The sequence below is a fragment of the Choristoneura fumiferana genome, chromosome 25 (assembly GCF_025370935.1).
Source record: "Choristoneura fumiferana chromosome 25, NRCan_CFum_1, whole genome shotgun sequence".
Lineage (NCBI taxonomy): Eukaryota > Metazoa > Arthropoda > Insecta > Lepidoptera > Tortricidae > Choristoneura > Choristoneura fumiferana.
In genome coordinates, this window is record NC_133496.1 from 4,128,374 (window position 1) to 4,200,462 (window position 72,089).

General features: G+C 38.6%; 2 protein-coding genes across 2 annotated transcripts; both read left to right on the forward strand.

Moving 5' to 3' along the window:
- Positions 1–2,328: 2,328 nt before the first annotated feature.
- On the forward strand, positions 2,329–3,268 carry LOC141442371 (uncharacterized). The gene has a single exon (XM_074107335.1). It carries the CDS (start codon positions 2,402–2,404, stop codon positions 3,194–3,196), a length of 795 nt encoding a protein of 264 aa, XP_073963436.1. The 5' UTR covers positions 2,329–2,401; the 3' UTR covers positions 3,197–3,268.
- Positions 3,269–19,255: 15,987 nt separating this feature from the next.
- On the forward strand, positions 19,256–31,357 carry LOC141442370 (facilitated trehalose transporter Tret1-like). The gene is made up of 7 exons (XM_074107334.1): positions 19,256–19,416; positions 23,486–23,641; positions 26,779–26,981; positions 27,995–28,181; positions 28,529–28,911; positions 29,891–30,005; positions 30,786–31,357. The coding sequence occupies exons 1-7, from the start codon at positions 19,365–19,367 to the stop codon at positions 31,085–31,087; spliced, it is 1,398 nt and encodes a 465-aa protein (XP_073963435.1). The 5' UTR covers positions 19,256–19,364; the 3' UTR covers positions 31,088–31,357.
- Positions 31,358–72,089: the final 40,732 nt, after the last annotated feature.

The following is a 72,089-nucleotide window of genomic DNA, read 5'->3' on the forward strand; positions in this document are numbered from 1 at the left end:
AGTGACACAACCGTACACCATGCTACCAGTTGTTAGACCCCAACAACAGGGGTTCTGGGGGTCTGGTTGATATGGACCTCCGCAAAGTAACGCCTGATTCAATAAATTATTTGAATTGTTATTTTTTATTCGACTAGATGGCAAACGAGCAAGTGGGTCTCCTGATGGCAAGAGATCACCACCCACGCCCATGGGGGATTGCAGATGCGTTGCCAACCTAGAGGCCTAAGATGGGATACCTCAAGTGCCAGTAATTTCACCGGCTGTCTTACTCTCCACGCCGAAACACAACAGTGCAAGCTTCAGTTCGTTCAACCTGACTAGTTAGTTATGCTGTCTGATAATTAAAACGAATGATTATTTTATTAATCACCAGTTGGCGCCACTGTAGACAGAGGTTCTGCCTGAAGTTTACCTAGTGGTTAGTTTGTTATTACGAGCGTGAAAACAAAATTTACAATTAAATCATATTATTATTTAATACATTAAAACCGTACCAAAAAATATCGAGCATGCCACAGTGTTGTGTAGTTCCGTTTTGTTCGGAAAAGAGGGAGGACAAGTCTCCGAAACACAAAACTGTCTCAAAACAGACAATAATTTCCCCGTAACGCATATTTGCCATAATTAATCTTAGTTATTGCAAAATATTCACAAAATTATTCTAATTATAAATAAACCCGTGTAGCTCACCCAAAAACACGACATTTGACATTTCGGAGACCTCTCGCAACACTAGCGCCTCTAGCGGTTAATTCTTACGCGATAGTCTCATTATTTACCGAGCTGAATGCGTGCGATTACCTTTAGGTGCGCAGTAATTCCGTTTTTGCCACACAATTAGGGCTTCCAATACCCAATAGTATTAGCCAATACCGGGATCTCGGAAATTTTTCGCTTTTTTTCAATACCGGTATTGAAAAGTCTAATACCGGGATCCCGGTATTAGTGATTTATGATTTGTATGTTCATCATCATCATCATCGGCCTATCTTAGTCCACTGCTGGACATAGGCCTCTCCAGTTGCACGCCACTGAGCACAATCCTCGGCCAGTCTCATCCAGTTCTTACCAGCTAACCTGCGAAGATCATCGCTCCACCTAGTCTGAGTCTGTATTCGTATGTTATTTACTACAAATTTACTACAAATTGCAATATAATGTAATTATTCACATTTTAATGCACCTCATAAGTAATATTTTATAAGAAAAGTATTCTTTCAAATACGAATAGGTAAAAGGTACCTTACCTACCTCACTGCTCTAAATACCACAAGTACATAATGGAAGCTGACAAATTGTAACAAATAAAAAGGGTGTCTCGGAGGCGTATCGCATTCCAAGATATGTTCGGTATTTTCTGTAAAACTTTTTGAGTGATGCATAACAATAACGGATACTGATTGGCTGATATGCTTTTTAGACAACGATGCTGGGATAGATGTACATAAAAAAAGATATAAAGTTTTCATTCTTGCGGGCATAAAGAAATAGTCATCAAATTTATGTTTTCTTTGAAATATTTTACTGTATGGTTCGTCAATTTTAATTCTACGAGTATCCAGAATTCCAGAACCACGTGAAGTAGGTGCTCAGATTATAGGTACTATTATTATATGCCCTTAAAGTTGAGCAGTCTGGATCTGGACCGATTATTGAGAATTTTCGAGCTGGTCACGATTTTGAATGGGCCCCGATTGCTAAACTTTAGCTAATCAACAGAGTTCTAGACCACTAGACTTGTTTTCTTTATTTGGGTTTGTTTTACTTTTTTATTATTTAAAAGCAGTGCAAACAGTGAGATGAAATAAATAGGTATATTATCGTCTTATTTTATGCGTTACGTTTTAGTACTCTAGTAACGCACTCGGTAACAGCTTTTATTATCAGTGTTACTATAAATTTTCAGTTTACGATTTAAAGACGTCTCAGTTCTTGAGTAAAGTCTATCTATTTACCGTTACTTATCTCGGAGACGAGAATGACAGCAAGCTGTTACTATTCGTCATATATATATATATATATATATATAATATAAGAATTGTATATATACAAAACATAATCATAATAATTTGGTTATAAATTATCAAAGATATTGTAATTATTCTTCCTTCGTCTTGCTCAGTGTTCTCAATAAAGAACATTATAATGATAGCTGTCAAGGCAATACTGCTCAATTTTCATAAAAAATAATAACAGGGTGACTCGAAAACTATATAGCTCATTGGGTTAATCTTGTGTTGTTGATATGTACGTATAGTTATAAGGTACGCGCGCCGATGCAAAACCCAGTAATAAACTAGCTATTGAACTAGACGGTGGTTTAATTACAAAGAATACCTCAGTGTCGATCGAGGATAAAAGTACCCGCGCTTAAAATAAAAATAAAAAAAATTAAAAGATGTCGTTTCTCGGAAATTTATCGAATTTTGATCACAAAACCAGTGAGTGGCAAATATTCTACAGTAAATTGAACCAGTTTTTTGTGGTGAACAAGGTGACGGAGGTAAATTATAAACGCGCTCTTTTGTTCACGCATCTAACGGACGAAACCTACCGCCTTGTTCGGAATCTAGCACATCCAAAAGACGCGGAGACGCTTGGATTCGAGGAGCTGATCGCATTACTCAACGGCCATTTCAAGAAGAAGCAGTGCACATACGCGGACAAAGCCAGATTTTACGCGGCGACAAGGGGTCCAGGCGAGCCATTAGGAGACTGGGCGGCGCGATTGAGAGGTCTAGCAACTTTTTGCGACTTCGGCGCGGCTCTGGAAGCGAATTTAGCTGATCGTTTCGTCCTAGGTTTGGGCTCTGGTCCTGAACGGGATAAGTTATTCGAAAACAAGGCAAATTTGTCTTTGGCGGCGGCACTAGAGATCGCAGAGAAAGCGGCGGTCGCAAGAGAAGCCAAGACTGAGATGGCCAGCAGCATTAAGCAAGAACCAGTCTTCTACGTGGCAAAGGCGAGTGGATCAGGCCGGAGCGGCTGGGGCAAGGCGCGCCGTGGCGGTGGCCGCGGCGGCGGCGGCAACGACTTCGGCGGCGCGCCGCCCATTGCCCAAGACCAGCGCCAGCAAAATGATTTCCGGTGTAACATTTGCGGTATGAAAAACCATGGCGGAGACAGTTGTCGCTACAAGCGGTATCGATGCCAGAAGTGTGGTGTTATAGGGCACTTAAAAAAAAGTGTGTAAAAGCCAGTCATCGCGTGTGAACTGCATTGCAAGTGAACTTGAAGAGAACTTGACTGACGAAGGTGACCAGTGTTGTGAAGAATGCCAAAATTTTAATCTAAGGTACGTCTCAAATAAACCGATTGTCTTAGATGTAATTTTAGATGGTAGAAATATTTCTATGGAATTAGATTCTGGTTCAGGTGTGTGTGTCATTTCAGAAAAATTATATACACAGATGTTTGGAAAGTATAAATTGAATGCTTGTAAAGTAAAGATGTGTTTGTACGACGGACATAAAGTCTCACCACTTGGATTTTTTACCATTCAAGCTACTTATAATGGTTTAACGAAAAGCATAAATATTTTTGTTTTAAATAAGCTGGGCCGCCTTTGCTTGGTCGTGATTTTATGTCTGCTTTTAATCTGGTATTGACTACAAGCATCAATAAAATTAGCGGTGACAACGACGTGAACCAATTGTTAGAACGATACCCAAACCTTTGGCGCGACGAGCTTGGCTCGTTTAACAAGTTCAAGGTTAACTTACATCTAAAAGAAAATGCATTTCCGAAATTTTTTAAACCGCGCTCTGTACCCTTTGCCTTAAAAGACAAGGTCAATGACGAATTGGACAGGTTGGTAAAGTTAGGTATTTTACGCCCCGTAAATTACTCTAATTACGCTACGCCTATAGTGCCTGTTCTTAAAGACAATGGCACGGTCAGGATTGCTGGCGATTTTTCTGTAACCCTTAATAAAGACCTCATAGTGGACAAGTACCCGCTGCCTCGAATAGAGGAAGTTTTTGCTAAATTAGGTGGAGGCGAACATTATAGCAAAATAGATTTAAAAAATGCCTACAACCAGTTTATTTTAGATGACTCATCGCAGGAGCTCACAACCATCAATACATCGAGAGGTCTATTTAAATATACACGCTTAGTGTACGGTCTCGCTAACGCACCAGCGATTTTCCAAAAATCAATGGAAACCCTCCTCTCGGGCATTGAGGGCGTGAGCTGCTGGCTTGATGATATTTGTGTTACTGGCCCTAACAAAAGTTCACATTTAAAGAGGCTAAAAGAAGTCTTAAGCAGATTAAACGAAGCCGGACTTCGTTTACAAAAAGACAAATGTGAATTTTTCAAAACCAGTATTACTTATTTAGGTTACGTGATCAGTAAGGACGGCTTACAGACGTGCCCTAACAAGGTTCAGGCAATTTTAAATGCTCCCGAGCCCACTAATGTGACGGAAGTCAAACGGTTCCTAGGTGTAGTAAACTACTACAGAAACTTCATACCGAACGCGTCATCATTGTTGAGCCCACTACATGAGTTATTACGCGCAGGCGCTGAGTGGGAGTGGGGCGAGCGGCAGCGCCGCGCCGTGTGCGCCGTGCGCCGCGAGCTGGCCTCGGAGCGCGTGCTGGCGCACTTCGAGCCCAGCGCGCAACTCGTGCTGAGCGCGGACGCGGGCCGGAGGGCTGGGCGCCCTGCTGGCCAGCGCGCGCCCGACGGCAGCGAGCGGCCGCTGGCGTTCGCGTCCCGCTCCCTCACTTCGAGCGAGCGTAACTATAGTCAAATCCAAAAGGAGGCGACTGCTATTATATTCGCTGTGAAACGTTTTCACCAATACCTGTACGGTCGTAGTGATCCATTTATTCTTAAGACGGACCATCGTCCGTTAGTTTCAATTTTTAACACCCAAAATGGAATTTCGGCCACTACGGCCTTACGGTTACAGAGGTACGCCATTATACTGTCGGCATACAATTACTCTGTACAGTACACGTCGAGTGAAAACAATCTAGTGGCGGACTATTTCTCCCGCGCGCCTCTGCCTGTCACATCCAGTGATAGTGACATGGAATTCGATTCGTTGTGTGCACTAAATTTTTTAGATACGGTGTCAGCGGCGGTCACGTCACATGACATCAAGCAGGCCACTGAAAATGATAAAACTTTGCAAACGGTCATTAGATACATGAATCGAGGCTGGCCGCGGAAAATAAATTGTAAGGAGATCGCACCTTATTTTTATTGCAGAACCGACTTACAATTTGAAAATGGATCCCTATTGCGTGGGCACAAAGTCGTAATTCCAACGTCTCTCAGACAGCGAATGTTAGGCGAGCTCCATAGCACACACCTAGGCATAGTCAAAATGAAGTCCAACGCGCGTGGTAGGATGTGGTGGCCCGGCATTGACGGCGACATCGCGCGCTGCGCGGGCGCGTGCGGCGCGTGCGCGGCGCTGCGCCGGCGCCGCCGCGCGAGCCGCCCGCGCCCGCGCCCTGGCACCGCGTGCACATCGATTACATGTCGATAGGGCAAAGGGTATATCTGATTGTTGTGGACTCACATAGTAAATGGGTAGAATGCTTACACATGGAGCAGGGTACCCAAACTCGATATTTAATAACGAAATTAAAATATTTATTTTCAATATTCGGTATACCTAAGGTTTTGGTATCTGACAACGATGTTAAAATAAATTGTGCAGAGTTTAATTTATTTTGTGCTAACAATGGTATCAAATATATGAATTCTCCTGTATATCATGCCAACAGTAACGGGCAAGCAGAAAATTCAGTCCGTAATTGTAAACGAATGTTAAAACATATTTTAAAAGACAATTTATCTCCACAAGTAGTACATGAACAATTGTTAAGTTATTTGTTTGAATATAGAAATTCAATGCATTGTACAACCGGTGAATCACCAGCTAAACTCATGTTCGGAAGAGAGTTGAGAACCCGCCTAGATTTAATATTACCCTCAGACAGAAAAATTAACATTGACGCGGCAACCGACGCGTGTGTGAATCGCCGTTTATTTCAAGTTGGTGATGACGTGTGGGCCCGGTGGTACAGTGCAAGGAAGGAAAATTGGGAGTTAGGTAAAATCGTAGAAAAAATAGGCAACAAAATGTTTAAAATATTTGTAAACAAATATGAGACTCATTGTATTAGACATGTGGATCACCTATTGAAATACAAGGGTATTGCTTCTGTAGACACTCCCAAACAAAACAATGCCCCTTCCGATGATCGATTGCCCTCATTTCCTTCTCTGCCTGTTTCAAGTAGTATATCCAATATACCTAACGGAACTGTTGGTGAAAATGTGTCACCTACGGAAACAACCACGGAGGAAGCTTGCCCTGAAGAGGGATGCAGTGTTGCGGAGCAGGCTGGGGATGAAATTTGGATAGATTGTGAGGGGGAAGCGGGTGAGCGGGGGCCGTCTGCGCACGAGCCCGCCGCTGCGCCGGATGCGCCGGCGCTGCCGCCGAGCGCAGCCGCGCCGCCGGAACCGGCCACAGCTGCTGATCAGCTGACGATCACAGCTGATCAGCTGGTAGGGCGACATCAATTACGCCCCAGAAAGAAAGTTAGCTATAGGTATTAAATTATTTACGAAGAGATTGTTTTCAAATAGTGGTGAAGGAATGATATGTACGTATAGTTATAAGGTACGCGCGCCGATGCAAAACCCAGTAATAAACTAGCTATTGAACTAGACGGTGGTTTAATTACAAAGAATACCTCAGTTGTACCTACCGTAAATATTTACTTTTCTACCTCTATACGTTAACTTGTGGTATTAGGTACTGACTTGATATTCAATTAAGATTCTTTGTACTTATTGCAGTATTGTCATCCTATTATGTTAGTTTCTATATTCAAAACAATCTGAGCAATCTAACTTCATAATGCGTGGTTGCTCTTACACCAACTTTAGCAATGAGGGCTATCGTTTTTTGTCTTACTAGATGGCGCCACTGCTGCGTGAGGTTTTTAGGTGTGGCTTTCAAAGTCTGTTATTACGGGCGTGAAAACAAAGTTTAGATTAAAATAATATTTAATACATCTTAAAACCGTACCATAAAAATATCGAGCAACAACAGTCTTGCGTAGTCCCGTTTTGTTCGGAAAAAAGGGAGGACAAAGTTTTAGAATCTGTCTCAAAAAACAGACATTCATTATCCCTTATCGCCTAATTGCCATAAATAATAACAGGTAATGCAAAATGTTCGCAAAATTATTCTAATTTTAAATAAACCCGCGTAGCTCACCCAAAAACTAAGAGATTCGACATTTCTGAGACCCACGCTACACTAGCGCCTCTAGCGGCGTATTCATACGCGATAGCCCTCATTACGCAGGTATAACTTCGTTTTTTAGCATTAGAAATAAGTAAAACAATCTTGACGAGTCTTTTTGAAAAACGTTTTAAAAAAAACAGTATCTATTACTTACGATACCAAAATAATTGATCATTGCCCTTGCTAATTGTTACATATTTGTTAAGACTTATTTTTCAAATGTGTTTTCCCCCTATGGGCTAATGTGACAAATTTGTACGTAGCCCGTTTCAAATAAAAAAAAAAAAATGTGTTTTCCAATAAAAAGACACGTCAAGATCGCTTACCGTCTTTCTAATGCTAAAAAAATAGATAGCGAACGATTTGTACAAACCATTCTCTTACAATGCGTGTCTCGGAAGCAACATTTGAGATTTATCGCACTGTTTATAATACCCATCACCATATCTGCGGTCCACTGCTTGAAACATATCAGATGACGGGGTCTAGATCTGGAAATAAATAAAGAAAAGAAAGAAAGAAGGCATTTATTCACATTCACAGACACACAAAAAAAAAAGTATAAATAAGTTTGTTAAAATTGAATTTTTTAGTACAACCTTTTTTTAACCCCCGACGCAAAAAGAGGGGTGTTATTTATAAGTTTGGCCGCTATGTGTGTCTGTATGTCTGTGTGTGTGTCTATCTGTGGCACCATAGCTCTTAAACGGGTAGACCTATTTGAATGCGGTTTTTTTATTAACCTGCTTGGTTTTCTAGCGATGGTTCTTATATATGTTTCATCAAAATCGGTTCAGTGGTTTTGAGATATTAAACTTTGAAGTGACAAAGTCGGGGTTTTCCAACTTTTTGCTGGTTAGGTTTTTTATTATTATTCGACTGGATGGCAAACGAGCAAGTGGGTCTCCTGATGGTAACAGATTACCAGCGCCCATAGACACCTCCAACACCTGGGGGATTGCAGATGCGTTGGCAACCTAGAGGCCTAAGATGGTTGTCTTACTCTCCACGCCGAAATACAACAGTGCAAGCACTGCTAGGTAGGATTAGCGAGCAAGATGGTGTTAGCAATCCGGGCGGACCTTGCACACGGTCCTACCACCTGCAAAGCCACCTGCTAGGTTATTGCTTACAGTGCTTGTATTGCCATCTTAACTATTATAAATCGATGCCGTTAACCGTTGAAGAGTTCCGTCTTGTGGAACCGATCCTGGCCGGATTACCAGATTATTAGTATTGTCACCAGATTTACATAAGTACGCCAAATTTAAAGTCTCAGAATGATGAAACGTTAAGCCCGGACCCCATTTAATATTTTGTTTGTGCGAAATTACATTTGAATTTTAGGTACTTTTATTACCTAGCTTTTCAAAGAAGGAAAATATCAAGAGGAAGCGAAACGAGAGACGAAGCAGTTCTATGGTGTATTTAATGTTCATAAGCTGCACTAGTCCCGCGTGGCATAGCCTAATCAGTCTTATTCTGTGAGGAGGCCTGTGCTCAGGGACGGAGTGGAAGAAAGGAGGTGAACCATCAGAACAAAAGGTTTCACTCTCAAAGATTTCTATTTTCTAAATAAAATGTAAAACTTACGGGTAACAACAATTTGATTGATTTTTGATATGATACAAAACCGGGTAGCATTTTGTCAAATGGCTGAAAAGCTTCATATTTCACCGAAGATTTTGGCATGGGTTATTTACTACAAATCAATTTTCATACGAAATTTTGCCTTTTAAACACACAAAAATTTAAATTGTATCAAACTAATGTCATGTTTGAATTGTTTACCTTTTGTCTGTCAGTTGTATTTAACAAAGAGTATACAAAAAGAGTAAGAAACACAACAAGCGTGCATAAATATCTGATACGACTCTATTTCTAGGGCCGGAAGGACGTGTCAGATATGGCATCTGCCAGCACCTTCCAGCATCTTCCAGCTAATGGAAGATCCACTGCTGTATTATGACCTCACCGATACTTGCGGGGGGAGGGGGAAAGAGACAGTTGCCAGCATTAATATCTATTGAGGCCATAATTCAGCAGTGGCACTGCTGAACAAAGGCCTCGCTCTTAGAACGCCACAATGAACACCACTTGCATCCACCTGTTGCTCGAAACTCCCACGATGACCCCAGCCCCCCTAGAGAGAGGCCTGCCAACGCTTCGATTACATTCGTTGTCGTCACTTGAGGAATTTTCTCCCCTATAGCTATGTCGCTGATTTTAGTTTTTTGGCGAATTTCCATATACTAAATTCTATCGCGCAAAGAAACTCCAAGCATAGCTCCCTCTGTAGCTCGTTGAATTAGAGCCTTTCAAAGAGGTTATTATAACAGTCAAGGACCGCGTTTCAGAGCCATAGGCCATCACCTGGTGTCACACGCTACATGCCCAAACGCTGCCCATCCGACTTGAATTCTTCGGCTGACGTTTTTGAAGTTGGACCTGGCTACTTCTTTTCTACTTCTACTATCTACTCCATGCTTTTAGACATAAGTAGGTCATGGAACAGGTGAAGGAGAGGCTATACCATACTGATGTCTCGTATCCTCCGTGACTCGACGTGGGAAGCACTCTATAGAGCGACTTGTAGTGCAGGGAAGGTTCAATGGGAAAAGATCAAGAGGACCTTGATCCCCTGACCAGATAAAAGTCCTTACAAAATATTCCTCTCAACAATTTGCGCCAGAGAAGCGACAACTGGCGTAGGATTGTTAGACGTGCTACGTGACTCACATTGGCGTGACAAGAGTATCCGACAAAGAAAAAGAAAAGATCATTTTTAAAGCATTCACTGCTGCATTTTTTTTGGAATTCGGCCAGGATTTCACTCAGCATACAAGCGTTCACTTAACTTTCACCCAGAACCTTTACATAAGCATATTTATTAGCGTTCATATAGTGATTAATGTGTTTCCAAGCCACTGAATTGCATCATCAAAAAATTTATACCCTCCAGAAATTCCATTTTAAGCCCAACTTTCGAGAAATAAAAACAAAAGCTGTCTGAATCGACTAGGATCGACAGAACAATTACAAACTTCCGCTGCAGTTCAATGTTTCAATCAAAACATGATTTTGCCCGCCTCGTGTATAGAATTCGTAGCATTCGTTAGCCGAATTGGTATACCGCAATGACGCTACACAGAATATTTGTGTAAAACATAGATACGTAAAAGCAAATCTCTTAACGGCGTAGTTCGAACCCAGAAAAGTTTGTTAGGCTCCGTCTAAATAGGTCACCACGGCTCTTACACGCACAGGCCACTTTTCGGCCCAGTGCAGATCAGGGATGTGAACTCCGTATCCGTACCTAAGCGAAAATATCGGATATCCCGAGGAAAAAACTATCCGTAACCGAATCCGATATAAAAATTCGGATAGTTTCGGACAGGGACGAGGACGGTGCCTAAATGCGGCAAGTTGTGACAGGTTTTTGGTTTTGCTCGGCCGAGCCGACAGAACCACTTCAGATGCAGTCTTCTGCATCTACGCCTCTATTGTTTATTATTTCTATTGCTAAGTCGGAATTTACGACTCGTAGCTATAACAATTAAAGTCAAATCATTTAGGTATGTTCCTATTTGTATTTTACTCTTGCACAGTCTTAATTAAAAATGCAATATCCTAACAGTTTTAAACTGCCGGGTAATCCTTAATAATTTAATCCGTAACTGTAACCGAAATTGGTATTATGTTTGACATATATCCGTTTATAAAATATCCAATTAAAAATGTTACATCCGTAACATTCCTGGCGCGTATTGGGAATTTCACAGAAATATAAATGCTGCAGGGTTTACAATAATTTCCTCACAGGGAATAATTCGAGCTGGTGCATTAGGAGGACCGCGCGCTAGTGCATAATAACGTCAATTTTGGGATGTATATATATTTTTTGTCTCTCCTTAATAATGTAATAAAATCTGACTTGATACTTAGTAGCGACTATACGAGTATAACTGAGCTCTATAATTTTTAGTGTCTCACCTACTCTATACTTTTCTTTTCAAAATTAGGTAACTGGGTTCGTCTTACTCTGAATCATTAGCACTATTGATTTGAATGACGGAATTTTACATTTTGTCTTAAGTCTTAAATCAGGAATTAAAAAAAAATGTAACGGGAAAATCGTCAAAATAAACTATAACAGAATTGGAAAGTATCATTTTTTTGTCTCTCCTTAATTCATTTACCAACCTGACTTGGTTAGCAAGCGACGATTAGGTCGGGTTTTCTTAGTCTGCAATCATTAGCGCTATTGATTTGAATGAAGAAAAAAAATACAGTTTGTATTTCTATATGGGTCGTTATAAAATCAGCACATAATTTTTTTATAGAAAAATGGGGGATACCTACACACTTTAAATGAAAATATCCAACTACATTGCCTATCTACGTCAGCACTCTTTGGCGGGCTACAGTAGGCAATCAGCAAAGTCTGTTAACGAACCCAAACCCGGCTCCTAATCCGGAGACACCCGATTAGATTACCAGCGTCGTCTGTGACGACGATCGAGACGTCATGATCCTTTGGTGACACAGAGGTGTCTTATCAAAGCTGAAAATGCCATTTTAATTTTCTACTACATTAGGCACTCGTCCTACCGCCAGAACGTAGCGAGAGGAGAATGTTTTTACGAGTCACAAGCTTTTATTTAACTTGCAATGTATGTATATCTTTTTTTTTTTTTTTTATGGTATAGGGGGCAAAGGAGCAGGCGGATCGCCTGATGGTAAGCGATTACCGCCGCCCATGGACACCTGCAACACTAGAAGAGTCACAAGTGCGTTGCCAGCCTTTAAGGTTTTCTTGAAAACTTGAAGGTCATAGCGGTCCGGGAATACCGCAGGCGATAGCTCATTCCAGAGTTTTGCTGTGCAAGGCAGGAAATTTCTGGAAAAACGCACAGTAGAGGACCGCCAACCATCTAAATGGTGAGGATGGAAGTGTTGTCGCGTAGGTCGGTGCCGAAAGGAATATCTATGTATGTGCAGGTCAAATCTTGCGAGTTTACCTAATCTGACCGACTTCCAGCGGTCGGGTTGACTTGAAATTTGGCATACCTACTTATGGAAATCTGGTGACAATACAATAATCTTGTACTTACTAACATCCTGGTGGTCCAGCTAGGATCGTCTCCGCAGGACGGAACTCCTCAACGGTTAATAAATCGCATCGACTTGAAATTTGGCACGGAAACGTAAATTGGATGACAATGCAAGTACAGTCAACAAAAAGTACAGTCAGCAAAAAGCTTGTATTAAAAAATGTATTACAAGTATGTTTTTTTTTACAAAATACTTGTTTAACTATGAAAAATTTGCTGAACGACAAGAGCGACAAATTTTTCATACTTAAAACACTTCTCGATCACTACTCGCCGGCGCTGGGATTGAAGGGCTACTACGAAAATTGAAGTTCGTAGGTGCTACTACGAAAATTGAAGTTTGTATCGTACCTAACATTCCGCCGAAACTTATAATATTTAACACGTGAGTGAGAGAGATGGTACGATACGAACTTCGAATTTCGTAGTAGCCCTTCTGGTGCCTTAGGCACTTGTCCAGCGCTGACGATGAATGAGAAGCGAGTAGTTAACGAGTTAGCGACTAATTATTTATTACATTCCTTTTCTAAAAATGCTTTTATTATTATAATAATACAAATACAATACTTTTTATTAAATTTTCCAATATTAAGATAAAAATGTAAATAATACTTAAATATTTTTCATTTTATTTGATCTGATAAAATTCAAGTCGCCGTTATTTTATTTTGTGTATCGAAATTTTAGTCTAGATACTAAGTAGGTACAAGATTCAAATATCAAATTTAAGTCATGAAAACCCTGAAGGTTGAAAATAGCCTGAATGACTTCGAGAAAAGTATGGTACGGCCGTGCCTTTGTTTTGTTTTGCTCGACTTGGCGGGGGCACAAGATAGCTCGGGCCTCCAGATAAAAAATGCGAAACTACCCAATTGACGTAATGATCTCATTTTGTGAATGCCATTTATATAAGTCAAAATTCCGTGCAGTTTCAGAAGAGTTTCAGCAATAATAAAGCCATTTTGCTGCCATTTAACCCATCGAACGCCCTGCGCGCCACAGTGGCGCGTATCTAAGTGATTAGACAATTTTTAGGGTTCCGTAGCTAAAATGGCAAAAACGGAACCCTTATAGTTTCGCCATGTCTGTCTGTCTGTCTGTCCTTCCGGGGGTTTGCTCAGAGACTATCAATGCTAGAAAGCTGTAATTTTGCACGAATATATATAAGCAATGCCTACAAAATAGTACAATTAAAAATTCAAAAACAATTTTATTTTTTTTTTTTCTTATCCAACCTTGTAGTGTGGGATATTTTTGGAAAGGTCTTTTAAATCATTAGGGAGTTTAAATCATTAGAGAATTATTAGTAGTTTAAGAGTAAATAGCAGCCTAAGGTATAAAATATACCTAAACTTGGAATTTTCCGTACAAAATACGAAATCCTTAGAAAAATACTAATAAACTTTGCGTAATGTCTACGGAACCCTATTTCGAGCGTACTTGACACGCTCTTTGCCGGTTTTGTTACTAGTTTCGATCACCCTTTAACATAGGGTACTAGTCCAAAATTACCCAAGAAAGTCGTTGGTCGCGCGACGGGTTAAGTACATAGGTTTGAAGTTAATTGACACATGTCCAATTGACCTATTAGATTGACTATGTAGCGTGAAAGCGCGTGTCAGTGTCACGTGCTCAACACACGTGACCGTTTTGTGTTGCGGAACTTGTGCAAAACAATTGAACCAACTTTTGACATTGGTCAATCAACTCTAGCGGTTTAATTAAAAAGGGGTAGGAGTCAACAGCTGCTACGAAAACAGTTGGATCTCTCAAACAATTGACAAATGAGGGCTATCGTTTTTTGTCTCACTAGATGGCGCACTGTTGCGTGAGGTTTTTAAGTGTGGCTTTCAGAGTAACTCTGAAAGCCACGGGTTACGGGCCTTAAAAGAAAGTTTAGATTAAAATCATATTTAAAACACCTTAAAACCGTACCATAAAAATATCCAGCAACCACAGTGTTGCTTAGTCTCGTTTTGTTCGGCAAAAAAAGGGAGGACAAAAGTTTCCAAAAGACAAAACTGTCTCAAAACACAGACATTCATTGCCCCGTAACGCATAATTGCCATAATTAATTTCAGGTAATGCAAAATATTCACAAAAAAATTCTAATTATAAATAAACCCGCGTAGCTCACCCAAAAACTATGAGATTTGACATTTCGGAAACCTCACGCTACACTAGCGCCTCTAGCGGCGAATTCATTCGCGATAGCCCTCATTAGGACTATTTAAGGCTAGTGTGAATAGGCTGTTCCTTAACCAGTAGGGCACTTTTTGGACAAAATTGTAGGACACTTAGTGGCACTGAGTGGCTGAGGATAGGTTAGTACGCTTTTTTTTTATTTTTATTCGACTGGATGGAAAACGAGTAAGTGGGTCTCCTGATGGTAAGAGATATCACCACCGCCCATAAACATCTGCAACACCAGGGGCATTGCAGACGTAAAAGAATAAAATAAATAAATATCACGGGACAATTCACACCAATCGACCTAGTCCCAAAGCAAGCTTAGCAAAGCTTGTGTTATGGGTACTAAGCAACGGATAAATATAATTATATAGACATAGATATATACTTGTAATATGTATACTAACTAGGCAACGGATAAACATACATACATAGATAAACAGGTACTTAAATACATATTAAACACCCAAGACCCGAGAACACACATTCGTATTTTCCATACAAATATCTGCCCCGACAAGGGAATCGAACGCGAGACCTCAAGCTTCGTAGTCAGGTTCTCTAACCACTAGGCCAGGGGGCCTATTGCATAATTAGACTAATAATATTAGAAAATAATACAAGTTACTAGTTAGCAATTTACAAGTTGTCCTATTTCGTGTTGCATAATTATTTTGTGTTTTCACTAATTATATTAGAAAATTGTGTTGCATAAATTACTAATAATATCTTGAAAGTTACAAGCAAATTCATCATTATTTACAAGTACTAATAAATTTCGTTGCATGACATATTTTTGCTAACTTGTAATAAGCGTACTAATATTATTAGAAAAACACAAAATTACATGTAACCAAGTTGGCTGAGTGACATTTGGCAACCTGTGAACTTTGCAATAAAATATTATACATCTTGGCGGGAACAGTAACGTCAACGTAAAACTTTTTTCGAAGTTTCTAACTGCGGAAATGGTCTGTGAAGTAATTTGGATCAATTTACACTAGGTGTTCTCCTATTTATGTTTTTACTGTGTTTTTGTTGTGATGTAGTGCGTTTTTCTTGTCAATAAATGTTGTGAGTTTGAGTTTGTTTGAGTTTGTGTGTTTATTCTAGAAACTACATCCGATAATCAAAACAATACGGATACCGCGTATGCAAATCAGGAATAATAAGAATAATGATGATTCTTATAATTTATTTAAGTATACAGGCTTTTAGAAATTCACCCTCATGCGGCCATTTTCATTTTGCGAATGTGCCTTTTTACTCCTAAATTTACATATTTACTCCGTTGTTGTCCCTTATGGAAACATCCGCACCTTACTAAAGACATTGACGCCCTCCTGCGAGAAACCGTGTCGAAAATACTAAACAGTATCTTTGACGATCGCTGTTGGGCCCAAGCTTCACTTCCAATAAAATTGGGCGGGCTTGGCTTAAGAACAACTTCAAGCACAGCGCTTCCAGCCTTCTTATCCTCCGTTAACAGTTCGGTGCCACTCATCAGACAGATTCTAAACGTTTCCAACTCTGTTGATGTTGGTGGCCCGTACTTGATGGAGGCTACAGAGGTTTGGCGCGCCTTGTGCCCTGAAGAAGATGCCCCGACAGGCTCCAAAGCGTGTATGCAACGATTATGGGATCTACCAACGGTAAAGCTAGTTCACAATCGGTTAATTCTTCAGTCCCCAGATGCCGCCGACCGAGCAAGAATTCTTGCTGTTTCGGAAAGGGAGTCAGGTCATTGGCTGCATGCCTTACCGTCTACAAACTTGGGCACTATGCTAGATCCAGCGCATTTGCGCATAGCTGTCTGCTTGCGCTTGAGGGACAGAGTTTGTGAGCCCCACCGATGCCAGTGTGGTAAGGAAGTGGATCATCTAGGCCGCCACGGTTTGTCATGTGTAAGAAGTGCTGGCCGCTTATATCGACATGGTGCGCTAAATGACCTCATCCGTCGGGCCCTCACTACCGCATCAATTCCAGCAACTCTAGAGCCGTGCGGTTTGTTGAGGGACGACGGAAAAAGGCCGGATGGTGCCACCTTAGTGCCTTGGACTTTGGGACGAACTTTGGTGTGGGACGCGACGTGTGTCGACACTCTAGCCGCGTCTCACATCCAGAGAACCGCGCTCAGAGCTGGGGCGGCTGCTGAACAGGCTCAGATAAACAAGCGCCGCAAATACTCAGCTTTAACAAACTATCATGAGTTTGCGGCGCTTGCTTTCGAGACAATGGGTCCATGGTCGGAAGACACAAAAAAAATTATCAAGGACTTATCTACTCGTCTGGTTTTGGCCTCAGGTGACCCCAGGGCTGGCACTTACCTCTCGCAAAGATTAGGAATAACAGTTCAGAGAGGTAATGCTGCCAGTGTCTTGGGGTCAATGCCTGGGGCAGAAAATTTGGATGACGTTTTTATTTTGTAACATAGTTTAGTTTATAAATAGTTTTAGTCTTGGATGTTAGATAGTATTTATTGTTATGTATGTAAATAATTTGTTTTAATTAGATCTATACGAACTTTATAAATAATAATTTTATGGAAAAAATTTCAGTTATTGCAAAATATTCACAAGGTATACATTAGTAGTAACATAAAAGAATTTCATGAAATTGTTTAAATTTCTTTATTAATAAAAGTAAAAAAAAAAAATGTTTTTCCTGAAGTTGATCCTGTCCTTTAATTACAACAAAAATCACTAATATTATTAGCTTGTACTTATTCACTTGTATATTTATCACTCATGTTTTATTATGCAACAGAAAAGTACAAGTTACAAGTTACAACCAAAATCACTAATAGTATTAGCTTGTACTTTATTATGCTATAGGCCCCTGGTCGTCTAAACGTATATTACAAACTGAAAAAAAAAACACAAACACGCACACGCACACAAGCATGCACTGCACACGCATGCACGCACATTATTTAGCCGTAAAGAAGTACGGAATAGAATTTAGCAGGTGACACAATAACAAAAATTATTAACTAAAACAAACAATAAGTACATGAAATCATGAAATACACAATCATAATAATAGGTACAACAAGTAAGTATGCCAAAGATGTCGGATACTCCCTAAGCGTGTAGCTATACATACACGTCATGTTATATGGTAGGTATATGGTATTTATAATAAGCAGTCATAATTCCTAAATCTGAGCGAAGTCACGGAAGACTCTTAGTAGTTCACGGCCACCATGAGTAGAGTCAGCAGTAGAATAATTTACTAATATAATTTACTATAAATTACTAGATAAACGTTAATAAAATATGTGGAGTTCAAAAAGTTGAACCATTTTTACCGTAGAACTGACTAGTTTGGGTCCCGGGGAAAGACATAGGATGGTTTTTATCCCGGAAAATTGCAAAGTTCCGCTGGATAGCGGTAATCGAATGCTAGGCGGATGGAATCGCGGGTACCGGCTAGTTCAAAATAAATCCCGTATCTTAACCAAAAGTACTTACATTATAATTCGATGTGTGTAATACATAAAATAGCTCATTCATAGCATAAAAAAAACTTTCCAAAATGGCTCCAAGTTCTTGTGTGCCCCAGGGCCTCGCATGGCCTGAGACGGCCCTCACACTGGTTGACCTACAAGCAGGTAACCTCTCCGGCAAACCGTAGTGTGTATGGCCAACTTTACAAGGTCTCCGGTTCATCGCACTGGTCCCTACATTTTTATAGAGCGTCTCTGACCACGGGGACTTAAAATCCAAGGTTCGATTCTACTCGTGTAACTGAGCTACTTTTGTTCTGCAACTTTTTTTCAAACATGACCACTGGTTGTTTCACCACCCATTGATTAATTTTATTTGACGGATAAATGTGATGCCGTCTCTGACTATTCAAACAAAACAAACAGAGATGGCATCACATTTATCCGTCAAATGAATTTAATCAATGGACGGTGAAACAAGTGATAAATTGACGCATTGATAAATTATGATTATTTTAGATACGTCAAATAAACGTTAAAATTATTTGCAGGCCCCCGTACCAAGAGACAGCGATGACACCGCCATGTCCGATACACTGATTGAATTTAACAATTAATCTTTGAGGATCAATAAATGATCTAAATTCAAGTAGGGAGCAGAATCGAACCTTCAATTTAAAGTCCCATGGTCAGTCAGATACACCCTGTATATACTACTCAACTTAGGTTACAATTACAATTTCATAATTACTATTCTCCGTATTTGATTAAAAAAATAATACATAAAAGTACAAACTATCAATGCGATATCAAAGTCTGTCTCAGAAAACAATGAGTAATCTATTACTTTACAAATTTAATGAATTTGCTAGCCTTATCGTAGTTACATATAGTAAACATAAACATTACCCATTGGTACCAAATGATGATTTCGCAACCGAAACAGGTATGCATGAAACATAAGTGAAAGTGCGACTGTTGCACAGTGTCAACACATATCTACATACATTGGTTGCGGAAATCCAAGCAGGCATGATAAATTCAAGTAGACCGCGCAATGGTTTTGGTACAATGCAATAGATAACAATGTTTTGTGTAGCTTTTTGTAACTTTAGTACGTAGTGCCAACCTCAGATGTGACAGTCTACTATGGATTTTATACCATTGCAATGAAGTTGCATGTTGTTAGGGAACCTTATAATTTACTAGCGTTATTCAAGAACTGTTCGATGTGCCGCAGAATCCAAGTTTTAACAGCAATGGTGGTCGTGTGTCTAAAAATGTGATTAAAAAATTGTGAAGTGATATGATTTGATAATTGAAAATGATTAAAATAAACGGGTCCTTGATACGCCAGTACGCAGTGGTTATTACAGGTTAGATTTTAATTAAGATAATATTCAGAAACTTGTAGAGTAAGACAATTTAATCAGGAATCTACGTTGGTTTCGGCCGCTGTTAATTTTGTTGCTATCGTCCCTTTTGCTTGTTTTGTTTGTTGACGTTAATCGTGTTGACTGGTATCGAAATATATATTATTTGTACTTTAATAGTAAGTATTATGGATAAAATTAGAAGGAAATGACTCGCGCACTGAGGGATTTATACAAATTCAGAAGCGTAAAGATAGTTAGTACTTACTTCATAGTGTTATGGATAACTGAGTATTTTTTAAGAAATCCGTGGTGTTTAGGTTGTTCTTTTAGATAAGGTAATTATTTGTATTACAGTCTTACTTTTTGCAAAATGTCATAGTACTTTGTTAAGGGAAGTACTTTTTATTAAGTAGTTATGGATTTTCATTTAGGCGGTTTTTTGTTTGAAAACAAACTTTAAAAAGATGTGGTATCTTTTTTTAAAATTTCAGTTAAATATTTCCGCTCTGTCATTAGGAAATGGATTTTGACAGGTATTTTAAGTGGTTAAATTGGATCAAAACGATTAAGTTTAAATATAAACGAAGAAAACTTTTCATACGATATTGGACAAAATAAATGAATTGTCTTTCCGCCCAAACATAATCAACCTGTGTATTTGAGCGACAATATTTAACACTTTCTGTCAAAAGAACCCGTCATTTGTCATAACATAAACGTCAACGATTGGCGGGAAAACTATTAGTAAGAATTATGTGACTTTGTCATTTTTTTATCTATTACTCTATTACTCGTGACATGCTCGTGACAGTCAAAACAATCGACGAAGTTTTAATCACTGACTATTAGTTATTAAGGGGATCCCATGCCCTAATGACCTTCGATCTGAATTCCTTAGTTTTCTAATGTTTTTTTGTAGCTTATTATATTACCAACAACGGCTTTAAGCAGTATCCTAAATTTACTTCAAAGTTCATTGTTTTCGAGATATTTGGTATCAAAGTTGAACAATTTTAGCCCAAAAAACTGGTTTTCTGACCATTTCTTTTGTGTACAAAGACGTGCGTCAAAGACGAACCCAAATATGTACATTTCGTATATTATTGTAATGCTTGGAAGAATGATAGTTGTATCACACTATTTAAAAAAATAAATATTTTACTTTTGCCGCGTTTGTACATTAGAGATATATCAGATATATGTGTGTTTTTGTGGAATCCCATCCAGACTAGACTGAAGGCACGCCCATCTGTCAAGTGTTAACTCGAATGTATATAAGTTCACCGATTACTCCGTCAATTATTTAGTTAGTTTTAGTTTATTTATTAATTCGATACATCATTACAGTTTGATTAATTCGAGTTAACACTATTATACACTCGAAAACAGAACTTCCTTTTTGAAGTCGGTTAAAAATGAACTATTCTTGCATAAAATTCTACATAAATTCCCTAACACCGCGTGTTTCATTAAATTTAACTGCTACCTGATTTGTTAATGTCACTGGAAACCAGTCATAACAATTTACTAGTTAAACACATGAATGGTCATTGTACCTAAGACGATTATAACGAAGTGGACCTTATTGGAGACTTCCTCGCTATTGAGGCTATAGCAATGAGGGCTATCGCGTATGGATTCGCCGCTAGAGGCGCTAGTGTAGCGTGAGGTCTCCGAAATGTCAAATCTCTTTCTAACTTTTTACATTGTGACACGAAAATTAATCATACATTTGTAAGCATTTGCTGTCTTCTCTCTCTGGTCTTCACCCATATACCAAGACACGCTTAGAAACTGTAAATATACACATTATATTCTGTCAGATCCTTGTATAGCACAATGGATACTTCGGGCCTATCTATATACGTCCTATTGATGGATACATACCTTTTCTTAGAACAAAGAGTTTAGGCTGCGTTTCCACCAGAGCGGTGCGGTGCGACTGCGAGCATAGGTAAATGAAGAGAGAGAGAGAAACATTTATTTACACATATTCGATACACATCGACGACCGGATGGCCTAGTGGTTAGAGAACCTGACTACAAAGCTTGAGGTCTCGGGTTCTATTCCCAGCCGGGGCAGATATTTGTATGAATAATACGAATGTTTGTTCTCGGGTCTTGGATGTTTAATATGCATTTAAGTATGTATTTATCTATATAATTATGTTTATCCGTTGCCTAGTATCCATAGTACAAGCTTTGCTTAGTTTGGGACTAGGTCAACTGGTGTCAAGTGTCCCATGATATTATTATTATTACATAAAAATACATTAGATGGAAAGAATAAGAAAATAACATCGAATAGTATAAAGTGGGCCCTCCTGAGTATAATGATACGGCAAGCCGCAACGCTCTTTTCAGTATTATTTATTTATTTAGAGTAGATGTATAGCGGTAGATGCATCGCACATCTCTGGTGGATTTGTAGCCTTAGCCTTATATTGAACTTTGAAATGAAAATGTTGGGGATTTTTCAACTTTTATGAGTTAATTAGGTTCTAAGTTAGAAATAAAAAAAGAAAATACGTCCATTCACAATAATTTATTGAATCAGGCGTTACATTGCTGAGGTTTATTCTATTCACAATACAAGACACAGGAATATTATTTAGTACCATGAAGGTCTCTACTCTACTCATTACACACCGTATCATAATAAGAACGTGTTAGGCACTTGTCCCACCGCCGACGATGAGCGAGAAGCGAGCAGAGCGAGTAACTAGAAACGAGTGGGCGAGCAGTGAAAAGCGAGTGTTCGAGCACGACGAGCGATTACTCGCTCCACTCGCTCGAGCCGGGCGGCCGCCAAGCTAACATCGCTGAGCGAGTATCGCTGAGCTAGTTTTATAGCTCAGCGAGTTCTATAGCTCTTGTCGCTACGACAAAAGATGTAAAGCGAGTTCTCGCCGGCAGTGTGAACCGCCAGCGATCAACTATTAATATATATGTCTCTTTTACTCACACAGGATCTTATATCTTTTGTTCGTTTCTTGAGCGAGAAGATGGCGGTGAGACAAATGCCTCAGGAACGGAATGTCAAGCGCATACATGACATGCGACGCGACGGCGACGGTTTCGGTTGGAAACGTGCAAGTGGGCATACCTCTAAAGTAATACTATTCAATACAAAGAATAAATTTTTGCCTGCCACGTTGCTATTACGGTCATAGTATGATACCATAGTAAAAGAGGAGACGTAATCACACTCCGACCCTTAAGGAGAATTTCCTGGCTACTCCGGCGCGGACGCTTAGGGTTGTCGATGTCTATTTTAGATGAATTACCTGCCGGCAAATAATTTTAGTACGAAAGTTAACTTAAAATTGTCTTATGTCTGTGTCTAGACAAACAAGAATCTATGCCGCTTTCATTATTTTTATTATACTAAATTTAAAAATACATATTATTTATGAATTCGCCGGAGTGGTGAGATGGCGACTGTGTACATACTACTCATGTTTGCCTACACATAAAATACTATAACTATATACGCCGCCGCCGTTTTGTCAGCAAATTTGTTTTAAATATTATTGATTATAAATATGTATGTTAGTCTGTAAGGTATTTATTGTATGGGCCAAGTTGCCCGAAATAAATGAATTTATTATTATTATTATTATATTGTTTATAAGTAGGTATCTATTATTTTTTCATGGTTTCCCTGAACGAAACTATTACACTACATTTATATACTACTAATTTACAATTATACCTAATACAAAAAAAATACGTAAGTACGAGAACGCGAACGTAGGTGATAATCTCGCGAAGCGAGCGCAAGACCAGCGAGCTAAAATCAAAACGTATGGCACCGACGGCAGCGCAGCCTTGCTTGACTACAAAAAACTTAATCCTTCTTAAATTATCAGTGTGTGCGTGCAGCGGGTGCGTGCGTACCGGCGCCAACTGGCGCGCACACATTTAAGCCGCGCGATGTACTTTTGTTTGTAGTGAACCTACTGCTCCTCTTTTACTATGATGTTACGATGTAATGGATAGAGACCTTAATATAGATAGTAAGGTAGTATGTTACAGTGTTTGTAGTTCATGTATAACTTTTTCACAGTAAACCTCAGCATCCTCTGTTCTGGTCTGACCATAGCCTGGCCATCACCAGTGCTGGTGAAGCTGAGAAATGAGACCCTCAGCACTCTTAGCCGACCCATCACGGAAGAGGAAGGTTCATGGATTGTATCCATCGGATCCTTGACTGGAATCGCTGGTAAGTTAAGTTATCCCACTAATGTAAGTCTGTTTGTTTGTTACCTTTTAACGTCTAAACCGCTGAACCAGTTTAGATGAAATTCGGTATACAGACGATTTGAGTCCCGGGGAAGAACATAGGATAGTTTTTATCCCGGGAAATTGCATAGTTCCGGCGGGATAGCGTTAACCGAATTCTACGCGGACGAAGTCGCGGGCAACGGCAGGCCTTATTCGTAGCGCCATACAAGTTTGACAAAGTGTTAATTTGACAGAGTAAAAAAGCAACCAGCTACTTTTGATGCCGACCGTACACACACGTACGTACGTAATGGTTAAGTACCTACCATTAGTACTATATTTTATGATGTTTTTGTAAGACAACAGAATATACATAATGTATTAAAAAAAAATAGTAATACAATGACTTTATGAACACCATAAGATAATAATAAGATAGCAGTACAGAAAACACAGCTCCATACAAAAGAAAGAAGTAAGTAATAAAATATCTATATGCTTGTTACAATCCGCGATAAAAACGCAAAAACATTTATATGTATATTTAAGCCATTCGTATTTATTTATTTATTTACTAGTGTATACCCGCGGCTCCGCACACGTAAATTATTGGATCTAGCGGCTGAATTAAAATTTTAGGTTTTTTAAAAATTCCCGTCGGAATTCCTGAAAATTAATTCGTCATTTTCATTGATGTTACATTAAAAACAATCATGTCAAGTATCATGACTCTAAGCCCAGTGGTTGTTGTTTCGAGATTTTATCCCTATCCCGTGGGAATATCGGATTAAAAAGTAGCCTAATGTTTTATTCCAGATGTCCAGCGTGAAGGAGTAACAAACATACTCAACTCACTCACTCACTCACTCACACAAACTTTCGCATTATAATATTTGTAGGGTTGTTATGTTTATTTATTAAAAGCTTAGCGTATAGCTTGGACGTTTTCCAATGCAATTAACCATTGGCAAACAAGACAAGTACCACTACCATGAGTTTACAGTGACCGTACTCGATAGCGACGGCGTAAATCATTTGTAGAGGCGCTGTACAATTATCCATACAAATAATTTACGCCGTCGCTATTGAGTACGGTCACTGTAAACTCATGGTAGTGGTAAAGGTGTACCCTGTCTAATTTTAATTAGATGTAAGGGTTCGGCTACTCGCTCATTCATACTTGCGCAAATACCAAATTGTACAAGCAAACATGTGCGTTAAGACGGCAAATACAAATGGCATTTGGACGCTACACAGTTTTTGCGCCAACTTTTGCATCAAGTCTCCACCTCCACGTGTAGTCGGGTGTAACCACAGACTTTTGACAGACGTAAATATCAGTTTTTGCTTATATTGCTCGTGGTTGTCACTTTTGTTTGTGATATTAGTAGCAAACAAAACGATGAATTTAGATAACGATTTTATATTAAGAAAGATAAACATATTTGCGTGTGTCTTGTGTCGTTCTCTTAGCTCGACTGGTTCCGGGTCCTTTTCGTTGCGCGGGCGGCGGTCTGGGTGAAGTCACTTGCTTGAGCGCGTACAACGTCATTCTCATAATTAAGTTTTTATCGTGCTGATCGTTTATTTTATCGTTATTTCTAGCGGTCCTTCCGCGGTTAAATTCACAAAAAACTAAACTCAAAGTCCATCCGGCTACCTGCAGCTTTTCTTAGAGACTTTTTTTTGTCATAACATGTATTACCTTTATAAACACCAACAAACAGTAGAAAAACCCCCGACATTGTCACCTCAAACGATTTTGATCAAACATGTCTAAGAACTACGCACGTTCGCAGGACGGTATTATGCTGATTTGCGGCCATTTCGTGACAGTGATACGTATTTTTTAGTTTTCTTCTGTATTTTTTTTGTGTAATTGTCACGAATAAATGTTTTTTCTTTTTATTTATTTATAATCATCGCTAGGTACCCTGCTTTCAAATAAAAAAAGACGCATTCAAATCGGTTACCCCGTTTAAGAGCTACGGTACCACAGACAGACTAACATAGCGGTCAAACTTATAACCCTTTATTTATCCCTATCCCGTGAAAATATCGGAATAAAAGTAGCCTATGTGTTATTCCAGACGTTCAACTACCTACATACCAAATTTCATGGCTCTATATAAGCCCAGCTGTTGTTAATTCGAGATTTTTATCCCTATCCCGTGGGAATATCGGGATAAAAAGTATCTTTGTTTTAGTCCAGGTTATAAACAATTTTTTTGCCAAATCTCATCCAAATCCGTCCGTGGCGTAGGACGGCCTCAGACTAGGTAAGCGATGATCTTCGCAGGTTAGCTGGCAAGAACTGGATGAGACTGGCGTGGATCGTGCTCAGTGGCGTTGCAAACTGGAGAGGCCTATGTCCAGCAGTGACTAAGATAGGCCGATGATCATGATGATGATGATCCAAATCTGTCCAGCCGTTTCAGCGTGAAGGAGTTACAAACACACTCACTCACTCACAAACTTTCGCATTTATATATAGTGGATTAGTACGATTAGGTAATTTAGTGACACTCTATTAAGTTGAAAAAAATGACGATGACTGTTTTAAATGTGAAAATGCGCATAAAGTACAGTCATCTGCGTAAATATCTGCCACAAGAATAGAGTCGTATCAGATTATACACGCTTTGTTATATCAGATAGTGCAAGTGACTGTTCGTTTAAACCGTCACGAAATTTGCTTGTAATCGTACACACGTGTGTTTGAACAAAGAACCGCATTTAATAATGATAAACAAACTTAATATTGGACACGCTTAATCATTATTCATTAACAAACAAAGTTTGTTTGTTCGTCAAACTGAACGATATATTAGTTCAGCGACTTTTAAAAATGATTCGTTTTTTTTTCTATTACACTTTAAAGTTTGTTCGAAGAAGCAATGTAAAGCAAAATGTTTGATATTTTGTAGCGTAACAGGCTAATACTTACACAGAACATAGATTAAGGTCTTTGATTAGATACTTAATTACTTGAACATATCAACAATGTCAGTATACGAGTAGTAAACGGCACTGAACTAGAATCCGAAGTTATTATTAGTATTATTTTGTATTCTTTATATTATTATTATTACTTTGTGTTAGTATATAAATACGCTTTATTTGCTTTACTTCTAGCAAGCTTCCTAACATGCTACTTGGTGGACCGTGTCGGTCGCAAATACACCGTCATCATCAGCTACCTGCCTCGGCTCGTCATGTGTGTTATCATGGTCTTCGCCTCTGAAGTCTGGATGATCCTGGTCGGCAGGGCCCTCTGCGGCGTCGCTGATACTTTCATCTTCACTGTAGTTCCCATGTACGCTTCTGAAATTGCCAGTGTAAGATTTGAATTTATTTTTAATTAACTTATCATCACCATCAGCCGGAATACGTTCAATTTTTTTTTTTTATTCGACTGGATGGCAAAACGAGCAAGTGGGTCTCCTGATGGTAAGAGATCACCACCGCCCATAAACATCTGCAACACCAGGGGTATTGCAGATGCGTTGCCAACCTAGATGCCTGAGATGCGATACCTCACGTGCCAGTAATTTCACCGGCTGTCTTACTCTCCACGCCAAAACACAACAGTGCAAGCACTGCTGCTTCACGGCAGGATTAGCGAGCAAGATGGTGGTAGCAATCCGGGTTGACCTTGCACAAGGTCCTACCACCTGTACTGCTGAACAAAGGGTTCTCCCTTAAAACGCCACAATGAACACCAACTTGCACAATATATCCTCGGGATGCTTACAACTTTCACGATGTCGTCTGTCTATATCTAGTGGGAGGCCTGCACGCCTTGTCTTCCGGTTCGCGGTCGCCATTAGAGGACTTTTCTCCCCCAACGACTATCTGTTCTTCTAGCGAACATGTACCTAGTATGTAATTAAACAAAGTAGGTACTGCTCAGAACATTCAAAATTACGTTAAACACAAGCTTTACGTCGAAAGAAAACATCGCGAGGAAACCTGCACAACCTACGAAGCATTTCAATGGTGCTTGTGGAGTTTACAATTCGCGCTGAGTCCGCTTGGGAACTGCGGCCCAAGCCCTCGTATTCTGAGAGGAGGCCTGTGCCCAGCAATGGGATGAATATAGGCTGCGATAATGATAGTGATTAACTAGAACTCTAAGAAAAATCCACTTGCGCAAAAATTAAATATGCAAATAATTGTGACAATTAAATAAATAACGGATACAATATAAAGTATCAAGTATGAGAGAGGAAGACGATACATGACTTAAGTCTAAAGATTAAATGGCTTGATTAAATTAGGAATTAGGATGATTTATAGTATACATTTTCTATAGTATACCTTATTAATAAACATCACCTTTATATTACAGAAAGAAGTGCGCGGTTCTTTGGGCACCTTTCTTCAAATATTAGCGTCTATTGGGATTCTCATCATGTTATGTTCTGGACCGTTCATGGAGTACTTATCAGTAAACATCATGGTCCTATGTTTTTCTATCGTCACTTTAATACCGCTGTTTTTCTTGCCTGAGAGTCCTTACTTCTTATATTCTAAAGGTAAGAAGTTATCATTATTTCTGATTGTTTGATTTATTACCGTCTAATCATCAGTTAGAGTATTTGTTATAAGTTGTACTTAATAAATTTAATAACATAGCGATTTGTGTACTTTAATGACCAAGACTCCTCTTTTAAAATATTATTACATACTTATATCTTTTGAAAATTTATATGCAAAAGCTTGTGGTCGCACATTCTATGAGGTACGAAGATTTTTATGAAGTATTTTTTCGAAAACCAAATTGTATTGCCTAAGTTATCATTACCGAAATAATCTCTAATGTTCTGTTTTACATAATTGTCCGAACTAAAGATAAGGAGCTAATTTCAGTTTTAATTTTTAGGTCGAAAAGAAGAAGCTTTAAAAGTATTATTGTCAGTAAGAGACACAGAAACTGCAGCAAAAGATGAACTAAAAGAATTTTCCTTAACAGAGAAAGACGCCAAAATAAGCAAAAGAGAGTTGTTCAGAAACAAGACGTTCATAAAAAGCGCCAGTATTGCTATTATAATTGGCATAGGCTCACAACTGATCGGATTCAACGCTGTATCTTTCTATTTGCAGACTGTCTTAGAATCCACACAGACCAATGTGAGCTCTGAAATAGCATCAGGAGTTATAGGGTGTATACAGCTATTAGCTGCGTTTTCAACTACACTAATTACGGATCGGTTTGGAAGGAAACCTATACTGGCGTCAACTTTAGTCGGACAAGCTGTGGGGATGGTAAGACTCATATTTTTATTTGGCAACGTAATTGATAGAGCTGGTAGAGCGTAAATATTATTAGCATTACGAGTATGAGCGGTGACTGAAATCTGTTTGATGAATTAGAAATCTCCAAAATCCCCAATGTATGTATCATCATCATCATCATCAGCCTACAGCAGTCCACTGCTGGACATAGGCCTCTTCCATGGCGCGCCACAACACTCTGTCTTCAGCCCCTCGCATCCATCCGCCGCCAGCGATCCTCTTAAGGTCATCTGTCCACCATGCCTCAGGACGCCCTACTCTACGTTTTCCCGTCCGTGGTCTCCATTCGAGGACTCGTCTGCTCCACCGTTCATCGGTCCTGCGACAGACGTGGCCAGCCCAACGCCACTTCAACGAACTAATTCTCTGAGCAATGTCAGTGACTTTCGTTCAATGTTCAATGTATGTATAACATACATGTATAATTATACAGTCAAGTGTAAAAATAAGTATAAATTAGAACTGCGTACTAATTGCGTCGGAAGAGTCTGTGGTACTTATTTTTAAAACTTTGAATAAGTTCATATTTTTACACTTGACTGTAGGTACACCTAGAACAGAGACCGTATTGCCGTAACGTGCTGACATTTTCGATCGCATTCACCATGACTTTATACCCTCATCTTTTACCGTTTGACAGAAAGAAGCGATGACCACGATTGCAAATTTGAATTGCGTAAGACAATATGGCCTCAGGGTTTGCAGGGATTAACCTGAGGATTTCATTAGAAATGTGTATAAAAAAATTATCAACAGTCAGAGCCTGTATTGCCTAACGCTTCTGTCACTCGCGATCGCATCAAATTACAGTTTTTGAATGCGAAATCTGTAATTTAATTGCGATCGCGAGCGTTAGAAACGTTAGAGAATACGGCCTCTGGTCTGACATAGAAAATAGAAACAAAGGCTGTACTAGTATGAAAAAATATTCTCGTTTGTTGTTTTTCAGATTGGTCTTGGAGTATTCTACAAATTGAAAGAAGACAGTACGGGAGAAATCACGGGGTACATGAACTATGTGCCTCTGATATCGCTCATTATTGTTGTATACAGCTTCAGTGCAGGTAAAAATTGTTATCAACATTGTGTATGTCTTTTGGAAACTTTTATTGCATCAGGTCCCACCCTTATCGATTGAAGATTAATGAGTTTATTAAGTAAGTATACTTAAGTTATTTTCCTTGTGTTTCTAACTATGCTGTAAGTATGCTTTACAATACAGTATTTGACAACTCCTGAATTTGCCATATCTTAATATTATTATGAAAATATAGATATACAGACAATGTTTAGCGATGAGAAAACGTAAATCGGTTGAAAATTGGATTTATAGTGATTTTTTGAAAATCTATATACCTGTCTCTTTCTCAAACGCTTTTCTCTATACAGCAAGTATGGCGCTACTGGCGTGTGACGTCACATGCCAGTATGTCTTTCTCTGTCTAATCTTGAATTTCAAACCTTTATAACTTTGTTATTTGTAAAGGTAGCTTAAAAATGGTTTCTCTACTCGATAACAGGCATTGTGTAGCTTTAATTTATAAAACATATACAAAATAGTCAAATACCGTATTCACTCTCACTCACATTATTCAATTATAATGTTCATTGTTACTTTGCCCTTAAAAGTTATTTTCACTAAGTACCTCTATTTTGAACCCTAAACTTGGCAGCGTATCTAATAAGATACAAAATTTAATTTTGTTAGCTCTGCAAGAATCCAACGAGACTTGAATTGAGTAAACTTGTCTGAAATTGCTAAGTTTAGGGTTGATTTGATATCTTTGTGTGGTGCACAATTACTAGATACCATTTTACTGAACTGTTTTGTCCTTGTCCTTCAGGTCTCGGCTCTCTCACCTGGTGCCTTCTAGCCGAGCTCTTCGACGGCCGCGGTCGCGCCATCGGTGTCACCATCAGCATGAACATCTCCATCATTTTCATGTTCCTCACCGTCAAGTACTTTGCTATGATCACCACCACCATCGGTTATGCCACCACTTACGGCATCTTCAGTGTTAACTGTGTCCTCATGTGTTTGTTCATATGTTTCTGTGTACCAGAGACTAAAGGGAAGAGTATAGCCGAAATACAAGCGGAGCTAGGATCGAGAGATGTGAGTGACGTAAAGGGTGGTAATTGCTGAGAAATATCGTTTAACGGGTAATAAGGAAGTTTTCAGTGAATTGCTGGAAAGATGCATTGGATTGTAAAGAAAATTAGGTACCTATATTGGTCGTAATGGTGATACATGATACAGTTGTGAACTTATTTTGTAAATTATGATTTTAACAACTGAACTACCTACTCGTAAATAGTTAGCTATATTAAATTTATAACCTTGCACAAAATGGTCACAAAAACATTAAACAATCACATCACGGATCTCTATAAATAAATACCTATTCGAATCTCAGCCGTGTTTGTATACTCCAGCGACATCCCGTAGAATATGTTGCATGGCATTTTTGCAGCTGTTGCAGCGGTTCCAGAACCGGTACCAGAGTGGTACGCGATATGTACCGCTGGAAACTTAATTGGATAGATTCCTATGTAAAAAAATAATATTGTATAAGTCCGTCAGAAGATTAACCAAAAATATTGGACACGTTTTTTTTTCTTTTATCAATCAAACAAAAAGTACAAGGATAAAGCGCGTCAAAGTTGGGAAGTGGGGAGCTCTGACATCACTCCTTAATAAAAGTAAAAGTATACGAAGGTGTGACGTCACTCGGAACTTTTCTATGATTTTTCCGTAGCGTAGTGGGTGCGTGGGGGGCGAGGGCGGTTCGCCCCAGGCGGAAATTTTGAGGGAGGCGGCAAAATTCCATAATAAATAATACTTAATGAATAACATTATATAATAATCATTTTTCATAATTTTTCGCACCTACGATTCGGACCATGAACAGAATGAGCACGAAATTTTCCATTACTTATGCTGTGAAATCAGGGAATCCCTTTTCTATAATTGAATGGTACAATAATGTATTGACATCTTGTATAGGTAGGTACTATGGTTTTTTTAAAACTAAACAAGAGGGCGGCAAAATTTTCTTCCGCCCCGGGTGGCTGATACCCACGCTACGCCACTGCACTGTCGGACTAAGTAATTATATATTTTTATTTTATTAGACTGGATGGCAAACGGGCAACTGGGTGTCCTGATGGTAAGAGATCACCACCGCCAATAGAAACCTGCAACACCACACAGTGTCAGTAATTTCACCGGCTGTCGTACTCTCCACGCCGAAACACAACAGTGCAAGCACTTCTGCTTCACGGCAGGATTAACGAGCAAGATGGAGGTAGCAATCCGGGCGGACCTTGCACAAGGTCCTACCACCTGAATTTATTAGGAATCTAGATATTAAACAGTGAGTCATCGGAAGACTGCAACCAGCCCAGCTCCTGTAATAAACATTACTGTGATACGAATAGTGGGTTATTCTTATAACTATTGAGATATCGCTACCAACACCCATAACCGGTACTACCTACCTCCATTTCAGGTCAAGTAACCTAATGGTTTTTGGAATGGGCTTTTGGATTCCGAAAGGCAAGCTTACTTAATTTAACATTTCATTCTTTAATTTTTAGGGTTCCAAGGGCACCCATAGGGTGCCAACGAGACCCTATTACTGAGACTCCGCTGTCTGTCTGTCTGTCCATCCGTCTGTCACAGGGCTCTATCTCTGAAGCCGTAAAAGTTAGACACTTGAAATTTTCACAGATTATGTATTACTGTGGCCGCTATAACATAAAATACTAAAAATAAAATAAACTTACAAATTAAAGGGGTTCGTCATACAAGAAACGGGTTTTTTCAGCGTTTTTTTGGTTGCAAGGCGTTATTATATAGTGAGGTCATTTCTAAAAACCCTGACACTTCCAAGTTCGGCTGCAATCCTGGCAAAGCGTCAAAAATCCTGACACTTGCCAAGTCCGGCCGCAATCCTGGCAAAGCGTCAAAAATCCTGACACTTGCCAAGTCCGGCCTCATTCCTGGCAAAGAGTCAAAAATCCTGACACTTGCCAAGTCAGGCCGCAATCCTGACAAAGAGTCAAATATCCTGACATGTCTGGACAAATCCTGACGTATGGCAAAGCTACCTATTGTTTGGATTTGAATAGGTCTTTAGGATTGCAATTATTTCTGTATAGATCGTATGACGTGCGAAGAAGATAGAAAAACGCCACGAAGTTATAAACTAATAAACAAACATTTAAAAATAATAACATTGTTTTTTTCATCCTACAAAATTGTAATTAATTTGACTGTCGTCAACAACCATATTGAGGACGTCAAAACTAAATTAACAAAGAAATTAATCACATACAAAACCCCAACTCATGAAAGCTTGTAAATTAACATGACATGAGCTTTCCAGAAATTTCCATAAGAATTTTTCGACCCTTTATTTTCGTCATCCCAAGTTTGGCACATTCACTGTTTTTTCCTTAAGGATACAGACTGAATGCGCTGAGATTTATGGTTTAAATAGGGTTAGTTAATTTGGACCCTAGGCTGAGGTCTGCTTGTTATTCACGAAAGAAAACACTTATCCTGCAGAGGTTTATTGCATCTATAAAAGCTAGGGTCTATTTAAATTGTAGTGGGTACGCGACCCTCGAGATTATGTAGCTTGTAGATACGTAACTTTGAAGTGGTAAGAAGTGACGTATTTTTAAAATTATAGATTGTTCATGATTACTACACTTTTATCACGCTTCTTAGCTTCACCTGTATCTATGTATACATGTAACAGAATCTTTGAACTAACTAGAATTCACTCACTTCTTATTATAGTATTGGCTCGAAATTTGACGATTGGATTGTTTCCTGGGTGAAAAAAAATACTCTACTAGCGGTTGGCCGCGGCGCCGTCTGCGTAGAATTTGTTTATCGCTATCCTGCGGGAACTATTCTATGTTCTTTCGCGGGGCACAAACTCTCTGTATACCTAATTTCATCTAAATCGGTTCAGCGGTTAAGACGTGATAAGGTAACAAACAAACAAACAGACTTACAAGCTTTCGCATTAGTGAGATTTAGTCCGTCAGTAAGATTATCAGAATATTGGATACGTATTTTTCTTTTGTTAATCAAATAAAAACTTACAAAGAAGAAGAAGCGCGTTAAAGTTCAGGAGTGTGGTAATTGGTTCGGCAAATGTACTGGTTTACCTAATTTTTACTTAAAAGAAAACTCGATATTTTCTTTGTAGATTTAAAATAAACTAAAAATATAGGATGCTTTTCACCTTTTGAACGCCACGGTCGGCCAAAGAAGAAAAAAAAATTCGGAAAATCGCTCCATAGGCGCCACGTAATGCCGACATGGCACCTAGGGCACGATTTTCAGCTGTCGCGTTTTGCCGACCGTAGCGGGCAAAGGATTCATAACATCTGAATGTCGTGTCTACAATAATATACTACTCTTTGCAAAACCCTTAGAATCGCCCTAACTTATTTTCCTGATAATATTTCAGGGGTAACTCCTTCTCCATTGTTGTATCCTTATTGTGCAAATTTTATTGAATAACGTTTCTTTCTTCACCAGTCTGTCCAGATGTGTATTTCGTCACCATTTTTCGTTAAACTTACGGGTTACCTTATTCCTTACGTACGATACGCTTTATATTTACAAATGGGTCATGCAGGTTTGTAATTTTGTAAAAAAAAAAACAATTAGTAACATGGATTAAAAATATAATTCTATTATTTTCATCATAATTACATTATTAGCCCAAAGACGTCCGCTGTTGAACAAACTCCCCCTTAGAACGCTACAATGAGGGCTACCGTTTTCGCGCTCACCAGTTAGCGCCACTTTAGACAAAGGTACTGCCTGAAGTTGGTATAGTGGTTAGTTATTACGGACGCGAAAACAAAATTTACATTTAAATCATATTTAATACCTTAAAACCGTGCCATAAAAATATCGAGCTTGCCACATTGTTCCGTAGTCCCGTTTTGTTCGGAAAAAAGGGAGGACAAAGGTTTCCGAAAGACAAAGCTGTCTCAAAACACAGACATTCTTTGCCCCGTAACGCATATTTGCCATAATTAATTTCAGGTATTGCAAATTATATATTGACGACTCACCATTTGCATCCACCGGCCCGCAACTCTCGCGATGTTGTCACTCCATCTAGTGGGAAGCCCGGCACCGGTTCATCTTTCGTTTCGTGATTGCCGCTCCTGGCGTATTCCTGACCTTTCTCCTCCAACAGTTTCTGTTTTTCTGGTAATGTGAGCTCGTTGCCACTCCACTTCAACTTGCATATTCTTAGAACTTTACTTAGTTCTTTGTCGAGTTTCCGTATTCCGGACTCTATCGCGCAAAGAAACTTCGAGCATAGCTCTCTCCATAGCATGTTGCGTGATTCTGAGTCTCTCCAATAGATCAAAAGACCAAGTCTCAGAGTCATAGATCAAAACTGGCAACACACTTTTGTTGAAGTCTTTAGTCTTCAGCACGCAGAAAATGTTAATTCCGTCTTAGCGGTCCACATTACGAGTATGAAAAACGAAACAAAGATGCTGATGAGATGATTATTTATTTTGTAAAGATGGGTAAAGATCTAATATTTTTCCATTGTATTTTGTCGGATATGTTCTTATTTATCTTGTATCTCAATAAGCTCCAGTAAACTTCAGTAAGCTAGTTGAGAGAGCAAGACAAATACGAACTTTTCCGACAAAATACGATGGCAAAACATTGTACTTACTACAGTCATCTGTATTTGTGTACCTACACAAAAGAAGAAGAAGAAGAAGAAGAAGTGTACTCGTACCTACGAGTACACTTCTTCTGTTAGACTGACGGCTTTTTGTGTTTTAATTTTTAAGGAATCACAGTCAAGTTTATGTAAATATATCGGAATACTGATTCAGAAAGAGATTAGGAATAAATTTTCGTCACGTGGTACTTTTTATTAAGAAAATAAATTAAGTTTCCCACGCGCATAAAAATATGGAAATTTACATAATTCCGTAGTCAATCTGAAGCCACTGCGGTTATTAAACATTTTATTACTGAACTAAAGCTTCAGAATATATTAGTACCAAGATTATTAATTTTTGCCTCTGAATTTTTGTGCGACTTCAAATTATTGAACCCAATTGGACTTTTTTTTATTACGATATATGTTGGACTAATGGAACTTTGGACTAATCTGAAAGACGCACTTATACAAATCATAGGAGTAACTCGGGTGAGTATCATTTCGTCTAAAAAGCAGCTGGTCTATGTAGCAACTGGTCTAAAAAGCTGATCTAAATAGCAAGTGATCTGTTTTTGACTGGAAAAAAATAGGTAGGGTTAATACGAGTATCTCTGTTCAAAACTATAAGAACAATATTGTTATGTTAACATTTTTGGTAACTATAGAGCCCATTGTGGGAGTGGCCAAAATAGAGAGATCTCACTCCAGTCAGATTTTATGCCTCGGGCGGGATCGAAGTCCAGAGTCCTATTCCTATTTCACGTATTCTGCTTACTATGATGCCTGTGTTTAATCTAATTAGTCTAGTTTTAAGATTACTTTGCATGCTATTGTGGAGCAAAATATGTTGATCATGTCATTTTGATATTATAGACTATCTGCATCTGTGGTCGTTTTGCGATCTAGTCCTTATGCGGAACAGGTCATTTTGTAGATTCAGTCGTTTTGATACCGACCCGGCTCGAGGTCTATAGAGGGGAGCGGGGGTCTATGTCCAACTGTGGACGTCCTAAGGCTGATACTTTATTGTGATGATGATGCTGATAATTCAAATCCCTGTTATAATAACCACGACTCTGAGGTAGCGCTACCAGATAGCCCAAATTTTCTTCTACGTAGAAACAAAAAACTTCTCCCAGTTGTTATCATAGTATTATATTAAAGCTGAAATGAGAATATACTCGAGGTTTTTATCAGAACAAACGATCCTGTGAAGTCTTCATCCCCCTTGATTTATAGTAGGTATTATCGTGAACACTAAAATTTTTCAAGCACTTGGGCTAAACTATTTGAAAAGTGTTTTTGTACAGAGATTTTTGTAAACGTGCTTCGTCGTAGTCGTAGATATAAAGAAAAGGTGGACAAGAGCGTGTCGGACCTCGCGTAACTATAATTGATAATACCGACATGGAAATACTGACCCTGTGTTTCGTGTACATGCCCATAGAAGCTCATGTCAGTTTCTATGGGTATACGAAAAACAGGGTCGGTATTTCCATATCGGTATTATCCGGGCCGGGAAAGAGTTTCACCCTATGTGGGAATCAGGGTGGATTTTTATACGAATGATTTGATGTAAACGAGCGACCGAATGACTGAAGACTACGGAGGAGTGAATGAGACGAGCGATAGAGTAAAAGAGATTTGAGTTTTGATCGGGTGCGCCTATGCGCTAGGTGTGTTATCTGTTTACATTTGTTTTTTTAACGTGTTCCATATTTACTTGTAGGTATAAAAAAGTCACGCGGTTAAAAACCGCGGCGTTTTAGCCGTAGTGCGACTCCGGCCTTACGGCGGTTGCTAATTACGACGGGCGGCCAAAATAACGACGACGAGTTTCTCCTGGCTTCGGGAGTAAGACGGGGGCTTCTGAGCGGTGAGAATGAAAGAAAGACTTGAAATTTAGTATGAAAATGTAGTATTACAATGCAAGTACAGTCACAAAATACAGTCGGCAAAAAAGCTTGTATTTTTTTTTCACCAAACTTATTTATATATAAGAGGGGGCAAACAAGCAAGCACCTGATGGGAAGCAATCACCGCCGCCCATCACCTGCCAACACGAGGGATATCGCAGGTGCGGCCCTTTGAGAGACTGACAGGCTCGTTTTTAGGGTTCCGGAGCCAAAATGGCAAAAACGGAACCCTTATAGTTTCAAAAATCAAAAAAACCACCTCAATTAAATTGTGAAGCGCCTGAAATTCAGGCGGTGATCGCTTGCCATCTTTCTCTACGCTGGCCTACTTTCTCGGCCTTTTCCATCATATTCCCTGTACTGTTATTTAATAAATTAGGCTATGTTAATACATCATAATCACGTGTTTGTGACACATCGTAATGAATGGCCGCCCTTATTAAACTCCCACGTGTAAGGCTGGCATAAATGAGCACATCCCTTACGATTAGATTATTTGGACCCAGAAATATTTAAGGGAAACATCTTCTCCTACAAGGCGATATCAGCAGTAATTTTGCAAAAAATATCATGTTCATTTGAGTTTTAATTTTTTAGAGTTCCGTAGTCAACTAGAAACCCTTATAGGTTCGCCATGTCTGCCCGTCTGTCTGTCTGTCTGTCCGTCCGCGACTAAGCTCAGAGACCGTTAATACTAGAAAGCTGTAACTTGGCATAAATACTCGTATACATATCAGGCACGCCGACAAAGTACTAGTAAAATAAAAATAAAAAAATCTCGACTAACCTTATAATGTGGAGTATCGTTGGATAGGTCTTTTAAAACCATTAGAGGTTTGCTAAGACCATTTTTCTATTCAGTGAGGTGTTTGCGAAATATTTAACTTTAAAGTGCAAATTTTCATTAAAATCGAGCGTCCCCTCTAAAATCTAAAGCGGTGGGAGGAAAAATTAAAAAAAAATTCAGGATGGTAGTAAGTATATCAAATTTTCAAGAAAAAATAAAACGGCTAAGTTTGCTTGAGAATTATTAAATAAAATGAAATAAAATGAAATTTATTTGCGGTAAATGTAGTACACTATAATTATGTAGTTAGGTATATGATGTTATAGGATTTTTGTTTCATACATTTAGACTATATAAGTCATGCAAATATTATTTTTTGATACATGCAGCACATGCTAACAATAAGGACGCCCTAGTTTTTATCAAAAGATTCTAAGTAGTTGACATCATTCATATATTAGTAGTTTATATGAGTAAATAGCAGCCTAAGGTATAAAACATACCTAAACCTGGAAGATTCCGTATAAAATACGAAATCCTTAGAAAAATATTGCTTAACTTTTTCGTAATGGCTACGGAACCCTATTTTGGGCGTGTCCGACACGCTCTTGGCCGGTTTTCGCTATCTCGCGGGAACTATGCAATTTTCCGGGATAAACTATATATCTTATGTCCTTCCATACCGAATTCCATCCAAATCGGTTCAGTAAATCCAGAACTTACCCCCTTCAACCTCAAAAACACACAAACTACCTCTTTATAATAGTAGTATAGACTACTCGTACAATTTGTTCGTAAAAAAGCCGTAGTGGCCTAGTGGTTTGATCTATCGCCTCTCAAGCAGAGGATCGTGGGTTCAAACCCCGGCCCGCACCTCTGAGGTTTTCAAAATTCATGTGCGAAATTACATTCGAAATTTCCCACCCCCTTTACGGTGAAGGAAAACATGCAAACACCTGCGACGCCTCAACGGTGTGTGTGAAGTTCCCAATCCGCACTGGGCCCGCTTGGGAACTACGGCCCAAGCCCTCTTATTCTGAGAGGAGGCGTGCCCAGCAGTGAGACGTATATAGGCTAGGGTGATGATGACAATTTTGTTCCCACTAAACCGCTCTGCATCTGAACATTTTATTTCATCCCGTAACATTCGCACTAGCTTTTTCTATGCACTCATGCGCTTTAACGGGTTGAATGCATGAGTGCTTTCCTTTGCACACTCGTGTCGAGTGCTGATGCATTTATGAATGCAAAATATTGAAATTTTAAAGAATGAATGGAATATGGAATACTGGGTTTTTGAAAGTACGAGATGTGCTGGTTGGAAGATTTTCAAGAGAATAATGTTGTACAGTCAACTACAAAATATCCGTTCTGCCAGAGTTATAAAAATATGTACAGTCAGCAGCAGAAGTGGATGGGCAGTTACACTACGTTACTACTCTACACGTCTACACGACTCTACTCTATCGACTCTATCTATCTGTCAAGAGTGTTTAGATCATTTTGACCACCATAACTGCTCATCTAATTCTGCTTACCTACATATTTGTGTAACTTTGGCCGTGTCCATATCTTAGTAGTTGACTGTACTTATTTTTGTGTAGATCTATCAATAAAAATGTCTGAAAATTGAACCAGATTGTTTCAATGGAAGATCAGCGTCGTGTACATGACCAGCAGTTTGTTGATTTGGGACCTACTAGTGACATGCACCTTTCTATTTTATTATTCTTTTTATCACGAATAAATATTTTCTTTCTTTCTTTTTTTATGTCTGTCTGTCTGTGCCACTAATCAATTTTAAATGATCCCACACTGCGTACATTTTGCGTAGGAGCCCGGCTCTGGTAACTCTGGATATTTGCTTAAAAACACACTTTTTTTTCGGACCACTGATGCGCGAGGCTGACTCGCACTTGACCGTTTTTTCAGTGCTGTGCGACGTATTGAATGTGTTTATGCATTATACGCTAATTTGGTACAGTTGCCATCCGATATCTTGGAGGGGCCGCCAAGGTGATCAAAAATATCGAAACGTGAATTCTAATACTTTAAGAAAGTGCATGCGATTTAAATAGTTTTAATGGCCTCGGCTGCTCTGAAATATCTAATGGCGACTGTAAATACATTATAAACAAGTTATTATGAGGACCAGGCGAGTCCTACCTAGAAAAGTATAAGACCATTTATAATTAAGTAGACAACACAGTAAAATTTATACCACAATAGGGTTAGGCGGTTGTCACACTGTTCCGCATATCGCAGCGGCGTCCGGTGCTGCGATTTTTAAATTTGTGCTGTAGAATATTGATTTGTATACAAGAACTGCATGGTGTCAACATACTGGCTTCAATCTCTCCGTACTGAGGTAGAAATCGCACGACGGTTCGCACTCCCGGGGCATGTCTGTCACATAGAGCGCCATGAAAATGAATATAAGAAGCGGTGTACTGCCGTTTGGGCAAAATATGTTTCGCCAAATTTCACTTCCCAAAAAACTTATCGCAATAGTTTCATTTTCTAAACGAATATTTAGTATATTAACATTTCGCATTTTATTCATTTGGTCAAATTATCATTTGGCATAATTTTACAATGTCAAGTTTTATTATGACAAACGATTATTAACCAAATGTTTTCTTTTAGCTTATATAATATTCTAAAAATTGATTGTTCAAAATAACACTCCGAACACGAACCAACCACAGCAACCACTGCTACCAGAAAAGTAGGTTAGGTTAGGTTAGAACTGCGCCCCCCACAGAAACGAATTGCTACCAGAAAAGTAATTCAAGCTTTAACGCTATCTATAATTCATATCATTTATCATTAATTATTCACAAGAGTTATTATGCCGTGCAATATTTTGAGAAGAGTGCTTTATGCCAAACGATACATTTGACTAAATAATACTTGGTAATATGAAACATGACTAATTAATTATTTTCCAAACAATAATTTGCTGTAAAATGTAAAATTGCGATAAGTTATTTTAGCAAATGTTTTTTTGCCAAATGATAATTTGAGTAAAATATTTTGGGATGTGATACTTTGGGAAAAGTTTTTTGCTCATACGTTAGTAATCCTTCTTCTCATAGCAAATAAATGCGATTCGTCCTGCAACGTAGTTCCGGATGGAGATGGGGAACAAATCCGTACGGTGGTGCGTCCTGCGTCGTCACCACACGCGAATTCCTTGTATCGTACTCTGCAAGGGAATGCAGCGGCAGTGTGACTACCGCCTTGGGCCTTTATTCTATCTCATCATGTCAGACGAAAGACGTCCACTGCTGGACATAGGCCTCTCTTAAGGCTCTCCACTCAGACCGGTCTTGTGCTTTCCGCATCCACCGCGATCCCGCGATCTTAACCAAGTCGTCGCTCCATCTTGTTGGAGGCCTAACCGACAGCTCGTCTCCCGGTCCGCGGACGCCATTCGAGAACCTTCTGACCCCATCGGCCATCAGTCCTGCGAGCAATGTGCCCCGCCCACTGCCACTTTAGTTATTCTATCTATATTTATAATAATACCTTTTAACGAGCAATTCTTGTATATATCATAATCTGAATCTCGGAAACGGCTCCGATTTCGATGAAAGTTGGTTTGGGTTTTCGGGGACGACAAATCGATATAGCTTGATCTTATCTCTGGGGAAAACGCTTACTGTCGAGTCTTAGCCTAAGCAAAGCTCGGTCGCCCAGGTACTGTTTACTTGAAAATTGGAACACGTGTAACCTTATCCCCTTATGGCACCACCTACAACATTTTAATACACTACTACGTAGTATACACCAGTTGATGTGTAAGTACCTATAGACTTCTGTTAATTTTGTAACCGGGGACGTAAACATGTTTATGCGGATACGTTATGTACAGCTCGATTCACAAGAACTGGCACGTATGGATTGAACGATATTAGTGTCACTTAGACACATTGTAGGAAAATAAGTTTTTTGTTAAAAAAACATTACAATTTTTAATACAAGCTTTTTTTGTTTTATCCTATTTGGTAATTAACATGAATATTGTGTGTCAATAAATATTTTCCGAACAGCTTTCATAGTTTTATAAATGAATAAAATTGAGATCTAGAGATAATTTGACCCGCAAGCGTAAATAAAACTGTTGTGTCAAAAGGTACTTTATCGGGGTAACAAACGATGCGTTTTTGTGCTTTGTCGACATAAATCAAAGGGGATGAGAGGACGAAGTTATTCAATGTCTAAATATATTTTAGGGTTCCGTAATTTAAATTTCATTGTTCAGTTTCAGGGCTCCGGCCCTCTCACTCGACTCTCAGTCGGCCTAAAGGGAAGGCTCATAGGACCAGTTTGCTGTTCATACGTCTGTTCATCAGTCAGGACTCTTTTTCTCAGACACACGGTTAGTTACAAAAACTGAATTATTAGGTGTTAAAGTGTTAAGTCTTATTAGACTACTAGCCTGTTACCCGCGATTCCGTCTGCGTAGAATTCGTTTGTCGCTATCCGGCAGCAACTAAGTATGAAATTTCCCGGGATAAAAACTATCCTATGTCCTTCCTCGGGATGACTTACAAACAGACTTACAAACTTTCACATTTCTAATATTAGTGGGATACCTGTTTCAGAACTTTCTGATAAGCTCCTGGTATTTCACGCGAGAAATATCCGTGACTAGCTGCTGCCCGCCATTTTGTCTGCGAATAAATCTGTTTATAACACGCCCAATACACAACTTTCTAGGGCATCAAAAACTACCTATGCCTTTCATAAGACCTCAAACTACGTATATCGCCATGCAATATTTAATTACTTACCAAACAAAGATTTGGATTCGTGATATCATTTATTACGATGTTATCTCTAGCTGTTTCTTTGCACTGCATAAAATATCAGAAAGTTAATCAGAAAGTGGTGAAACAAGCACTTAGTTTCGTTACTGCCTTTATAGTGCGTCAGTTTATTTCGAATACCAGTGTGGTCAATAATAGTGACGAACCGACCAAAAATATTTTTGTATTTATTATTATGAAAAGGAGGCAAACAAACAAGCGGATCATCTGATAGGAAATAATCACCACCACCCATAAGCATGTACCAACCAACTAGTTAAGGAGAGTCACTGGTCCGTTGCCGGCCTTTTAAGAAAGTATGTAAGCCCCGATGTTTTTGTTCAATCACGGAACCCTAAAGTTGAGAACAGTCGCGCTTGGTTGGCTTGCACACTTTCTACCAAAGTGGCTCTGCTGATGGAAGCTTTTATTAAAATTTCGTTCAGTTCGTTTATCATTGTTGTACTAAGCTTAACTAGAGTTAAATAAAATACCCTTTAAAAATGATATTAAAAAAAAATTGCGAACTAAACCCTTAAAGTTGAGTTGAAGGTTGCCTGGAAGAGATGGCTCTTAAGTGATAAGGCCACCTGTTGCTTACCTTGTAATCTTTCTCTCTACGAGTATGTACCTATTTCTGCATGGCTTACTATTTATGGTGTAACAGTAAAGAGTCATGTATTGTATTGATTGTTGAATTGAAGTAGGTACTTACCGTGATTTGATTTCACAAAATTTACATAGAAATTCTATTGGGACTATTTGGGACTTTGTAAGATTTTGCAAGCGTTAATTTCGTATGTCTGAATATTAAAATAAAAAAACGACTACAACACTGGCTTAGTGCGACGGGAAACAACAACAACTTACCGATCACCTCGACCGCTCTGTCAAGAGTCTAAAAACTTAGAAAAAACCGGCCAAGAGCATGTCGGACACGCCCAAAATAGGGTTCTGTAGCCATTACGAAAAAAATAATTGATATTTTTCTAAGGATTTCGTATTTTGTACGCAATATTCCAAGTTTAGGTATATTTTATACCTTAGGCTGCTATTTACTCTTAAACAACTCAAGAAAACTTAACCGTTGTAGTTTTCCTTGTAAGTTTGATATACTTACTACCATCCTGATTTTTTTTTAAATTTCCACCCACCGGTTTAGATTTTGCCCACCCCACGCTCGGTTTTAATGAAAATATGCACTTTAAAATTGAATATTTTGCAAACAGATCTAATCGTTTTAAAATACTACACGATTGGATTAGTACAAGACTGGATGAGAAAAAAAAAATCACCCCTACTTTACGTCTATGGGAGGAATTGTAAAAAAAAATTTTTTTGAATTTTTTAATAAGTATAGGTACCATTTTGTCGGCATAGTTTACATATATATATTCGTGCAAAATTACAGCTTTCTAGCATTGATAGTTGAGCAAAGCCGCGGACGGACAGACAGACAGACAGACAGATGGTGAAACTATAAGGGGGGGGGGGGTTTTCCAATTTTTTAACCCTACAAATGTACTTATATCCATATCCAGCGATGAGAGAAAGAGAAATATAATATGTATAGGGACTTCTGAGCATCCTAAGCAAAATATTCGCAGTGTGGGAGACTACGCAGTCATTTTACATGGTTTTCATATGTTAGAGATGTTTTATTTATATAATTTATAATATAATCGAACTTAGTTATGTAAAAAGTTTAACACAATTTATTCTTTCACCGGCTCATTCCTTTCATGGAGTCACTGGAAATACTGGAGTCGATATTTCTCGAGTACAGTCTGAAAAGTAAATTGTTGCTGAACAAATATTTACGCAGTAAGATTCATAGCAATATTTTCTTTCGCCCTCTATTTGCTTTGGCCCTCATTTTTGCAAACCCTCTGAGAAAATAATTTTAAAGAATCAGGTTTCGGCGTACGTGTGCCGCGGTGAAGGCTAAATGAAGGACGCCCAAAGTAGTAGTGTAGTAGTGTAATTTAAAAGTGTTTAAAACCATTAGTTCATATAAATGCACTTTTTAATAATTGGTGTGTTCATTTACATTTGAACTTTACCACCAGTTTTAAGGTGAAGGAAAACATCGTGAGGAAACCTGCACAAACCTTCGAAGCAATTCAATGGTGTGTGTCAAGTTCCCAATCTGCACTGGGGCCGCATGGGAACTACGGCTCAGGCTCTCTCATCCTGAGAGGAGGCCTGTACCAGCAGTGAGTTGTCTATAGGCTGGAAAGATGAGTGTGTCCATATTTATGAAATGAGGATAGTTTGAGCGATTCACCTGATGGCAAGTACCAGTACCCATGGACATTGCAACATCAGAGATGGGGCTGCCTCACTAGTGTAGAAGGCTAAGATAGAATCGCTTATCTTCCAGAACTCAGTAACTCTTTTCTGAAGCTAAGCCATCTCCTCTGCAATCGAACACTGAAGATATCTACCAGTGGCCGTTTGTTTTCGGTTCTTTTGTACGGAACGGAACCGTGGACCTTAACCCAAAATATGAGCAACCACTTTTGAAATTTGGATGTACAGAAGATTTCTGAAAATATCGTGGTATCCGTCCAGAGTATCAAATGAAAGAGTTTTGCAGATGGTTAACAAAAAGGTGTGTCTTGAAGTGTCAGGAAACGCAAGCTGCAGTACTTTGGTCACATAACGCGTAATGGTAAATACAACCTACTCCAACTCATCATGCAAGGGAAAATCCAAGGAAAGCGAGCACCTGGGAGAAGGCGTACTTCGTGGCTTAAAATCTCCGGGCATGGTTCAACCTTAACACAAGATCCCTGTTCCGAGCTGCTGTATCAAAGATAAGTTTAGCACTAATGACAGCCGATCTCCGTTAGAAGATGGCCCCTACAGAAGAAGAAGATGTACCATAAATTTAGCAGCTGTCTTACGCCTAGATCACAACTCGCACACTGCTGATTGGCAGGAGGGTTAACAAGCAAGATGGTGGGAGTTATCTAGATGGACCATGCCAAGGTCCCGCCATGGGCAAAAAATCTTAAAATGTTATTGTGTCTATGTCATAGGTTCCCTATTTTTTTCTACATTCCCAAGATCCCATTTTTTTCACGCGAACGTGAGCCCCGTGTGGTCGCCCGTGGACTCCTCGAGGTCAATCTGGATCACTTTGGGAACCTCGGGCCTATATCATCGTCACATCGTCACGTGTAAATCGGAATTGCTTACTTCTTGCCTTTGATGCTTCGAGAACATTTCTAATCTTGACTGTCACTTAATTTCTATTCCTTTTAACATAATGTAAGGTCAAATACCCCATTCATTCTGAGTGGAAGTCTGCCATAATTCAGTAGCGACACCTATCGACGCGCGTGTGAAACGTTGCTTGATTTATTCGAAACATTTAACTTTGCTTGCAGCTGTGGCATGGATTTATGTGTTTACACAGTGTTAGAGGAACACACGGCTGTGGACAACGAGAAGTAATTTGGATAGTTTCCTAGGTTTCCTGTGTTATTCTATTTAGTCCGTCACATTAGGCACGACATATATTAATCCTATCCTACTAATATTATAAATGTGAAAGATTGTGAAGGCTGTTTGCGTCGGGGGTTAAAAATTTCTAAGCTACACCGCCTTGAACAGTCATGTGATAAAACAGTGAACCCTAATCAAAGTTTTGGTTTAATAACATGCTTTAAAGCCCTTTACCAGCAATCGTTACAAATTGTAACGACTTTCAGCTTGATATCGTGATCGACGTCGCCCGATAAGGATGATTCTGTTTTAATTTCAAGGTATAGCCTTAGATTTAATTACGGACGTTTGTGGTTCAATTTGTGTAACAAAAGTATTTATGGCACGCCACTGGTATGCTTCGCTGCTTAAATGCAAAAGTGCTATAAATCAAAACAAATCGCTTTGAGACTGGAAAACAGTGGTGCTTATAGTTTTAAGAGGGGTTGAATTACGCAATTACGTGTACAACAGTATTTTTTAAACCCAGCTCCAAAAAGAGGAATGTTTTTTATTTCATACGTTATTTTTCAATTTAGTTTTAGTTGTATTTTCATTTCTTTTGTACTAACGTATTTTTATTTTTTTATGGTGTAAATAAAATTAAAAAAAAACTCCTTTCCACGAAAGAGAAGTAGCGGAGTGAGAAAAAAGATACTTTTTATACATGTTTTGTTGACGGTACATTTTGCTTGCTGTCACTGAAGTTGCTTAGTGAGTAGTAAGAAAAGCAAAACTTTGGTACGCTTGCAAAATTTTAAACACAACTTAAGACATTGACATTATCAATCAATAAGGAAGGCTCTGTTTTAGATATTGAATTAATAATTATTATTCAGTTAACACAAGTAAGCGTTTCCAAAGAAGGTTATTAGGTATGAAATTGGGATTTCCCTTTAAATCATCAAGCACAGTGATTTTGCTAATAGGCCGTGCGCCTATTAAAAATTTGGTTAAACTGTTTCGTAAAACAGTGTTCGCCGCCTAGTTTGAGAACCACTGTTCTAAATTAAGTGGAACGGTGTAATGGCTTTTATTTGGTATAATTTTTTCGGTAGCATATTTTGTATTTGAGGAGTGGTTTGTTCTATATAATCACTGTATTATTTCACTAGTGGTTGCCCGTGATCTCAAGAGTGTCATAACATAACTATTACCTTACACCCTGAACATATCGCGTTAACACAACGTGTAATAATTATCTGGATGTTTCAGCTACATTGTCGTGGCCATGGTCTTGAGTAGACTGAAGTTAAAGCTGGGTCCACATTTGTGTAACTTTACCGACGGTTGTAAGTTGCACCGACGTGTATCAAGATCGCTAGTGTGGACGCAAAAACAGCGCGATCATGCGGCGCGCTGTATCTGCAGGGCTACTACGAAACTCGAAACTCGAAGTTCGTGTCGTTCGGTCCCTTTGACACTTATACTATTTAATACAAGAGCGTGAGGGACGGTACGACACGAATTCGAGTTTCGAGTTTCGTAGTAGCCCTGCTGATCGCACGGGATCGATGTTGACACGCGATTTTATATCCGCACACTTGCGATCCGTCCGACACGCGTATCAACATCGGTAAGTATGGACGTGTTTTGATACTGTATCACAATACGAAGTTATGATTTGATACGCCGTGATCGCTCTCGAGCCGGTTTTTCCCCGATCATGAAAGGGGATACGGATAGCGTCCACACTTAATGATACGGTGTTATGATATGATACGATACGTTTCAACGCTACGTTTAGTATGGACGCATTTTTTTCACGCGACGATGCTAGTGAAGTAGTGATACGGTGTGCCCAAAGTGCGTCCATACTTAGGATACGCGAGCTCGATACCATACGCGTGATTGTGATCGGCTAAATGGGTATGTATTATAAGACCGACAAATCATAATACCTACAGTTGAAATGTCGACGCATAACACATCGAAATTCAGAATACCGAATGTACAAAATACCGACAACCGATACACCGAAGGTCGAAATATCTATTTTTAAATGACCGAAAGTACAAAATCCCGAAAATGGGGTATGTATTATAATACCGAAAAATCATATTACCTACAGTTGAAATATCGACACTTAACAAATCGAAATTCATAATACCGAAAGTACAAAATACCGAAAGTAAAAAAAAGTTTGATATGTGCGAGCGAGCGAAGCGAGCGAGCAAGACGGTTCGAGGCAAAAGCGACTTGGATAGGTTAGGTTCAGAAGGCTAAGGCGGGAGCGAAGCGGAGCGTAGCTCCCGCCTTAGCCTTCGATGTTAGGTTTTTTTTATAGCAGCCCGGATAATATTGCTTCACAAATGATCTTTGCTGTTGAATCTTATCCAACCTACTTTCTTAGTGGCAGTTAAGTATCTTGCCTGCTATAAAAAAAAACCTAACATCGAAGGCTAAGGCGGGAACTACGCTCCGCTTCGTTCCCGCCTTAGCCTTCTGAACCTAACCTATCCGAGTCGCTTCTGCTGCGAACCGTCTTGCTCGCTCGCTTCGCTCGCTCGCACAAATCTTTTCCTGCTATATTTGTTTCGTCGTTGGTATAACGGCAGTTTCGGTATTTTGATTTTCGATATATTGATTGTCGATTATTTTACTTGTAGTGATTATGACTGTTCGGCATTATGAGTTTTCGACCTTTCGAGTGTAGGTATTTTGATCTTCGAGATTGTAGTCTTCGGGTTTTAGGCTGCCGGTCAAATGTACTTTTCGGGATTTCAAACTTTCGGTCATATATCCATTCGACGTTTTAATATTCGGCCTTCCGTCCATAGGTCTTGTGAAATTCGGTCTTTCGTTTATCGTATTATAATACATACCCGTTAAATGATACAAATGTGGACCCAGCTTTAGGGTAACACATTTGCTTTGCAGCGCGATTCCTTCGAACTATCCGCACTTGATTAGATACAACTAAGTAGCTGCACCCAAATCTCGAACTACTCGCACTTAGATATGCCTAAAGATAGTGCACAATTACTAACATAAGTTAAAAATCGGTCCAGTAGTTCAATCGATTATACCTTCACACAAACAAACACACGATTTCTAAATTGTCTGTGTCCCGGATTTACTTAGTCGGGATTAAAATTGGTTGTCGTTGAGCTGGGAGTACCGTGTTATTGCCGTCCCGTTATACAATTAAGCTGATAAAAATTAAGTACCTCGCTGCGACTGTACCTACAATATAATTTCATTCAGAAATAAAAAGCATCGCTTGAAAAAACCGCAGAATACGGCGTGAACGAAATTTGTGTTCAACGATGCATGTACGGACGCGCGTTGAAATTGCAATAAGTAATCATTGCACACAGACTTTGAACAGTAGTGCAGTCACCAGCACCAATATCAGACACAACAAGCGTGCTTAAATATCTGATACTACTCTATTTCTAGGGCCGGAAAGACGTGTCAGATATTTTTGCACGCTCCGCTGTGGCAGATATTAATGCTGGTGACTGTACAGCATACAGTCTCGACGCCATAATTATAGAAAAAGAAAAGACATCAAAGGATTTAGGGGTTCATCCGCGGCTTCGCGCGCGTAAATCATTTAGGTCCAGCAGTTAATTATATAATAAATATCATGGGACATTTGGCACCATTGACCTAGTCCCAAACTAAGCTAAGTTTGTACTATGGACACTAGGCAACGGATTGAATTGAAAATCCGGAATTTTACAAAATTCCCGTGGGAATTCCTAAAAATTATATCGTGGTCGTTCTGAACGTTGCATTATAAACAACAGTGCTAATTTTCGTGACTATCTAGATTCCAAATTTCATCGTGACAGACAGACAGACAGACATTCTAGCGTGAAAGTAACAAACAAATATTCCCTTGGGAATTCCCGAAACAGTTTTCATTGAAGTTGCATTAAAAATAACCATGCCGAATTTCATGACTCTTAATCCCTAAGTCTTAAGTGGTTGTTGGGTCTATCAACTTTTTCTTGTTTGTTATTCTGTCCCGTTGTCCAAAAGACAATAGAGACAGAGTTTCTTAAAAAACTGCTTTAATATATGCGATAAATGAGCTTAAGAAATAGTCCATAAAATAATAAGCTTGTAACTATGACAAAAATGTAACCTTGATGAATTTTAACCACAGAAAACATATAGAAACTCGTTGTTTTAAAGAGTTGTCCAGGGGACGTAACCATGGAAACGAGTCACATCAAGAAGTTGATCGACCCATTTCATCCCTATCCCTTAGGAATATCTGAATAAAAAGTAGCGTGTTATTCCAGATATCCAGCTATCTACACGCCAAACTTCACTCAAATCCGTTTAGCTGTTTTAGCGTGAAGTAGTAACAAACATACACACACCACACTCATACACACACAAACTTTCAGATTTATAATATTAGTAAGTTTACCATAATGGTTCATCGGGGTCTCAGCACTAGAATCTGCAGGACTACTACGAAACTCGCAAATCGAAGTTCGTATCGCACCGTCCCTTTCACTCGCGTATTAAATGACATAAGCGTCAGCGGGACGGCAACATACGAAGTTCAAGTTTTGCACTTCGTGGTCTTTACCCCCTTTGGCCTGATAGATATCTGGACGGAGATGATAAAAACCGGCCAAGAGCGTGTCGGACACGCCCAAAATAGGGTTCCGTAGCCACTACGAAAAAATTAAGTAATCTTTTTCTCAGGATTTCGTATTTTATACGGAATCTTCCAAGTTTAGGCATATTTTATACCTTAGGCTGCTATTTACTCATAAACTACTAATAATTCTCAAACAAACTTAGCCGTTATAGTTTTCCTTGAAAGTTTGATATATTTACTACCATCCTGATTTTTTTTCAAATTTTTCCAACCACCGGTTTAGATTTTAGAGGGGGGGCGGGGGGACGCTCGATTTTAATGAAAATTTGCAATTTACAGTTAAATATTTCGCAAACAAACTACTGAATCGAAAAATCGTCTTAGTAAACCCCTAATGGTTTTAAAAGACCTATCCAACGATACCCCACACTATAGGGTTGGATGAGAAAAAAAAATCACCCTCACTTTACGTCTATGGGAGGTACCCTAAAAAAAATGTTTATTGAATTTTTAATTGTTTCATTTAGTCGGCATAGTTTACCTTTATATCTGTGCAAAATTACAGCTTTCTAGCATTGATAGTCCCTGAGCAAAGCCGCGGACGGACAGACAGACAGATATGGCGAAACTATAAGGGTTCCGTTATTGCCATTTTGGCTCCGGAACCCTAAAAAAGTACAGCAGAAAATAGCATCGGATATTAGTATAAATTGTTCTGAAAGCATCACTTTAATGTCTCTCTTCTGTGTACTGTGACAATACTTAGCAGTACAGTGCCTTTTGAAAACGGACCACAATTTTATTCGCAACACGATCTTACGAGATTTCTTTGAGGTGTTCCGAGTGTCTTTTAGTTATTTTGCCAGTACATTGGGTGGTAAAATACGAGGCTAGGTAGCCGTACTTAGTACAGACAGATGTAGCAAATAATCCTTTTTAGGGTTCCGTAGCCAAAATGGCAAAAACGGAACCCTTATAGTTTCACCATGTCTGCGTCTTTGTTCAAAGACTAGCAGTGCCCTTAGTGTAAGTTTTCGGTTACAAAATACGTCTCGATCGCGTTTGCGTTAAAATCTCAATTTGTATGGAAACACGAACATCGCATACGTTCCGCTAGAGGCGCTATTCGTATTTCCACACAAATTGAGATTTTAACGCGAATGCGATCGAAACGTATTTTGTAACCAAAAACTTACACTAAGGGTACAGGAGGGCTAATACGAAATTCAAAAATCGAAGTTCATAATCGTAACGTACCACTGACGCTTATGTTCTGCGCTGACGCTGTCGAATTTCGAATTTTGTAGTAGCCCCCCAGTGTTAGAAAGGTGTAAGTTTAGAAGCTGTAAAAGCCTTTTTTACAAGCTTTTATTTATCGAAAATACAAACTGAGACATGGATGCACAGAAAAACCAGAAAAAGAGACCAGCGCTGGGAATCGAACCCAGGTCCTCAGCAATCCGTGCTGCGTGCTATAATCCCCACATCACTGCTGGATCCAGCCCGTAAAAGTAACAAATTTGTAGTTGAAATAAAAAATACAAAAATAGTCCAAAAAACCAATCAATAGCTTTTATTTAGTTTCATCTGTCCCGTTGTCTGTCTGTCTGTAATCAAATCTTGCAAATTAAATTAGAACAATTTTCAGCAATTGGATTGACTTGAAATTTGGTATACTTATGGAAATTGCGTGACAATACAATAATCTGATAGTGACATCCTGGTAGTCCGGCCAGGATCGTCTCCACGGGACGGAACTCTTCAATGGTTAATGGCATCGCCTTGAAATTTGGTATGCAAATGTAGTTTGGGTGACAATACAAGTAAAGTCAACAACAAAAAAGCTTGTATTAAAAATGATTTTCTTTCCAAAAGCTTATTATCTGACAGGTGTGACAATCTGCGAAAGGCTACAATAGCAGTTCACAAGCCGTGAACAGTAAATAAGAATATAAACAAAATTTAGACGCCAACCGTACCTAGACAAATTCAACTCGTGCACAATATTATTTATAAAGGTCAGCGACTTCAATATGGTTGGTTAGTTGTAGTAGTTGTGAATTATTGTATACTTATGAGTTAACAGACTTAAGTCCCGGCGACTTAGACTTTCCTAATATCGTACGTGGCCACAACTTAGATTTTTATTTACGAAGCAGACGATAACAATAGTAAATTAGTATACAGTTTGACGCCCCCGATGAAAATACTTAGCGTGAGCACAGAATAACTAATAGTACTAACGTACGTGGCGTGAGTTGTTATACAAGTTACTTTAAGGTCTTTACCCATTTACACGTATCATATCAAATACTATGACCTCGCACTTGGCCGGTTTTTAGGGTTCCGGAGCCAAAATGGCAAAAACGGAACCCTTATAGTTTCGCCATGTCTGTCTGTCTGTCCGTCCGCGGCAATTAATTTTGCACGGATATATATGTAAACTGTGCCGACAAAATAGTACAATTAAAAATTAAAAAATAAATAAATTTTAGGTTACCTCCCATGGACGTAAAGTGGGGGTGATTTTTTTTCTCATCCAACCCTATAGTGATTTTTCTATTCAGTGATTTGTTTGTGAAATATTCAACTTTAAAGTGCAAATTTTCATTAAAATCGAGCGTCCCCCCCCCTTGAAAATCTAAACCGGTAGGTGGAAAAATTTTAAAAAATTCAGGATGGTAGTAAGTATATTAAACTTTCAAGGAAAACTATAACGGCTAAGTTTGCTTGAGAATTATTAATAGTTTATGAGTAAATAGCAGCCTAAGGTATAAAATATACCTAAACTTGGAAGATTCCGTATAGAATTACAAAATCCTTAGAAAAATATTACTTATTTTTTTCGTAATGGCTACGGAACCCTATTTTGGGCGTGTCCGACACGCTCTTGGCGGGTTTTTAACATCACTGGAACTCGTTGGGAATTGCTTACCTTCTGCATTTGTATCGTTGATAACTTACTATACTGTAGGTAAACTTTTTTCAGGAAAAACTCCGAGTAAGATTATTCTATATTAATATTCATATTCCCGACGCGGGAAAAGTCATTAAAAGTAGTATAAAACAATTGTTGTATTGTTTTATTAAACACCAAACTTTTTGTCTATTATAACAAAGCAACTGAAAAAAATATACTGGACTAAATACTAAGGCTAGCCATTTTTATTAAACTCCAGTATACTGTTTTTTTCCAATTATCAAATTCAAAAAAATGTATTTGCGAAAAAACACTCAGAAAAGCCTTGAGCACAAAAGTTGCACTTTGAACCCTCTCGTCGGGTCGAAAAAGTTACTTTTCCGAATGAGGTGTGAAAAAATAATTATAATATATGTCCATAGGTTTTTTTTTTAACTGACAATGGAAAGAACACGTGTCCGATATTTTTCAGAATTGAACTGACTATAGGTGAAAATTTAAGTAAATGACCTATTGTGTGTAGTTGTAACGTGTCCATAAACAAATTGACGTTCCAAATTCGAAAAATGACTTAAGCTCCATATTAATTCTGTGCCCTACTACATACAACAGGTCATTTACTAAAGTTATTCACCTATATATACCTAACTATTACATTTTAAGGATCTAGGCTATAGCCATGTCAATAGCTTAAGATGGCTAGTACACTTTCAACTGCATAAAGCCCAACAAAACCAAATATTGAAACAATCCCCCACCCAGAATGGTGGTCGGAATCCATTAAGCTCGGATTGTGGTAGCAGACCGAAATGGGCATGTTCTATATGTACGGATTTAGGTAAGGGGTTTTAGAGTTTGTCGAAAAGGATTTTTCAATACCGGTGTAGTAATATACAAGCATATCTCCTGGAAACCGCATATTAAACTAGTTAGAATCAAATTATCCAAGTTCGTGTATGAATTACGCGAGATCAAACTTATAATTGGCTAAGTTATGGAATTATACCTTGGGGCAACAGTACAGATGCCCGAAGCCGGTTCACTCTCCAAAAAAAATTGATCCGAATTTTAGCAAATATAAAACAGACAGACAGTTGCAAACCCCATTTCAAAGAACACAACATACTCTCCCTGCCATGTATAATATATTCTGGAAATCTGTAAATTTGTTCGCAAATATCCCGAAAACTATACCAGGCGAGGGAATGTACTTAAAAAATATGCCATACGATTTAAAAATAAATTAATGCTACCATCCTCAAGGCTAAAATGTCCATAAAAAAATATAAAAAAATACCAGAACAAATTAAAGATGAACAAAAAGATACAGTGTTCATAAATAATTTAAAACAAACTGTTAGTTAAAAAATCATATTACAGTGTTCAACAATATTTAGAAGATAAATTATAGTATCTATGGAATGCAAATATATCGATGTAATAAAATAAAATAATAACCAATAAAAATAATAATCTATGTAATAATTAGTTAATATAAAATAATATTTTATACAAAAATATTAATTTTGTAATTGTAATCTTAATTGCTGCGCCCAACAGGGTACCTAATGTGATCTCCCAGTTTAAGTCAAACCACCTGTAAAACCATTATGTGTGTGCAATAAAGTTTTGAGTATTGAGAGATAGGTACATGATTAAAACATTAAAACACACAATATTAAGGGCACTAAGTGCACTGGTTGATTGACGGCAGAATTAGGTAAACCACTAAAACATAAAGCAGGCAGACATTTGAATGAATAATACGAATGTTTGTTCTCGAGTATTGGACATTTAATATGTATTGAAGTACCTATGTATTTATCTATATAAGTAAGTTTATCCGTTAGCTAGTACCACCTAGTACCTATCTACCCTACTACCTTAACGTCTGTTTTTGCTTGCTCAGTATAAGTTATCAGTAAGTATTTGCTTTATCGACCGAGTATGACATATGCCGTCATAATGTCATTCAAAAAGGTAACATTAATTGTGCTTGCCACGTGTAAATGAACGTATTTACTGGTAAAGCTTTTAATTCTGCCACTGTACAAGCTTTGCTTAGTTTGGGACTTTGGTCAATTGACCCATGATATTTTTAGGGTTCCGTACCCAAAGGGTGCCAAAGGGACCCTATTACTGAGACTCCGCTGTCTGTCTGTCTGTCTGTCCGTCCGTCCGTCTGTCACAGGGCTCTATCTCTGAGGCCGTAAAAGTTGACACTTGAAATTTTCACAGATTGTATTACTGTGGCCGCTATAACAAGAAATACTAAAAAAAGAATAAAGTTAAAAACTAAAGGGGGTCGTCATACAAGAAACGTGTTTTTTTCAGCGTTTTTGGATTGCTAGGCGTTATTAGTCGACCGAGTCGCCTAGCAACGGGTAGCTATGTCGTTTGAATATTTACCTTTAAGTTTGCGATTTTAATGATGTTTTATAAATGCTTCGATAATATAATGTACTGACTGTCTGATTGTGTGGTTTATTCGTTTTTGTGCAAAATTAATAAAGCAATTTATGAACCACAAACCACAATGAAGCCAACTTTGATAAAGCGCTCGCCAAATGCACACCGTATTAATCACTTTGTTTACCTATTGCTTTTTACTCGTACACAAAAAAACATACTTAGTATTTAACACTATTTACAAGGTTTATAATACATAAATACAATTTAAAATTTATTCACACTAGTCGAGCTTCTTATTATTTAATTACACAACATACGAAGACCGCCGAATATCCCGCGAATATACAAGATGGCTTTCCAAAAGGCTTAAGTAGGACTTACTTGTAAGCTTATCCTTCGTAACTGTAGTATAAATGAATAACACTACGATTTGTTATTATTTGTTTAATCATACATGTGAGAACCGCAATTATAATATTGTCGAGTAGTAGATGATGCAATGACATGACATGACCAGCGAGCTGTCATACAACGCGCGGGAACACATATGTCAAGTGCGGTCCGAACTGGACCCGTGTCAGTAACTTTATTTGGATTTAACTCGTCTTTAGATAAAAATTCTTACCACACTTTAGTTGTAAGTTAATACAGAAAATATCTTATTTTTTATACTGTTTATGCGCGTTTTTCGTATACACGAAAAGTGAAAAACGAAACTTTATTGTCGCTACTCTATTCTGTAAAAGGTCTGTATCTCAAGAATTGTAAGAGATAGCTGCTAGAGAACAACAAATAATAAAAAAAATAACAAGTAACATTACTGTGACATGACAGACAATACACAGCCTAAACCAACCGCGAAGATGGCGCACTAAGAACTACATTTCAGCAAAATATTTACCACTGAATACTGAAACATGCCACTTTATAGAGGACAAAATCGTGTGTAGTAAGTTAGTACAGTACTGTAAATTACGAATATTATTTTTACCTTGCTTCTTAGTAACAAATCTCGCACCACTACAATAAATTGAAAAAAAAAAACTTATCAAATAATCTCAATCTCAATTCACGTTAATAAATTATAGTAACTAATATATATACCAGGTGTTTCCTGTAAAAGGTAAGGTATTTTTATTTTAAGTTAGTGTTTACATAAGGTCCTCACTGAAAATCAGCGCCACGGCTTGCCGTGGCATTATGCTGAGTGGGGACCTGTTTAGCGTCATGTATGTCTTTATTTGTTCTATGTTTGTTTTTTATGGCGTTAAATAAATGTATTTTCTTTCTTTCTAAAATGCAAAAATAAATAAAGAATAGATCTTATTCGTCAAACTGAACAACATTAGTTCAGCGACTTTTAAAAATAATAAGTTTATTTTTATTTTTATTAAGTACACTTTTAAGTTTATTCGAAGAAGCAATGTAAATCAAAATGTTTGATATTTGTAGCGTGACAGGCGACGTCAGTTGGGTTCTAGGGTGGCTTACATTGATGACAGTATTTAATTTGTATGAAAAAGGGAAAATCTAAAGACTCTATTATTTTTAAATTCGCTGAACTACTTTTATATGTTGTTCAGTTTAAAAAGTACGATCTATGTTTTCATTATTTGCTCGTGTTACAGGAAGCACCCGGTATAAGTGCATAAGTGTAAAGTCTGAATTGAATAAAGATATTTCGACTTGCACTGTTGTGAAAGTAATAATAATAAAACTCTTTGTTGCCATAGTATAAACAAGTGGATACAAAATACGCATATTATAATTAAGTACAAAATAGGTCTACACCTTGACAATGGGTGCCGGTCTCAGCAAATGCTGGCTTTAATTTCCAGCAACTCGCAGCTGCAGCAGCAGCAGTAACTCGGTTAAACGAATCCAATGCCAAAGCATTTAAAAATATATATGTATATTTATTTTACATAAACATATGATTGCTTTTACAAATATAGCACTTGTCAGGGTTCAGGCCAATTTCTATTCGGAATAGCCGTTATGAAGTCGAGAAAACCGGGAGCGTAGTGTGTGTTTTTAATGTTATTTTCACAGAACTAAGAAGAATAGAAGCTTTACAAAGTTAGTACTAGTATTCCGTGTGGTGTCGGGTTAGAATTGTACCGTTTTCGTCAAAGCTTAAATCAAAAATTGCTGAAAGTGGCTCCGAAGCGGTAACGTTTAGTGTGCTCTGCCTGTATTTCCAAATGGGGTCCCATTTGGGAACAGGCTTGATGTTTGTATATTGTGTGTGTGTATTCCGTGTCGTATCCGGTTTTGGAATAGGATGGACCCATCAGTGTTTCCGTGGGTTTTTTTTTTCGACTGGATGGCAAACGAGCAAGTGAGTCTCCTGATGGTAAGAGATCACCACCGCCCATAAACATCTGCAACACCAGGGGTATTGTAGACGCGTTGCCAACCTAGAGGCCTAAGATGGGATACCTCAAGTGCCAGTAATTTCACCGGCTGTCTTAATCTCCACGCCAAAACACAACAATGCAAGCACTGCTGCTTCACGGCAGGATTAGCGAGCAAGATAGTGGTAGCAATCCGGGTGGACCTTGCCTGCGGGTGTCGTAAAAGGTAAAAGACCTGATGTGAAAGTGGGCAGAAGCAGCGGCCTCTCTTGCGAACTATGAACAGCAGACTCCAGCGTTTCGCCGTGGAAGGCAAGAAAAAAGCGCCACACTATTTTTTCAAGAATGTCGTCGTTAAAGCTCATTAACTCCCCATCGGATGATGTGTTCGGCTCAAGTGTGTAGTGACTTAGAAGAGAAAATACAAGTAATACTATTACTGTACTGAAGTACTGAAGGTACTAATAATAATTATTATAAACTAACGGACCCGGCAGATGTTGCCCGAAAAACGCTACAATAAAATTATGATAAAATATCAACAACAGCGCCATCTAGCGGGTCCAATTGCGTTTCCAAACCGTCAAACATCGTTGTTTTGCTATAACAATTATTTTTCTAGGCTAATATAAAATAACTTACGTATTGTTTGTAAGTGTGTAGGGATGTGGTCTATAACTGACAGTTATGAAACCCATAAACATTTATTTACATTTATTTATGGGAAAATGTTTTTTATTTTATTATTTTTGTTCGTCAATTTTTCAATGTTAAAAATAGTTATTCTCTCTCGGGACGATCATAAATACAACAAATCAAAAATCATGAAAATCGGTCCAGCCGTTCTCGAGTAATTATATTAAGTGATCAAACAAACTAGTCCTTCCTTCTTTCTACAAAAAAGGTTGTCTGGAAGAGATCGCTCTTAAGCGATAAGGCCGCCTATTGCTAACCTTTTTATTTTGAACATGAAACTACCGTGAGACTCACTCATATTAAATATAATGACCCGGATAACTCACGTCTTAAATCGAGTTTAGCTCGACATGTTTCGGACTAATCCGTAGCCCTTCGTCTTCGGACTCGATTTAAGACGTGAGTTATCCGGGTCATTATATTTAACCTTTTTATTTTCTCTCTGTGTACCTGCTTTTCGTATCGTTTACTATTTCTGGTGTACAATAAAGAGTCATTGCATTGTATTGTAAGTTTGTGAATAATAAATGAGTGATATGTTTCAACTAATGGGATTCTGCGCATGTCCGCTGCTCCGTTTCATAGAAAGTGCACACTAAGGAGCAGTGGCGAAAAGAAAACATTTTTATAAAACAACTAGGAGAGTGAGAGAAGCGTGACTTAGATATATCTTCGGATGCAAAATTTGCAGGTGATAGGACCTTGTGCAAGGTCCGCCCGGATTGCTACCACCATCTTGCTCGCTAATCCTGCCGTGAAGCAGCAGTGCTTGCATTGTTGTGTTTCGGCGTGGAGAGTAAGACAGCCGGTGAAATTACTGGCACATGAGGTATCCCATTTTAGGCCTCTAGGTTGGCAACGCATCTGCAATCCTCTGGTGTTGCAGGTGTCTATGGACGGCGGTGATCTCTTACCATCAGGAGACCCACTTGCTCGTTTGCCATCCAGTCCAATAAAAAAAAACCTTGCAGTTGGGGTACATAAAGCTTTACCTACTATACTAGTTTTAAATGATGTTACGTAAAAAAAATATACTTTGAGGGAATCCAGCTGTCACGGGGTCAAGCCACTACTAAAGAGTTAACCATCGAACCTGCAATTCCGTTAGCACAGTTATTACCGTAGAAGTAAGCACTCAAAATTATGGTCAAATAATCGTTTCAGCTCCCGGTCTAAATCGGTTAATACGGGACACGGGCAGGTTAGTCGATTCTGCTTTATTTTCGGCCCCTGCGTCATCAGACATTGGACCAGATTCGCTATTCCCGTTAAGTTTCCACTATTTGTCCTAAATGGGAAACCTAAATGTTTGTTCTTTATTGAACTGTAAGCAGTTACTTTGCCCACCCGTAAAATAATGATTGTTCTTTATTGTTTTTAGTAATTTAAATATGGTTTCTTCTTTTCGATTTACTGGCTATTTAGTCAATGTATAACATGAGTATTTACTCAATATTGGCGTTTAAGGTGGGGCGTGCTGCGTTCATGATAATATATGTACAGTCGGTGCCTCATAAGTATCCACTTTTCTATACAACTAGTATGAAAAAGTGGATACAGTTAGCGAACCGACCGTACACAACATGCAAACGTATAGTATGACTGAGCAGTCTCAACGTGCACCCAAAGCCGTTCGTATGTTTACGTTTACGCATCTGCTTAAGATCAATTAACAAAAAAATAACCTAGCCTCCATTTGTTTCATGGACGCCACTTTGAATTATTATAATACCCTATGTCACTCCGACAGCTTTGACGAATTTAATGATAAGTCATCGACATAGGCCTCTTCCATGGCGCGCCACAATCCTGTCTTCACCACTCGCATCCATCCGCCGCCAGTGACCCTCTTAAAATCGTCCGTTCATCGTGCCTCAGGACGCCCTACACTACATACGTTTCATCATCATCATTAGCCTACAGCAGTTCACTGCTGGACATAGGCCTCTTCCATGGCGCGCCACAACACTCTGTCTTCAGCCCCTCGCATCCATCCGCCGCCTGCGACCCTCTTAAGGTCATTCGTCCACCGTGCCTCAGCACGCCCTACACTACGTTTTCCCGTCCGTGGTCTCCATTCTGCGACAGACTACATACGTTTACGTTTTTTAATGATAAGTATACTAAGTAGTAATAAAAGTATAGTAAAACCATCCAGCCGTTTAGGCTAAAGAGAGGACCAAAGGAATAGACTTACATACGTACATTATCATACATATATACACGCTTAAAAATCATAACCCTTCTTCGGGAATCGGAAAAAATCAAAGTCATCTTAAAACACATTAAGGCTCAGAAATTACCGACCCCAGATCTCAAGATTTTCCACTTCTGAAAAAAGATATTACACCTTAAATGGTTACCCTTCCGTGCCCAAAATAAATCGGTAATATATTGGGCGGGTACGCTAAATCACGGTAAGGCTATCCCAAGATCGCAATGAATTTTCTGTCAAGTATCCCCATTGGTTCAGGCTACCATACAAATAGGTTAAAATCAATATTGACCTGAGGTTGAATCTTAAGCTTGTGGCCTGATGACCTCAGTACACATTGTATTTAAAACCCGTGAACTAAAAATCCCGCAAAAATGTATGTCAATAAAATATTAAAAATAAAAACAAATTTTTTGAGCAGCAATTTTTGCAACCCTTCTAATACTACCCGAAATCCGAATTTGGGTCCCGACTCGCGGTCAACGCGCGGGCGTTCTCGATAGCATTCACCATAAATATCTTTCTACCTTCATCCCATTCCGTGTGTCAGAAAGCAGCGATGAAAACGATTGTGATTTCGAGCGGGTTGAACAATAAGCCCTCTTTTTTTTTTTTTTTTTATACGACTGGAAGGCAAACGAGCAAGTGGGTCTCCTGATGGTAAGAGGTCACCACCGCCCATAAACATCTGCAACACCAGGGGTATTGCAAACGCGTTGCCAACCTAGAGGCCTAAGATGGGATACCTCACGTGCCAGTAATTTCACCGGCTGTCTTACTCTCCACGCCGAAACACAACAATGCAAGCACTGCTGCTTCACGGCAGGATTAGCGAGCAAGATGGTGGTAGCAATCCGGGCGGACCTTGCACAAGGTCCTACCACCTGCAAAACCTGCTGCTGCCCTCTGGCTAAGAAGATCAATGTCTCAGTTTGGATCACTGATCAGGGCAGATGTAATGAAAAACAAGTTAACACAATTCTTTTATGTTACTTGAATAAATGATTAATAAAAAAAAAAACACAATTCTTATTTATATGGCAACTCAATCAATAAACTTCTTAGAGTTATGCCTGAAAAAGAGATATAGTAGCGTGGTAAATTTTCAAAATGTAATTTTGCACATAAATTTGGAAAAAATCAGAAGTGTGAGCCTGGATTTTAAAACACGATCCTCTGTTTGAAGATGAAGTTCGCACGACTCTAAGAAGTCAGCATAAAAAGCTTGTTTTTTTGACGAAAAAATATTTGAGATATTTGTATAGACCAACGGACTCAATAGCTTCCGTTATTTAATCACTTGCTGGACAACACGGCCCCATGCCCGTATTACGTAACCACCATTATGTTACGCTGTATGAAAACCCTTGGAACTTCCATGCAAAACAAACCTTCGGTAAAGGTTACTGGGTCACGTAACATTCGAGATTATAATTTATCATGGTGACAACAACAGAGTGATAATGGATCAATTCGGAGACTAATTAATGATTTGTCACTTATAACTTATTGATGTCATAGACTTGTTGATGTCTTAGACTTGACACTCACACTTCAGTGCCCTTAGTGTAAGTTTTCGGTTACAAAATACGTCTCGATCGCGTTCGCGTTTAAGTCTCACTTTATATGCAAACATGAACAGCGCCTCTAACGGAACGTTTGCGATGTTCGTGTTTCCATACAAATTGAGATTTTGACGCGAACGCGATCGAGACGTATTTTGTAACCGAAAACTTACACTAAGGGTGCAGTCTACTCGTGACCACGGCCACTGTAATGTGGTCGAAAGTTCGAGGTAAATATTACTCGTGTGTTTAGCGTGATAAGTCCCATTAGTGGTATTTTGACTATGAGTGAAAATCACGATAGTTTAAAACGTTAACTTATTGATTATAATCATGGTATAATATATCTCACTGCATGGTACAGGCCTCATCTCAGAATGTGAGGGCTTGGGCTGTATAGTTTCTATGAGAGCCCGGTGCGAATTGGGAACTTCTCACGTACCATTGAGTTTCTGCACAGTTGTGAGTATTACAGTAATTGGATTTAGTTACTTAAAAGTGTGTATGAATTCTAAAAATGATAATCTTTATCCTTAAAGTAAATAATAATATAATGAGGAAACTCAAGTTAAAAAATTGCACCATTTATCTCGGGCAAAGTTTTCCTATGCCCTTAAGTTTTCCTAGAACCGTATATTTTGACCTAGTGGCGTGTCTCGTAAGATCTTTGTACATTTACCTATGTTTTGACAAATAAAATTGATTGATTGATTGAGTGGCGTCGAAACAGATAGATTCCCACCGGCTTTCCTGAATTTCGGGACCTTGCCTAAGGGGTACTCTTTATGTAATTTGTTTTAGTTTTAGGTTCTATTTTTATTTTATGTAAGTTTTATTTATTTTTTGTAGGTAAGTTTGTTAAGTATAGGACTTTTTTGAACATGAAACTACCGTGAGACTCACTCTTAATAAATGATAATCGACGGTTAAAAGGCTACTTGATTCAAGCGCCATTTTGAAAACTTTACAGGAGAGCATTTTAAAGATTTGAAAAATACTTAAGGCGCGCTTATAGAAGAATTTTCGGTATTTGAGGGGGTGAAGCAGACGACGCGGTGGAGGCGAATGCGGGGCGCCTCGCGCGTCTGTCACGCAGCCCGCAAAGAGTATATAATCACTACGTTTTGCAGCCCGTTGACGGCCTTATTCTGTTTGTATCCGTATTCTGGTTAATGTGAATTCCGGATTTTTCCTTAAAATTATAATTACACATCTTTTTGGTTTAATAAAGAAAATCTTCGTTTAATGAATAGTCTTGGTAATAAACAAATTATTTATGCCTCTTCATGTCCACAGTTTGATTTGTAACGTAGGTAATGGATAGACATTTAGACTGAATAGGTCGATAGATAGAAATGATGAAAAGGATATAAAGGTAAGTCAATACAAATAAAAAAACATTTCAATTTGAATCTGAAAATCTAGATTACAAGCTAGGCAAATCTATACATATAATAATAAAACAGTAAAGGAAAATTTGTCTGTTCACTTTTACGAAATGAAATGAAATCATTTATTCAGTAAATAGGCCGCAATGGGCACTTTTACACGTCATTTTTTAAACTACCAGTGCTTTCGGAAAGACCATCATTATTCATTGCCAAGAAGAATGCGCCGCAAGAAACTTGGCAGAAAGTCGTTTTTTCAAAATAAAATAATTGCAAATAAAATAGGTACTAAAAAACACAGTACAGTATACAATTAAAGAAAAAATTACAAAAAAATATTATTATAATACAGGGATGTATGGGGTCCCTTAGTTACAAAACTAAACACTAACTATATCTACGTTCAGTAGAAGTGTAGAATGCTTCCACCGTCATAAATAAAATAAAAATCTGAAATATACATTTCAGGTCAAGCAACCATTAAGCTTTTGGATTCCGAAGGCAAGCTCACGTCTGCCACCCCCAAAGTTAGCTCACACGCACTAATGTCATGCTCTGAAAGCAGAGCGGTACCGAGGACATGGTAATGCTTCCGTTCCCATAAGCTCTATGGGCCAAGGGGATGTATAAAGTCCCTGAGTTAATCATAATAACTCAGAAACTACTAAACAGAAATCAACGAAATTTTGTGTAGTGATAGCTTATTGGTGTTGTTGTCCAGGCTTCTCAGCAGGAATACAAAGTTAAGGATCTATAAAACTGTCGTAAGACCTGTCCTTATGTATGGCTGTGAGGCCTGGACACTAACTCACAAAGAGGAACATCAACTCCTTGTAGCGGAAAGGAAGGTCTTGCGTAAGATCCTGGGACCTGTCAAGAGAGACGACGGCACGTGGAGGATCCGTAAAAAGAGAGAGATCCAGGAGCTGGTGGCTGAACCCAACATCATCGGCGTAACAAAATCACACAGACTTCGCTGGTTCGGCCACCTACTACGAATAGGAGAGGATCGGGCTGCCGAAAGAGCGTACGCTGGGAGTATTGTGTCCTGGCGGATCATCGACGTCTCCACGACCACGACTGGCAAGAGGCTGTGCACGATCGGGACAGATGGCATGCTCTTGTTTCGGAGGCCAAGACCCTCTTTGGGTCCCTGAGCCAAATTAGTTAGTTAGATAGCTTATTAGTCTGGTCAACATTTAGGATACTTTATGTTACGGAAAATAAATATTTTTGGATATAATAAAAAATTGCTCTAAATCGGATTCCGCGCGGACGCAGTCGACGGCAACAATGAATTTTAAATAAATTTATAGCTCTTCCAAAATTGTCTGGAGCATGAAGCGATGCTTTTCTTATTTTCGTGACTTGAGAAGTATGGATATGTAGGAGAAAGTTATTTATCTTCAGTCAGAGGAGATTCCAAAGTTGATTGTCTGGAGCATGAAGCGATGTTTTCCCTATTTTTGTCGCTTGAAAAGTATAGATATGTAGAAGAAAGTTCCTTTTCTTCAGTCAGAGGAGGTTCTACAGTTATTTTTGATGAAGATTCTTTTTCCCTTAGTGGCATTCCCCGAGCTCGACGGGAATCAACAATTTCGGGTAGTAACCAGTCCATATAAAATTAAATTAGTTTGTCTTTCATTTTTTTCCCCAAAATGTATCATCTATAAGTATGATTACTGTTTTGAGGTGATGATTTTCACCACTCCACACAGCAAATATACACTGTGCTCGACACGTGACATGGAGACCTTGGATCTGGTCATACCAGTTACTATTTTTGTTAATTTCAGTAGTTTTAGTTTCCTTTTCATAATCCTACATCTGAATTTCGTTTTCTTTGATACATTTTTCAAGTCCATTTCTAAAGGCTACACTTCAACCGGGCACTTTATTTCACTTTTACTTAAAGATGATACATTTTGGGAGAAAAAATTAAAGACAAACTAATTTCAAAATTGAAAATACAAACTGAAATATAGATGCACAGAAAAACCAGAAAAATAAGACCAGCACTGGAAATCGAACCCAGGTCCTCGGTATTCCGTACCGCGTGCTATACCGCTACACCACTGCTGGTCCACCAGCAGTGACCAGCAGTGGTGGTTGACCGGCAGTGGTGTAGCGGTATAGCACGCGGTACGGAATACCGAGGACCTGGGTTCGATTTCCAGTGCTGGTCTTATTTTTCTGGTTTTTCTGTGCATCTATATTTCAGTTTGTATTTTCAATTTAGGTTTTACGGGATGACCGTAAGAGAAAAAAAAATTGGAATGGAAATAAAAAATATAAAAAGATTCCAAAAAACCAATCTTGATTTACGTGAAGGTAAATTACAAATCGAAGTTCCTATAATAAACAAGTCGCTGATAAGGTAGGCGGTAGGCGTCGTAATGTACGGTCTGGTACACACGGACCGCATTCCAATTGCAATCCGGCTGTAAAATGGCAGAACTACATCAGAACTGCGTAAGAACCGCACTCCGACTGCCTAAAATGGCAGTTGGAATGCAGTCCTCTGACAGTCGGGTCGTGCTGGTGCAGTTGTACTAACTGCGCAATAACTGCATCCAAACTCCCATTTTGCAGCCGGATTGCAGTTGGAGTACATGTTTTTGTCAATAATTTACTAGTGCAACCAAGTGCAACCATCTTATTTTATTAAAATAATTTATGTTAAATAACTTGGCTGAATGCAAGATATTACCTTTGCCTGCAAAAAAATGAGAAAATCTAAACTGTTGCATCTACTATCAGAAATGTCAGTGAAACTGTCAAAGGGATCAAGCAGGGCTACTACGAAACTCGAAACTAGAAGTTCGTGTCGTGCGGTCCCTCTGACACTTATACTATTTAATACGAGAGCGAGAGGGACGGTACGATACGAACTTCGAGTTTCGAGTTTCATAGTAGCCGCAAGGTTCGCCACATGTTCGCCGTGAGTAGTATAGGTTATACAACGTGCCTACAATTTGTATGGCAGTCGCGGTAGAATCTGGACGAAGCCGTCCGCTTCCATGAGCAGCCAAGGCCCGCGCCAACCAGCTTGCGGTCGTAGTTCGAATGTGAAATCCGCTCAGCAGGGCTACTACGAAACTCGAAGTTCGTGGGTTGCGGTCCCTCTGACACTTATACTATTTAGTACGAGAGCGAGAGGGGCCGCACGACACGAACTTCGAGTTTGGAGTTTCGTAGTAGCCCTGCTGACTCGGCCCGACTCCGGCCGGTCGATTAGTGTGTGGTAGGTACTTACCGTTTAGGTACTCTAATGCTTCTCATATGTGCTCTGAGTTCACTTACGCGTTTCCTCTTTCGCTTAACTTTTTTAATACTGCGATTACCCATATTATTTGCTCTCAAAAGTAGTACTAGCGCGTTAGAAAAATGTGCACAGGTCCGTCGTCGACTACGTACACGCGTGTACTGGCGACTGGGAAATACTTGGCCGCCGCCGCGCGCTAGAACCCTTTTATTTTGCCAAAGACGAAATAAATTGGTATGATTGATGTACTCAACCTATTGAAAATCTATGAAGCATAAATCTAAATCTACTAAAAACTATTTATAAAGCAAATTTTGTGTTGATATTCATAATAGTTTTCATAATATTTGGTTTAACGTGTAAATGAAGGCTCTTTTTCAAAAAAATTATCTATCGAGGTTTTTGTTAGCAATCGTGTTTTTGATGAAGTAAAAAAACTAGCTAATAGACTGAAAATATACATATAAAAAAATTGCAGTTGTAAGTATTGTGTAAGTATATTTTAAATATTTTCTAAAATTTTAGTTTTCACTACGTACAGCGCCTTAATAAAAATTTAAGAGTGACCCCAATCATAAAGCGGCGTAATTTTTGCTAATTTTTGTTAGATATAAAATAAATAAAATATGTTTTTTTACGAAGTTAGATGTAACTTGAGCCATTTTGCACAATTCTATGATCAGGGCAGAAAGATCTAAGTGCACAAATACGATTTATATGTTCAAAGCAAAATGGTTTAACTTTATGTACACTTCTTTAATAGATCAAGGATAAATGATTTAAATCGCTCACTAAGTAGAAACTGTTCATGGATAAGTGATTTAAAACGCCTACCTAGTTGTAAACTGTTTATGAATAAATAAGTTAACCCCTCATCTAGACTTGTAAACTGTTCAAGCAAAAATGACTCAAATTAAAATAATTAATAATAAATTGTTTTAATCTCAAATACCTACCCGTGTTGATTTGTGTTCATTTGTATAAAATTTAAAATAAACCGATTTTAGTACGATATTTAGTATAAACAATAAACTAATATAAAGGAATCAAGCGACAAAAAAACTAAAAAGTGGTCAAGGAAAATTAGCTCAAGTCAAATTGTTTCATATACTAGTTCAGGTAAGATTGCTTCAAGTGGGAGAAATATTGTTGAAATGTTCAAGGAAAACTGATTTAAGTTACATGTATTAAAAATTCTGGTTAAAGCAAAATGAATTAACATCCTATGTTTAATTTTATATGATCAAGTAAAAAAAATTCAAATGTCGATGCCATTTGTTTCCATCCAAGGATAAATGGCTTAAGTTACAAATAGTAAAAAGAACGGTTTTTTTTTGTGGGTCTATATACATGCTCTGAAAAAAACAACCAAAGTCGCTACACTTGAATCCTCGTAAACCGGAATGATGCACAAATTTTCAATGGAGTCAAGCGCCAAAAAACTGCTCAGATTTACCTCAAACCCGGCTCAAACGACGCGGAAAAAATCACTGATTCCAATGATGTATATAACTCAATATCACCCAAAATGGCGCTTGAAACAATTAGCCTTTTAACCGTCGATATTGTAACGGATAACTCACGTCTTAAAACGAGTTTAGCTCGACATGTTTCGGGCTATTTCGTAGCCCTTCTTCTCAGGAGCACGCGACTCGGTGGCTGCCGCAACACGCACACTACGCGCCACCGCTCTGCTCGCGTGAGCTAAACTCGGTTTAACCTACACTAACTACCAAGGAGTTCCACCTGAAGACAAACCTACATGCTTCTCTGACTCTCCAAGTTGCTTGAGGAAAATTTTCACTCAACGCCCCTCCGTCGTTGGATATCATATTCGCAAAACATCACAAAAGCAAAATGTTGTATTCGCACAACATGATATTCGCAAAACATAATATTATTAGCAAGACATGATCTTCGCAAAATATTTCTGTAACAAGCTTTGTTGCCTACCGTACCTTAATGATTTTGAAAGAAACATTAACTACACTCATTAAGCCATTAATTTTCGAAAACACGAATATATTATGTCGGCAGCCGATCGCAAAATCCACCAGATCGCGGAAAGGCGCCATTTCATGATTAAATTTGGCTAAATGATATCCGCCATATCGTTAAAAACTCACCGTTTAACGATTTGCCGAGTGACGTTTAGGTAGATCATGAAATTCCTAGGTATATCATGTTTTGCGAATATGATATCCAACGACGGAGGGCTATTATTATTCACGTTTCACGTATCCGGTATAGCTACACGAATAAAAGTTTGGGTTTCATCCGAAACACGAACTTTCCCTAATTTGCTTTCGAATTGTCGATAGAAAAGTTGTAGTCTTCATTTGGTAGGAATCCATTTCGATTTGTTGTTATTTTTTATCTACGAATTTTGATCTTGTTTTAATAATCAATCAATGTAACCTGTTATTTTATGTGTTTTATGTGCAATAAAGAGTTATACAAATAAACAAATAATTTCATAATTAAGGCGTTACTTTGCAGAGATTTTATTAAAGTTTTAAAATAGCAATAAGTACCTTACTGAGTTTAATGAGAGATGACAAATATTAAAAGTAGCATTAGGTAAGTTACTCTTAGGGGCTGTTTCACCATCCATTGATTAGTGTTAAGTGACGGTTAAATGTGATGCCGTCTCCGTCTATTCAAACAAAACAAATAGAGACGGCATCACATTTAACCGTCACTTAACACTAATCAATAGATGGTGAAACAGCCCCTTAACAATCTAGGCACTTTGGGAAAATAAATTGCCAATTGGGGTATTTCGACCGAGTACTGCCTTTTCGCAACGTAACGTTTGGCAACCTGTTTCATTTCGCAAACTCTAAAACTGTAAATATTTCAGGATTTATTACAGGGCCATCGTGTAGAACCCTTTACGTTAGGTTAGGTTAGTTTTATAAAAATCCTGAAATATTTACAGTTTCAGAAATATTAAACAGTTGGGAAATGATAAGTTGCGAAATGAAACAGGTTGCCAAACGTTATTCGCCGAAACATTAGTAAACCATTTCGACAGGCGAAATATCGCTAGATGGCGTTAGTATCGTAGGTCCGTTTGACGTTGCAGTCTTGCTTGCGATTGGCTCGTTTAGTTATTTAACCAATCACAAGCGTGGCAGAAATGTCAAACAGACCTCACGATACTAACGCCATCTAGCGATATTTCGCCTGTCGGAAAACCCTCATTAATTCTCATCATAGGTTTTTCCCAGCTTAGATGCAATGAGGGCTATCGCGTATGAATTCGCCGCTAGAGGCGCTAGTGTAGCGTGAGGTCTCCGAAATGTCAAATCTCATAGTTTTTGGGTGAGCTACGCGGGTTTATTTATAATTAGAATAATTTTGTGACTATTTTGCAATATCTAAAATTAATTATGGCAAATATGCGTTCCGGGGTAATGAATGTCTGCGTTTTGAGACAGTTTTGTCTTTCGGAAGCCTTTGTCCTCCCTTCTTTCCGAACGAAACGGGGACTATGCAACACTGTGGCATGCTCGATATTTTTATGGTACTGTTTTAAGGTGTATTTAATGTAAACTTTGTTTTCACGCCCGTAATAAAAGACTTTGAAACCCATACTTAAAAACCTCACGCAACAGTGCGCCATCTAGTGAGACAAAAAACGATAGCCCTCATTACACACACATTAGGTGCAAAGATATGAAGGTGTACGCCGAAAATCAGCGCTGTAGTAGGCAGCATATACGTACTGCAGCATAATGCTGAGTCAATTCCGTTTCGACATCATCAAATGTTTTTCTTTTCTGTAAACTATGTATTATTTTAAGTTTGATGTCAAAATAAAGTTATGTCTTTGTCTATATACAGTAAATTTTTCATCAAAATTTCAACAAATTAACAGCCAACCCTAAATAGTATCGTATCTAAGTAGTTGAAACACTAGCTTCAGCTGAACCCCGATCATCTAACGATATTTCGGGAAACAATGACGCGTTATATGACACGTTACACAAGATCGCCGCGCCAAATAGCGTTATTGAC

Bases quoted from the DNA above. Each gene is read 5' to 3' on its own strand.
- LOC141442370 (XM_074107334.1), top strand. From the start codon at position 19,365: ATGATTAAAATAAACGGGTCCTTGATACGCCAGTACGCAGTGGTTATT. The intron at 28,912-29,890 runs GTAAGACTCATA...GTTGTTTTTCAG, and splicing joins TCGGACAAGCTGTGGGGATG to ATTGGTCTTGGAGTATTCTA. The intron at 30,006-30,785 runs GTAAAAATTGTT...CTTGTCCTTCAG, and splicing joins TGTATACAGCTTCAGTGCAG to GTCTCGGCTCTCTCACCTGG.
- LOC141442371 (XM_074107335.1), top strand. From the start codon at position 2,402: ATGTCGTTTCTCGGAAATTTATCGAATTTTGATCACAAAACCAGTGAG.